The sequence below is a fragment of the Rattus norvegicus genome, chromosome 1, assembly GCF_021556685.1.
Source record: "Rattus norvegicus strain SHRSP/BbbUtx chromosome 1, alternate assembly SHRSP_T2T, whole genome shotgun sequence".
In the NCBI taxonomy this organism is placed as follows: Eukaryota; Metazoa; Chordata; class Mammalia; order Rodentia; family Muridae; genus Rattus; species Rattus norvegicus.
The window spans coordinates 75,090,374-75,162,462 of record NC_141534.1 but is presented as its reverse complement, the minus strand read 5'-3'; the positions used below and the strand labels follow the sequence as shown (position 1 = coordinate 75,162,462).

The window sequence follows — 72,089 nt, the reverse complement described above, 5'->3', positions numbered from 1 at the left end:
TCATGCTGATAGTATTTGCCTCAATATGTTAGTAAAAAGACTAACAGAATGGAGTAGAAGTAGAATAAATTTTTCATGGTATGTCTACATAACATACATTAACAAAGATAGACATTATTTCAGGGTAAATGATAACAGAAGATATTCAAAGCAAATGGAACAATGATGCAAGCAGGTGTAGAAATAATGGTTTATGTCAAAACAGATATTGAAACCAAAGTTATTAAACGAAATAAGGAAGGACACTACATTCTCATCATGGAAAAAATTCTCCAAGAGGAAATTGTAGTTTTTAATTTATTTTTTTAAAATTTTTTATCTTTATTAACTTGAGTACTTCTTTTTTACATTTCGATTGTTATTCCCCTTCCCTGTTTCTGGGACAATATTTATGCAACAAACACAGGAGGAGCCAAGTTCGTAAAAGATACATACCCAACAGATAAAAAACACAAATTGACATGTAATGATAATGGGTGACTTTAATAATCTATTATCACTAATAGACAGGTCTTCCAACAAAACCTCAATATGGAATGTTGACATTAAATAAAGTGAGAAATTAAATGAATCTATTATGTACTTTCAGAAGATGTTACCCAAACAAAAATGTATATGCCTTTTCTCAGTAGCTCATGGAACTTTCTCCAAAAATGACCACATAGTTGAACAAAAAGCAAGACTCAACTGATACAAGAAAACTGAAATAGCACACTTATTCTTATTTTACTAACACAGATTAAAGCTCGATAATAACAAAAGAAGAAAACAACCTCATGCAAACTTAACAATAACTACTGAATAAAAATTTCCTGAAATAATTTCAGGAAATAGAAACAAAAGAACACTGACTAATGCTTTTCAGAAAGCCACACTTACACTATAGACTGCAAAAAGACCCACATCCATCAAAGGAAAATTATAGACCAATATTTATTATGATTGAGATGAAAATACTAAGTAAAATTTTTCATGCTTTATCCAAGAACATGTGTAATGTATTGTCCAAAATGATAAAATAATATTTTTCTCATTGTAGCAGTGATGTTTAACACATAATACATCAATAATTATATTTGAACATATAAACATGCTGAAAGGCACAAACTACATGATGTTCTCATTAGATGCTGAAAAATCTTGTCATAAAATCAAACACCACTTTATGGCAAAAGTATAAGATAGTCTTGGTATCCAAGGAACATATCTTAATATAATAATAACATTTACATCATTCCCACAATAAACAACCCATTAAGATTGAAACTGAAATTGTTTCCACTAAAGTCGGTATTAAAGCAAGGATTCCATTCTATATATACCTATTTACTGTAGTTCTTGAAATAATTTTTTGTAGTGAGTTTTCTTTTTTCTTTTCTTTTTGAAATTAATCAATGATTATATTTATTGAGTTCTGGAATGTTGCTCCTCTCCAAGTCCACCTCCCAGATTTCTTCCCTCTATTCCCCTTCCTCTTCACATCTGAGAGGTCACATTCCCCATCTTCCTTCCTTGGCACATCAAATCTTTACAACATTAGACACATCCTTTCCCATTGGGTACTAGCAAGGTGACCTTCTGTTACATATATGTCTAGGGTACGGACATCAGCCTATGTATGCTCCTTGATTGGTGACTTAGTGTCTGGGAGCTCACAGAGGTCCAGGTTAAATGACACTGTTGCTTTTTCTATGGGATTGTCATCCCCTTCAGTTCCTTTAATCCTCCCTCTAACTCTTCCATAGGGGTCCCTGACCTCAGTACAAAGGTTGGCTGTGAGTATCTGCATCTGCTGAGTATCAAGGCTGCTGGTACAGCTTCTCAGACGACAGCTATGCTAGACTCCAGTCTGCTAGTACAATATAGTATCAGAGGTAAAGGACCCCCTCTTGAATAGATCTGTGCTAGAACAGGATAGTTAAGAGAATATGGATGAATTTATTTTCCAGGAACTTTGGTCTGGCTATAATAGCAAAGAGAAATGTTTGCAGACAGCAGCTACTGCAAATTCTGTATCAGATTATTATATGAAAGCATTCTGGAAACAAGAAATTAGTAATCACACTAATCCTAAATTAATATGGCTTCAAACTTGCTGACAATGGTAAGATATCCATAAGTGAATTATTGGACTGACATTCTTATGAGCAGCTGTATAGCACACCACTTCTCCTTTTCTGCATGTTTCACAGGCCTGCAGCTCTTCTGACATGGGAGATTCCACAGACATTGAGTTGAGGGTACCTGAGTTTGTAGTTCCTAATTGCAGCTCCTGATTAGTGACCATGCCAGGACACATGCCATGGCAGATATGGCAACTGCGAATTTTAAAGTCCTAAAAATTGCCTCTTTGTCCTACCTGGATTCTGAACCATGTGCCTTCCTTCCCCTGGTTCCACAGTGAATAGCAGATTTTCCTATTACTTTGACCTGTTTCCTTAGAGCACATTTCTGGTGCTGTATACTACCACTATGTTCTATTCATTTGGCTCCTGTAAACCCGTCCATGCTTGGTGCTTTCCTTTTCTTGATTAGTTGTCCAAGTCAATCTTTATTCTGATTTACTCTTCTTATATGGCAAATACCATGCATCCTGGAGACCAGCCGCCTGCTCTCTATCTCATTCTGCCTTCCAAACTGTTTCACCCTTTAGTCTTCCTTGGACCTGCTGTGCACAGTATTCCCATGTGCTTTGTCCCAGCATGAGCCAAAACTGGGTTTTGTCATATGCTGCACACTGGTTTCTATGCACTACACAGGGTACTGACTTTTTCAGATAAATGTTACCTTACCTAACTTTGGATCTTGGAATACCAACCTACTGAGCAAAAACATACATGGAAAGAGAAGAAATTCTGTAAATTCAGAGTTGTTTTTGTCCTATTCCCGAATATAGCATTGAAAATTGAAGAGACCTGCATACAGTAGGTGCTCCTTCCCACATCCTGGATTAGCCACAAACCACAAAAACATCAATTTTCACAGAGAGATTCTTTATTAATCAGGACAGAAAATTAAAGTGATTGATTTCTGAATCAGGCTGAAAAACAGCGGCATAAGACCTTATATATTTATTTTTCAAAAGGTAAAAATGGGGATTCTTTGTTAGAATGGGCTAGGATATTCTGGTTGTTTTGATTGGCATGTCAATTAGGTGCTGGACTTTTATATTTTGATAGCTAGACATTTTTGTCATCTTCAGGGGGAGGAAGTAAGCCAATAAGGGAATGGGCCTCAACGGCTAACTTTAAGAATGCAGTTTGATTTTTTTTTTTTCTGGCCAGACAGGGGAAATGGGGAAGAGCACAGACTTTAGAGTCATCTTTGTCATTCTGGGGACTGGTAGAGCCTCTTAAAAAACTAATACAAAATTCTGTTTACTCAAATCCAAACCCGTAACTGTTTCCTTAAGATTAGTTGCTGAAATGCTGTCCATGATAAAGAGCTCGAGAACCAGAATTGTGTTCATGGAGGTCAAAGCACATAAGGCATGTGAATGAACTCAAAGCACATAGGAGGAAAATACACAAGGGACATGAGAACACTAGCAATGCCTGAAAGAAGTGAGGACAATGCAGAATATGAAAACTAAATGCACTCACTGATAAGTGTATATTAGTCCAAAAGCCCAAATTATACATGATACAATCCATAGACTAAATGAAGTTCAATAAGAAGGATGACCCATGTGCGGATGTTTCAGTCCTTCTTAAAAGGGGGAAAATATTCATAGAAGAAGATATAGAGACAAAGTTTGGAGGAGAGACTGAAAGAATGGCCATTCAGAGCCTCCCCCACCTGGGGATCCAGCCCATACACAAAGAGCAACCATACCCAGACAATATTACTGATGTGAAGAAGTGCAGAGGCTCTGCCAGAGCCTGACAAATATAGAGGTGAATGCTAGCAGCCAAACACTGAAATGACAATGGTGTCTCAATTGGAGTACTTAGAGAAAGAATTGAAGGAGCTGAAAGGGCTTGCAACCCCATAAAAACAGTAACAACCAACTAGATCTCCCAGAGATTAAACCACCATCCAAAGAGTACACATGGAAAGACCCATGGCTTCAGCTGCATATGTAGCAAAGGGCGGCCTTGTTGGGCACCAATGAGAGAAGAAGTTTTTAGGATGGAGCTCCCAGTGGAGGAGAATGTCAGGGCAGGGAGGCCCAAAGGGCTGGGTGGTCAGGGAGGGAGAACATCCTCATAGAAGAAGGCGAAGGAGAAGGAGATTGATAGATAGTTTATGGATGGGAAACCGGGAAAACAACAAAAAAAATCTTAATTTGCTTTTCAATAAAGTATCACAGTTTCAACCTGTGATATTGTCTAGAACTTTCAAACTCCCCATGTCTTTTTGCAAGTTTAGTAAGCATAGAATAGGGCCAGTCTCTCCTTTGAATTAAAAAAAAATAGAATTTGCATTATCAAATGCACATGATTACTTGGGTTGCAACAGATGAGAATTGATGCTCATTCTGTATTTTCTTTCTTTTATTAATGCATGTAGTTGTTTTATTTTAAGTGCATCAATATTTTGCCAGTTGGCATATATGTGGAAACTGCATGATTGATGCCTACAAAGGTCAGAAAAGGGTGTCAGATGACCTGACGCTAGAACTACTGATGGTTGTAAACTGCTCTCTGGTTGATGGGAATTGAATACAGGTATTCTGCAAGAGCATGTGGTCTTCACTGATGAGCCATCTCCATAGCCACTGGATCTGTATCTTCTGAACTTCTTGAGATTTGCCCTAATGATGGCCACATTGCAAGGATGGAAGCAGTCTTTAGCAAAAAAAAAAAAAATAGAAAGAAAGGAAAGAAAAAAAGGAAACTGAATGCAATAAATACAAAGAAGGAAACAACCCAAAGTGAAATGAGACAAGATGTGAAAAATGCAGTAACTCAAACAGACTGGGTAGGAGACTGAAGGTAGGGCTTGAAGACAGGGTAAAGGAGTTGAATGGTCAGTTGAAGAAAATGAAGAATGAAAATAGAGGTCTCATGGCTGAAATGATAAAAGATCATCCTGTGTGAGGTAACCCAGACATGCATGCTATGTGCTCTTATAAGTAGACAGAGCTGTGAAGTACAGGATAGCCATGATCCACAGAGCCAGAGAAAGGACGTACCAAGGAAGGATCAAGGTAGAAAAATGAATCTCACTGTGAAAATAGGCATCACCACCCGTAAGGTAGGTAGGGATGGACACATTAGGAATCAGGTTGGGGCAGAGAGATTACTAAGAATCCTGGAATCTTGGAATTGGGAAGGTGATACGACATGCATGAGCAAGAACCTGGAAACTCCCAGGAATCTAAAGGGTGCCCCTACTTAAGACTCTTAACAATAGGGGATACAGAGCCTGAAAATGCCCTCTTCTATAATTAGACAAGATTTCCAGTAGAGGGATAGGGATGTCGACCCAGGCACAAAATTAAAGGCCTACAATTTATCCTGCCTACAAGATGTGCTGGGGGTAAATGTAGTCCAGAAGTTGAGAGAATGGACAACCAATGACTGGTCCAGCATCGACCTATGCCATGAGAAGGTTCTCATCACTGACAATGCCAGGAATTCAGGCAAACAGAGACTAGATTATAGGAGTATGTGCTGATATTAAGGTGTGTTTCTCTAATTGGTTCTTGATTTGATCAATAAAGGAGGCTGGGTGTCAATTCCTGGGCAGAAGGGACAGATGTGACTTCTGGTTCCCAGGAACAGAGAAGAGAAAGAGACGAAGAGAAAGAAAAGAGACATTTTGACCAGACTGTGTGTGTTGGGGAGCAAGAAACAGTCACAAAAAACCGCAGGGAAGCTAGAACCAGCTGCCGCAGCCAAGTGAGGACAGCCAAAGGTGTCTTTGGAGGCTAGCTGATCCAACCTAGCTGATAAGTTTAGCACTGGAGATTCTGTGCTCAGCAATTGTGCTAGCCTGCAAGTTTCAAAGTAATAAAACTGTGCTTTTCATCCGAGGCCTGAAAGGTCTCAGGTGGTACTGGTAACTCAACCCCTTCAGGAGCAAAAGCAGGTAGTTTAGAGAAGCCTGGTCATTGATGGCTGCTTGGTAATGCTAAGCCAGGAAGAAGAAAAGGGAACTGCAATGGGCCAGAGAGAACTCAGCAGCTCTGGGGCAAATGTGTTCGCATGTGTTTTTAAAATTACATGCATCACTAGATAGCTCAGAGTCCTAGGAGGGAAGACAGGAAACAAAAGTCAATGAAATGATTTCTTTTTTTTTTTTTATTAACTTGAGTATTTCTTTTTTTTTTAGTTTATCATTTTTTTTATTAACTTGAGTATTTCTTATATACATTTCGAGTGTTATTCCCTTTCCCGGTTTCTGGGCAAACATCCCCCTCCCCCTCCCCTTCCTTATGGGTGTTCCCCTCCCAACCCTCCCCCCATTGCCGCCCTCCCCCCATAGACTAGTTCACTGGGGGTTCAGTCTTAGCAGGACCCAGGGCTTCCCCATCCACTGGTGCTCTTACTAGGATATTCATTGCTACCTATGGGGTCAGAGTCCAGGGTCAGTCCATGTATAGTCTTTAGGTAGTGGCTTAGTCCCTGGAAGCTCTGGTTGCTTGGCATTGTTGTACTTTTGGGGTCTCGAGCCCCTTCAAGCTCTTCCAGTTCTTTCTCTAATTCCTTCAATAGGCGACCAATTCTCAGTTCAGTGGTTTGCTGCTGGCATTCGCCTCTGTATTTGCTGTATTCTGGCTGTGTCTCTCAGGAGCGATCTACATCCGGCTCCTGTCGGTCTGCACTTCTTTGCTTCATCCATCTTGTCTAATTGGGTGGCTGTATATGTATGGGCCACATGTGGGGCAGGCTCTGAATGGGTGTTCCTTCAGTCTCTGTTTTAATCTTTGCCTCTCCCTTCCCTGCCAAGGGTATTCTTTTTCCTCATTTAAAGAAGGAGTGAAGCATTCACATTTTGATCATCCGTCTTGAGTTTCGTTTGTTCTAGGGATCTAGGGTAATTCAAGCATTTGGGCTAATAGCCACTTATCAATGAGTGCATACCATGTATGTCTTTCTGTGATTGGGTTAGCTCACTCAGGATGATATTTTCCAGTTCCAACCATTTGCCTACAAATTTCATAAACTCGTTGTTTTTGATAGCTGAGTAATATTCCATTGTGTAGATGTACCACATTTTCTGTATCCATTCCTCTGTTGAAGGGCATCTGGGTTCTTTCCATTTTCTGGCTATTATAAATAAGGCTGCGATGAACATAGTGGAGCACGTGTCTCTTTTATAAGTTGAGGCATCTTTTGGGTATATGCCCAAGAGAGGTATAGCTGGATCCTCAGGCAGTTCAATGTCCAATTTTCTGAGGAACCTCCAGACTGATTTCCAGAATGGTTTTACCAGTCTGCAATCCCACCAACAATGGAGGAGTGTTCCTCTTTCTCCACATCCTCGCCAGCATCTGCTGTCACCTGAGTTTTTGATCTTAGCCAATCGCACTGGTGTGAGGTGAAAACTCAGGTTTGTTTTGATTTGCATTTCCCTTATGACTAAAGATGTTGAACATTTCTTTAGGTGTTTCTCAGCCATTCGGCATTCCTCAGCTGTGAATTCTTTGTTTAGCTCTGAACGCCATTTTTTAATAGGGTTATTTGTTTCCCTGCGGTCTAACTTCTTGAGTTCTTTGTATATTTTGGATATAAGGCCACTATCTGTTGTAGGATTGGTAAAGATCTTTTCCCAATCTGTTGGTTGCCGTTTTGTCCTAACCACAGTGTCCTTTGACTTACAGAAGCTTTGCAGTTTTATGAGATCCCATTTGTCGATTCTTGATCTTAGAGCATAAGCCATTGGTGTTTTGTTCAGGAAATTGTTTCCAGTGCCCATGTGTTCCAGATGCTTCCCTAGTTTTTCTTCTATTAGTTTGAGTGTGTCTGGTTTGATGTGGAGGTCCTTGATCCACTTGGACTTAAGCTTTGTACAGGGTGATAAGCATGGATCGATCTGCATTCTTCTACATGTTGCCCTTCAGTTGAACCAGCACCATTTGCTGAAAATGCTATCTTTTTTCCATTGGATGGTTTTGGCTCCTTTGTCAAAAATCAAGTGACCTTAGGTGTGTGGGTTCATTTCTGGGTCTTCAATTCTATTCCATTGGTCTATCTGTCTGTCTCTGTACCAATACCATGCAGTTTTTATCACTATTGCTCTGTAATACTGCTTGAGTTCAGGGATAGTGATTCCCCCTGAAGTCCTTTTATTGTTGAGGATAGCTTTAGCTAGCCTGGGTTTTTTGTTATTCCAGATGAATTTGCAAACTGTTCTGTCTAACTATTTGAAGAATTGGATTGGTATTTTGATGGGGATTGCATTGAATCTGTAGATTGCTTTTGGTAAAATGGCCATTTTTACTATATTAATCCTGCCAATCCAGGAGCATGGGAGATCTTTCCATCTTCTGAGGTCTTCTTCAATTTCTTTCCTCAGTGTCTTGAAGTTCTTATTGTACAGATCTTTTACTTGCTTGGTTAAAGTCACACCGAGGTACTTTATATTATTTGGGTCTATTATGAAGGGTGTCGTTTCCCTAATTTCTTTCTCGGCTTGTTTCTCTTTTGTATAGAGGAAGGCAACTGATTTATTTGAGTTAATTTTATACCCAGCCACTTTGCTGAAGTTGTTTATCAGCTTTAGTAGTTCTCTGGTGGAACTTTTGGGATCACTTAAATATACTATCATGTCATCTGCAAATAGTGATATTTTGACCTCTTCTTTTCCGATCTGTATCCCTTTGATCTCCTTTTGTTGTCTGATTGCTCTGGCTAGAACTTCAAGAACTATATTGAATAAGTAGGGAGAGAGTGGGCAGCCTTGTCTAGTCCCTGATTTTAGTGGGATTGCTTCAAGTTTCTCTCCATTTAGTTTAATGTTAGCAACTGGTTTGCTGTATATGGATTCTACTATGTTTAGGTATGGGCCTTGAATTCTTATTCTTTCCAGGACTTTTATCATGAAGGGGTGTTGAATTTTGTCAAATGCTTTCTCAGCATCTAATGAAATGATCATGTGGTGCTGTTCTTTCAGTTTGTTTATATAATGATCACGTTGATGGTTTTCCGTATATTAAACCATCCCTGCATGCCTGGGATGAAGCCTACTTGATCATGGTGGATGATTGTTTTGATGTGCTCTTGAATTCGGTTTGCCAGAATTTTATTGAGTATTTTTGCGTCGATATTCATAAGGGAAATTGGTCTGAAGTTCTCTTTCTTTGTTGTGTCTTTGTGTGGTTTAGGTATAAGAGTAATTGTGGCTTCGTAGAAGGAATTCGGTAGGGCTCCATCTGTTTCAATTTTGTGGAATAGTTTGGATAATATTGGTATGAGGTCTTCTATGAAGGTTTGATAGAATTCTGCACTAAACCCGTCTGGACCTGGACTCTTTTTGGTTGGGAGACCTTTAATGACTGCTTCTATTTCCTTAGTAGTTATGGGGTTGTTTAACTGGTTTATCTGTTCCTGATTTAACTTCGATACCTGGTATCTGTCTAGGAAATTATCCATTTCCTGAAGATTTTCAAATTTTGTTGAATATAGGTTTTTATAGTAAGATCTGATGATTTTTTGAATTTCCTGTGAATCTGTAGTTATGTCTCCCTTTTCATTTCTGATTTTGTTAATTTGGACGCACTCTCTGTGTTCTCTCGTTAGTCTGGCTAAGGGTTTATCTATCTTGTTAATTTTCTCAAAGAACCAACTTTTGGTTCTGTTGATTCTTTCTATGGTCCTTTTTGTTTCTACTTGGTTGATTTCAGTTCTGAGTTTGATTATTTCCTGCCTTCTACTCCTCCTGGGTGTATTTGCTTCTTTTTGTTCTAGAGCTTTTAGGTGTGCTGTCAAGCTGCTGACATATGCTCTTTCCTGTTTCTTTCTGCAGGCACTCAGCGCTATGAGTTTTCCTCTTAGCACAGCTTTCATTGTGTCCCATAAGTTTGAGTATGTTGTATCTTCATTTTCATTAAATTCTAAAATGTTTTTAATTTCTTTCTTTATTTCTTCCTTGACCAGGTTATCATTGAGTAGAGCATTGTTCAATTTCCACGTATATGTGGGCATTCTTCCCTTATTGTTATTGAAGACCAGTTTTAGGCCGTGGTGGTCCGAGAGCACGCATGGGATTATTTCTATCTTTCTGTACCTGTTGAGGCCCGTTTTTTGACCAATTATATGGTCAATAATGGAGAAAGTACCATGAGGAGCTGAGAAGAAGGTATATCCTTTTGCTTTAGGATAGAATGTTCTATAAATATCCGTTAAGTCCATTTGGCTCATGACTTCTCTTAGTCTGTCGACATCACTGTTTAATTTCTGTTTCCATGATCTGTTCATTGATGAGAGTGGGGTGTTGAAATCTCCCACTATTATTGTGTGAGTAGCAATGTGTGTTTTGAGCTTTAGTAAGGTTTCTTTTACGTATGTAGGTGCCCTTGTATTTGGGGCATAGATATTTAGGATTGAGAGTTCATCTTGGTGGATTTTTCCTTTGATGAATATGAAGTGTCCTTCCTTATCTTTTTTGATGACTTTTAGTTGGAAATGATTTTATTTGATATTAGAATGGCTCTTCCAGCTTGCTTCTTTTGACAATTTGCTTGGAAAGTTGTTTTCCAGCCTTTCACTCTGAGGTAGTGTCTGTCTTTGTCTCTGAGGTGTGTTTCCTGTAGGCAGAAGAATGCAGGGTCCTCGTTGCGTATCCAGTTTGTTAATCTATGTCTTTTTATTGGGGAGTTGAGGCCATTGATATTGAGAGATATTAAGGAATAGTGATTATTGTTTCCCTTTATATTCATATTTGGATGTGAGGTTATGTTTGTGTGCTTTCATTCTCTTTGTTTTGTTGCCAAGACGATTAGTTTCTTGCTTCTTCTAGGGTATAGCTTGCCTCCTTATGTTGGGCTTTACCATTTATTATCCTTTGTAGTGCTGGATTTGTAGAAAGATATTGTGTAAATTTGGTTTTGTCATGGAATATCTTGGTTTCTCCATCAATGTTAATTGAGAGTTTTGCTGTATACAGTAACCTGGGCTGGCATTTGTGTTCTCTTAGGGTCTGTATGACATCAGTCCAGGATCTTCTGGCCTTCATAGTTTCTGGCGAGAGGTCTGGTGTGATTCTGATAGGTCTCCCTTTATATGTTACTTGACCTTTTTCCCTTACTGCTTTTAATATTCTTTCTTTATTTTGTGCGTTTGGTGTTTTGACAATTATGTGACGGGAGGTATTTCTTTTCTGGTCCAATCTATTTGGAGTTCTGTAGGCTTCTTGTATGTCTATGGGTATCTCTTTTTTTTAGGTTAGGGAAGTTTTCTTCTATGATTTTGTTGAAGATATTTACTGGTCCTTTGAGCTGGGAGTCTTCACTCTCTTCTATACCTATTATCCTTAGGTTTGATCTTCTCATTGAGTCCTGGATTTCCTGTATGTTTTGGACCAGTAGCTTTTTCCGCTTTACATTATCTTTGACAGTTGAGTCAATATTTCTATGGAATCTTCTGCTCCTGAGATTCTCTCTTCCATCTCTTGTATTCTGTTGGTGACGCTTGTATCTACAGCTCCTTGTCTCTTCTTTTGGTTTTCTATATCCAGGGTTGTTTCCATGTGTTCTTTCTTTATTGCTTCTATTTCCATTTTTAATTCCTTCAACTGTTTGATTTGTTTTCCTGGAATTCTTTCAGGGATTTTTGCGATTCCTCTCTGTAGGCTTCTACTTGTTTATTAATGTTTTCCTGTGCTTCCCTAAGTGTGTTCATGTCTTTCTTGAAGTCCTCCAGCATCATGATCAAATATGATTTTGAAACTAGATCTTGCTTTTCTGGTGTGTTTGGATATTCCATGTTTGTTTTGGTGGGAGAATTGGGCTCCGATGATGGCATGTAGTCTTGGTTTCTGTTGCTTGGGTTCCTGCGCTTGCCTCTCGCCATCAGATTATCTCTAGTGTTACTTTGTTCTGCTATTTCTGACAGTGGCTAGACTGTCCTATAAGCCTGTGTGTCAGGAGTGCTGTAAACCTGTTTTCCTCTCTTTCAGTCAGTTATGGGGACAGAGTGTTCTGCTTTCGGGCGTGTAGTTTTTCCTCTCTACAGGTCTTCAGCTGTTCCTGTGGGCCTGTGTCTTGAGTTCACCAGGCAGCTTTCTTGCAGCAGAAAATTTGGTCTTACCTGTGGTCCTGAGGCTCAAGTTCGCTCGTGGGGTGCTGCCCAGGGGCTCTCTGTAGCGGCAGCAACCAGGAAGACCTGTGCCGCCCCTTCCGGGAGCTTCAGTGCACCAGGGTTCCAGATGGTCTTTGGCTTTTTCCTCTGGCGTCCGAGATGTGTGTGCAGGGAGCAGTCTCTTCTGGTTTCCCAGGCTTGTCTGCCTCTCTGAAGGTTTAGCTCTCCCTCCCACGGGATTTGGGTGCAGAGAACTGTTTATCTGGTCTGTTTCTTTCAGGTTCCGGCGGTGTCTCAGGCAGGTGTCCTGCCGCTCCTGGGCCCTCCCCCACGGGAGCCCAGAGGCCTTATACAGTTTCCTCTTGGGCCAGGGATGTGGGCAGGGGTGAGCAGTGTTGGTGGTCTCCTCCGCTCTGCAGCCTCAGGAGTGCCCACCTGACCAGGCGGTTGGGTCTCTCTCTCACCGGGTCTGGGAGCAGAGAGCTGCTGCGGGCCTGGATCCTTGGGTGTGGGACTTCCGGTAAACACAGAACGTGCTGGGTCCTAGAGAAATTCTGCTTCCGTGTGTCCCAAGCTCACCAGGCAGCTTTCTTGCAGCAGAAAATTTGGTCTTACCTGTGGTCCCGAGGCTCAGGTTCGCTCGTGGGGTGCTGCCCAGGGGCTCTCTCGAGTATTTCTTATATACATTTCAAGTGTTATTCCCTTTCCCGGTTTCCGGGCAAACATCCCCCTCCCCCCTCCCCTTCCTTATGGGTGTTCCCCTCCCAACCCTCCCCCCATTGCCGCCCTCCCCCCATAGACTAGTTCACTGGGGGTTCAGTCTTAGCAGGACCCAGGGCTTCCCCTTCCACTGGTGCTCTTACTAGGATATTCATTGCTACCTATGGGGTCAGAGTCCAGGGTCAGTCCATGTATAGTCTTTAGGTAGTGGCTTAGTCCCTGGAAGCTCTGGTTGCTTGGCATTGTTGTACTTTTGGGGTCTCGAGCCCCTTCAAGCTCTTCCAGTTCTTTCTCTGATTCCTTCAAATGATTTCTAATGATACTCTACTTGTCCAATTGTCATCAGAGAGACTTTACCTAGCAACTAATGGAAACAGATAAAGAGACTCACAGCAATTAGACGGAGGTTTGAAAATTCTGTAGTCGATGGGGAAGAAGGATTGTAGAAGTCAGAATTTCCAATCATGAATCTTGCACCACCCCTGTCAGCTGCAGATTTAAATTCATTTTCTTCCTGCTAGACCTTTCTCATGTTTTTCTCCACAGCTGATCCTATCTCTTTATTTGCCTCCACCACATCTCCCAATTAACTCTCTCCTTCTCTGAGCCTCCTATGACAATTTTTTTCTCCTTCTAATTGAGACTCAAGTATCTTCCTTGGGCCTATTTTCTCATTTAATTACTTTGGGTCTCTGAGGTGTATCATGGTTATCATTTGCCTTATGCCTAATACCTACCTCTGAGTGAGTATACCATGCATATCCTTCTGTGTTTAGGTTAATTCCCTCAGGATATTTTCTAGTTCCATCCAATTGCCTGTAAAATCCATGATGTCCTTGTTTATAATAGATGAATAGGGTTCAATTTTGTAAATAAACCTTATTTTCAGTATCCATTCTCTGGTTAAAGGTTATATGGATTGTTTCCATTTACTGGAAACTAGGAATAAAGCTGCTTTGAGCATAGTGGAGCATGTCTTCTTGTGGTGTGGTGGAGCTTGTTTTTGGTATGTATCCAAGAGTGGTATAGTGATCTTCAGTTTGAAATGTAAGTGAAGAAAATATCCAATAAGAAAGAAAACTATTTCTAGTCTTCTGAGGAACTGCTGGATTTATTTTCAGAATGCTTATACCAGTTTGCAATGTCACAAGCAACAGAGGAGCATTCTTCTTTCTCCTCATCCTCACCAGCATATGCTGTCCATTGAATTTTTTATATTAATCAGCATGACTGGTGACATCTCACGGTTGGATATACAGTATTCCCTGGGTGGTTTTCCTGCATGTGTTCAATCCCAGCACTTGGGAGACAGAAGAAAACAGATATCTGAGTTCAATTCCAACCTGATTTTCAGAGCCAATTTCAGGACAGCCAAAGCTATGAAACAAAGCAAAAAATCAATGGTACATGCAGAGACTAACTTTTGTCTCAGATGCAGAAAATAAGCAATGTATGTGGCACAGCTCTTTAACCCTTAAACAAATCAGTTACACCATCACATCTATGGAGTTGGAACAGTGAGGAAGACGAGATGGGAAAAATTAAGAAGGGAAGAAAGAGAAGAACTATCTAGTGCCATTCTCCAAATTCCTTACAACTATTTTAATCAGTAAACAAGAGGAACAATAATTATAAGATCTGACCTCAATGAAGACAAGTTCTAGCTGCAATTAGCCTGGAAACGGGAGGCAGACTGACAGAGGCACCACCGTTTACTTCACAACTGTATTTGTCGATAGATTTTTAGGAGCAAAGGAATTGCCGTCTTTATTATGTCGACTCTGCTGAGTCCACAAGGCTTCAACACCTAGCTTCCAACCATAGCCCCACAGATGACCCTTATTAACACTGATAAATCACAGAACAAAATGAATGGAAATGAACATGTCACAGAGAAGGGGGATGGTAAAGGACACATACATATAAATAGATAGATACATAGATAGAACTGGAGAATTGGAAGAATAGTGCAGGATTGTAGGGAGTTGGGGATGAGAGTGTGTACAAATCAAGACTTATCAAAAAGAAAATAACAATAAAATAAAATCACCATATTAATTTGTATTGTATTGGGTTTGGAATCAGTTAATACTAGCTTCATGAAGTCTAGTGGCATGACTGTGTGTGTGTGTTTGTGTGTGTGTCTGTGTGTGTGTGTGTATTGTAGTGCATTCATTACTGCTTTAGTGTTATTGTTGTAATTATCTGTTCACTAATTTCATGTTGGTGTAATTTTTGACTTTTTGGATGGTATGAATCAGGTATTTTTCCCTTCCTTTTAGAGTTTACAATATAGTTGCCTAGAGGTCTTTAAAGTCAAGGAAACAGTTCTGCTTATACACACATGTATACTGGGTAGGCTTTGCAGTTACCTTGGTTATTTCCCAAATCATTTCACCAAAGTCCTGCATACATAGCTATCAGAGAGATGCAGATTAAATATTCTCTAAATTTCTATCTCACCCCAGTCATAATGGCTATCCTCAAGGTAAATGACAAATGTTGGCATGAATGTGAGGAAAAGAACTTTATTATACACTTCTTTTGGGAGCATAAACTAGAGCAGCCGGTTTTGAAAACAGTATAAATTTTCCTGAAAAAAATAAGAACTGGAAATATGGCTAGCATATATACTACACTCTTTAGCCATTTTTCATAGATGATCTCCTGATTTTCCCTACAATTCTCTGTGTACACCAATGCATACCATCATATTCTGCAGGAAAAAAAAAGACTTCAGAAATTTTTTAGACATCCTAGGTAAAAAAAATATTTTTTGATTATTATGAGAAACATATTTCTCTGGTGTGTTCTAGGGTTCAAACTGTGCTATAATGATAATCACAGGTTAAAGGTCCTCTCAACTAAGCAAGGAGGTGAGAGCACTGAAACACAAACCCAGAGCTAACGATCTGTCTTTGAAAGCACAGGGTTCTGATCCCATTGACATCTTTCAAATAACAGTGCTATTTCTTTCACATTGTTGTAAGTATTTTTTGTTTTTTGAGTATGCAAAAAACGTATCATCAACAAATAGATTCTGCATATGTGCATAGATTAAACATAGCAATGATTAGCCTTGTGTCTTTGATTACTAATTTAAGGAAAGACATGAAAGCATTTCCCTTGGGGTCATTGAACTAAGAATGTCCAGTTGGGAATTCTCCAATTCATGGTCTCTATGTCCTGTTATGGAAAGAGGACACAGACAAACACACACACAGAGAGACAGAAAAGGACAGATTCATAAGACAGCCTTTAGGCCATCACAAATGGAGTCTCACACCAACAGACAGAGCACAGCAAACACAGGAAGCATGAAAGAGAATATAATGTGGACTCTGTTTTGGTTAAATGACTATAAGGGGAGGTGATTTTAGTTTTTCCTTGACACTGATGCATTTTTGGTGACTTGGAGTTCAGTACTGATGCATTCAATCTGATTGCATATACACATACTTACGCAACAGCACTTAATGAATAAACAGAACAAGAAGGGCTATATGGCAAGTTTTACAGGAAGGTAAGGAAAGGGAGAAATTATTTAAGTATATTATAATCACAAAATATAAAAAATAATTAGTTAAAAAGAAACAAAGAGAAATTGCTGCCCAGAATCTTTTCTGAAAACAGTTTAAATAATAATTGATGAAATTAGCACATTTGTTCATTTATAAATTACATATATTTTAATTATATAAAGGCATAATTATTATTAAAAATGATCTCTGCAAATAGTCAAAAAAAGCAGAGCAAAAACAGTTTAGAAATTTTTTTCATTTTTTTATTGAATATTTTCCTTATCTACATTATCCCCCTTACTGTTTTCCCCTCCAGAAAACTGTATTCCTTCTCCCCACACCCTACCTCCATATGGGTGCTCCCTGAACTGCCAATCAACTTCCTCTTTCATCCCTGCCCTGACATTCACCAACAGTGCAGCATTGAGTCTTCACAGGAGCAAGGGCCTCTACCCCCATTGATGCCCAACTGGGCCATCCTCTGCTGCATATGCAGCTGGAGTCATGTGTATATCCATGTGTAATTCTCTGGATGGTGCTTTAGTCACAGGGAGCTCTGGTTGGTTGGTATTGTTGTTCTTATGGGTTGCCATCCCCTTCAACTCCTTCAATCCTTGCTCTAACTCCTCCAAAATGGTCCTTGTTTTCAGTTTAATGGTTGGTGCTAGCATTCACCTCTGTATTTGTCTTGCTCTGGTAATGCCTTTCAGGAGAAAGCTATATCTGACTCCTGTCAGCATGCACTTCTTGGAATCAACAACACTGTCTGAGTTTGGTGATTGTATGTAAATGTGATGGATCCACAGATGGGGAAGGCTCTGAATGTTCGTTCCTTCAGACTCTACCCAAACTTTGTCTCCATATCTCCTCCTACGAATATATTTTCCCAATTTTAGGGAAAACTGAAGCATTCACACTTAAGTAGTCCTTCTTATTGAGTTTCATGTGGTCTATGAATTTTCTCTGGGGTACTTGTAGCTTTTGGGCTAATATCCACTTTTCAGTGAATGGATACTATGTGTTTTTTGTTGTTGTTGTTGTTGTTGTTGTTTTGTTTTGTTTTGTTTTTTTGTGATTGGGTTTCCTTATTCAGGATGATACTTTCTAGTCCCTGCTTATGAATTTCATGAAGCCATTGTTTTTGATAGCTCTGTAATGCTCTACTGTGTAAATGTATCACATTTTCCGTTCCTTTTCTCTGTTGAAGGACATCTGGGTTACTTCCAGCTTCTGTGTATTATGAATAAGTCTGCTATGAATATAGTGGAGCATACATTCTTTTTATATGTTGGCGCATCATTTGGGCATATGATCAGGTGTGGTGTAGCTGGGTTCCCAGGTAATACTATGTCAGGTTTCTGAAGAACCTCCAGATTGATTTCCAGAGTGGTTGTACCAGTTTGCAATCCCACCAACAGTGGACGAATGTTCTTTCTCCATATCCTCGCCAGGATTCGTTGTCACCTGTGTTATTTTATCTTCACCATTCTCACTGGTGTGAGGTGGAATCTGAGGGTACTTGTGATTTGCATTTTTCTATAACTAAGGATGTTGAACATTTCTTTAGGTATTTCTCAGCCATTAGATATTCCTCAGCTGAGAATTCTTTGTTTAGCTCTGTACCCCATTTTTCATAGTGTTATTTGACTATCTATAGTGTAACTTCTTGAGTTCTTTTCATATATTGGATATTAGCCCTTTATCAGATTTCAATTGGCAAGACTTATTGCCAATTTTCCTTACAGAAGCTTTGCAATTTTATGAAGTCTCATTTGGCCTTTCTTGATCTTAGAGCAGAAGCCATTGACGTTCTGTTCTGGAAATTTTCCCCAGTGACAATGTGTTTGAGACTCTGATCCATTTTTTTTCTCTATTAGTTTGAGTATATCTGATTTATGTGGAGGTCTGTAATCCATTTTGTCTTGAACTTGTACAGAGCAATAAGCATGGATCAATTTGCATTATTTTACATGATGATCTCCTGTTGAACCGGCACTATTTGTTGAAACTGCTATCTTTTATCCATTGGATGGTTTTAGCTACTTTTTCAAAGATCAGATGATGATACGTGTGTAGGTTTATTTCTGAGTCTTCAATTCTATTCCAATGATGTATCTTCCTTTCTCTGTACCAATACCATACAGGTTTTATCACCATAATTTTGCAATACAACTTGAGGTCAGGGATAGTGATTCCCCTAGAAGTTCTTTTATTGTTGAGGATACTTTTCAGTATCCTGGGTTTTTTGCTAATCCAAATGAATTTGCAAATTACTATTTCTAATAACTCCATGAAGAATTGAGTTGGAATTTATTGGGGATTGCATTGATTCTGTAAATTGCTTTTTGGCAAGATGGCAATTTTACACTATTAATCCTGCTAATCGATTAGCATGGGAGATCTTTCCACCTTTTCAGATCTTCCTCACTCCTTTTTTCAGAGACCTGAAGTCCTTGTCACACAGATTGTTCACTTGCCTTGTTAGAGTCACACAGAAGAATTTATGTTATTTGTGTCTAATTTGAAGGGTGTCAATTCCCTAGTTTCTTTCACAGCCTGTTTATCCTTGGAGGAGAAAAGAACTACTTATTCGTTTGAGTTAATTTTACTTTGCTGAAGTTGTTTTTCAGCTGTAGGAGTTCTGTGGTATAACTTTTAGGATCACTTAAGTATATTATCCTTTCATATGCAAATAATAATATTTTGACATCTTCCTTTCCAATTTGTACCCTTTTGACTTCCTTTGGTTGTCTAATTGCTCTAGCTAGAACTAGTTAGGGGGAGAGTGAGCAGAATTGCGTACCCCTGACGTTAGTGGAATTGCTTCAATTTTCTCTCCATTTACTTTGATGTTGGCTACTTTTTTATACATTGCTTTTACTATGTTTAGGTATGGGCCTTGAATTCCTGATCTCTCTTTTTTTCCAGCATTGTGGCCACAGATGTGCACAATCATGCCTACTTTTTGCACAGGTTCTGGGGAACTTAATTCAAAGTATCATGTCTGTGCAGCAAGCACTTTATAAACAGAGTGATTTCCAGGACCCACAAATTGTATCTGTCTTCTTCAACTTTCTTTTTTTAAAAAATATTGATAATTCATTGTCATGATCAAACTATTTATACTATATTGTTAATTTGATTAAAACTCACACTTGCTTTTTTATCTTTTCTTTTTCTTTTATTAGAATTTTTTAATTCAATTAGAAGGTATATTATTTTGTGTTAAGATGAAATGTTCTATAGATATCTCTCAAATGCATTTGGTGCATAACTTCTGTTAGTTTCACTGTTTCTTGTTTAGTTTCTATTTCCATGATCTGTCCATTGAAAAGAGTGTGTTGTTGTAGTCTCGATTATTATGTGAGGTCCAATGTGTACTTTCAGCTTCAGTAAAGTTTCTTTTATGAATGTGGTTACCATTGCATTTAAAAATAGATGTTTAGAATTGAGAGTTTATTTTGGTAGATTTATTTTTCATTAATGTGTATAAAGTGTCATTCCTTATCTTAATTTTTGATAACTCTTGGTTGAAATTCGATTTTATTTGATTTTTGAATAGCTACTTCAGCTTGTTTCTTGGGACTATTTGTTGAAATTTTTTTTCCACCATTTACTCTGAGGTAGTGTCTGTCTTTATCACTGAGGTGTGTTTCCTATATGAAACAAAATGCTTGGTCCTGTTTATATATCCAGTCATTTATTCTCTGTCTTTTAGTGGGAACAGAGTCCTTTGACATTGAGAGATATTAAGGAATAGAAATCCTTGCACCCTGTTATTTTTGTTGTTAGGTGGTGTTATTATCTGTGGCTATTTTCTTGGACTTGTTGAAAGAAGGTAAGTTTTTTTGCATTTTCGAAGGTGTAGTTTCCCTCCAAGTGTTGTAGTTTTCAATTTATTATCCTTATTAGGGCTGAACTTGTGGAAATATATCATGCAAATTTGATTTTCTCTGGAATGTGTTGGTTTCTCCATCTGTTACAATTGTTGAGTTTTGTTGTGTTTACCTGCCTGGGCTAGCATTTGTTTTCTCTTAGGGTCTGTATGACATCTGCCCAGGATCTTCTGGCTTTCATTGTCTCTGATGAGAATTCTGGTGTCATTCTTACAGGTCTGCCTTTTTAAGTTATTTGACTTTCCCCTAGCTCCCTAGCTGCTAATATGCTTTCTTTGTTTTGTGCATTTATGGTTTTGATTATATGTTATGGGAGGAATTTCTTTTCTGGTCCAGTCTATGTATTGTTTTGTAGGCTTCTTGTATTTTCACAGGCATCTCTTATTTTCATTTAGGGATGTTTTCTCATATAATTTTGTTGAAGATATTTACTGGCCCTTTATGTTGGGAATCTTTTTTCTTCTATACCTATTATCCTTAAGTTTGTTCCTCTCATTGTATCCTGAAATTCCTGGAGGTTTTACATTAGGAGTTTTTTGCCTATTGGATTTTCTTTGATTTTTGTGTCAATGTTTTCAATGATATGTTCTGTACCTGAGATACTCTCTTTTATCTCTTGCATTGTTTAGGCGATGCTTGCATATATGACTGCTGATCTCTTCCTAGGTGTTCTATATAAAGTTTGTTTCCCTTTGTGATTTCTTTATTGTTTCTATTTGCATTTTTAGATTCTTGATGGTTTTGTTGAATTCCTTCACTTGTTTGTGTTTTTTGGGAATCTTTAAGAGATTTTTTCTGTTTCCTCTTTAAGTGCTGCTACCTGTTTGGCCATGTTCTCTCTTTTATTTCTTTAAGGTAGTTATTTATGTCCTTCTTAAAGTCCTCTATCATCATCATGAAATGTTATTTTAAATCCAAATGTTGCTCTACTGGTGTGATGCAGTATCTAGGACATGCAATAGTAGGAGGCCTATCTTCTAATGATGCCAATAGAGGGGTTTCTGTTGATTTTCTGTTGCCCTTCCCTATTGCCATCTGTGTATCTCTTGTGGTACCTGCCGTTGCTATATGTGACTCAGCCTGTCTATCCTGATATCCTGGTTTTGTTAGAACTCTTAAGAGTCCAGCTGTCATGGTGATCCTATGTTTCTGGGATCATGTGATCTTGAGATCATGTGTTTGTTAGAGCTCCTTGGAGTCTAGCTCCCTTTGAGATCCTGAATTCCTAGTGTGACAAAGCTCCTGAGAGTCTATTTTGCCAGAGATCCTGGGAGTCAAACTTTCTCAAGGTGTTGCAGCATGGATGGGGATCCCGAGCCCTGGGTTTGCCCCAGGCACAGGTGCAAGCCGGAAAGAACCCATGCCTCTGTCTGCTGTTTGCTTCGGGTTTCCCTGGTTCCTATCTGCAACCTGATTAAGCTGGGTGTTGGGATAGATGTTGTGGTCTCAACTGTGATCTTGAGAGTGTCAGAGGTCCAGGGCTCCTGGTTGTGTCCAAATTCCTGAGAGGCAAACTTCTTCTGTGTTCTTATAATCCTATCATCCTGGGCTTTCAGAGCACCCCTGATCCTGAGCCTGTTAGAGCACCTAGCAGTCAGGTAAACACTGGGTGTTGTGGGACTGGGTGTGGAGCCATGTCCAACATTTGCTTAGGGCACTTGTTCAGACTACAAAGAATGCCTGCTCCAGGCTCTGTGGTGGGTTCTGCCTCCCTGAATCCTGGGGGATACAGTTACTCAGGGCATTGGGGTGATTGTTGGGACAGATATTATGGCCTCTCTTGTGATTCTGGGTGTTTCAGCACACCTGAATTTTGATTTCTCTCTTGACTTTGTAGGAGTAGGTACACAGCCAGTGCTGAAGCTCTGCTTATGGCACTGGTTCAGACCAGAAAGAATCCATGCCATTGTCTAGGCAGGGGTTCTTGTGTCCCTTGATCCCGGAGGTTTCAGTTACTCTTGGTGTTGGAGCAGTTGTTGTGGCCTCTTTAGCTCTGATCTTGGGCTTGTTAGAGCACCGGGGAGTCATGCTTCCTCTGGGAGTTATGCGAGTGGGTGCATGAAATTAATTTTTAATATTTAAAAAGAGTATATCTTTGTAATGTAATCACCATTTAAATACTAAATATCAGTTTATCTCTCTTTCATAATGTAGTAAAGAAGTCTTTATAGTATTTTAATTTTATAGGTATGTGCATTTTGGCTGCATATATGTAAATGAATCACATGCTTAAATGCTTCAGAGAGCCAAACATGCAGTCTCGTAGAAGTGGAGCTAGAGACAATTGTGAACCACTCTGTGGGTAAGGATATCATATCTCATTCTTTTTTAATATGGGTCAATATTCTTTACTGCTGACACTCCTTTCTAACTCAAAACAAGCCTCCTCATTATATATAAAGTAAGTTAACTATGGTACAATTTGCAGAGTTAATATTACCTGTACTGCTTATTTAAAAAGGGAACTTAGCATAAAGATCCTGCAAACATTTAACTCTATCATTGCATACATCACAGCTTTCCTAGAAATTATAGATTTATCATAAAACCACTACAACAATAGAAACATTTAGCCAGGCACTGGTGGCCCACACCTTTCATCCCAGCACTCAGGAGTTAGGGGCAGATGGATGTCTGTGAGTTGGAGGCCTACCTCATCTACACAGCTAGTTCCATGACAGCAAGAGTTGCACAGAGAAACTTTGAAGGAAAAAAATAATATATATATCCTATATATACACATATATATCCAGATATATTCCTATATTTAAAAACATACATATATTTTATATGTATATGTGTATCTATATCTATAAATATATGTCCACATCCATATATATATTTACATATATATAATATACAAAGAGTTATTTTTAGTTATTCTTTAATATATTATTAAAATCTAGTCATTATCCCCTTTCTGGTCTGCCATCCTACTGTTCCTCACTCATTCCTCCTTCTTTAAAAAGATGTCTCCCCAAAGCTTATCAGACCTACTCACTCCCAGGGGCCTCTAGTCTCCTGACAGGTGCCTCTTCTCTTACCGAAGCCAAACCAGGCCATCCTCCGATATATATCAAGGGCCACCTATCAGCTAGTTTATGCTGCCTGGTTGGTGGCTCACTTTCTGTTATGTCCCAGGGTCAAGATTATTCGAGACTGATAATCTTTGTATGATGTTTTCCTCCTTCTCAGTATCTTCCAGCCTTTCCCTATTCAACCATAGGAATCCCCAGCTTCTGTCCATTGCTAGCATGTAAGTATCTGCATCTGACACTTTCACTTGCTTGTTGGTTCTCTCAAAAGGCAGCCATGCTAGGCTCTTGTCTGTAAGCATGCCATAGCCCTACAAAGAAATCAAAAGGAACTTCACAGAAGGAGGGTACCTACACCAAAGGAAAAAAAAAGATATTAATCATATCACAATAAAACCAAAAGCAGAGAATCACATGCACATAATGCCAGCTGCAACAACATTATAGGAACTAACAATTATCTGTCTTTAATATGTCAACAAGAGGGGGACTTAATTCCTCAATAAAAAGACAGAAGCTACCAGATTCAACATACAAATATGATCCAGTGGGGGTTGGGGATTTAGCTCAGCGGTAAAGCACTTGCCTAGCAAGCGCAAGGCCCTGGGTTCGGTCCCCAGCTCCGGAAAAAAAAAACAAACAAAAAACAAAAAAACAAAAAAACAAAAAAACAAATATGATCCAGCATTTTGTTGTGTACAAGAAGCACATCTCAATAAGAAAGACAGGTACTATCTCAGAGTAAAAGGTCACAAAATGGGCTTCAAGGAAATGGTCACAAAAAACAAATGTGACTTGCCATCTTCATATCAAATTAAATAGGTTTTCAACCAAAAGTTATATAAAACATTTAATGTGTGTTTTAGAGTCATTTTCAACATAAGCCATTTTGGTAATTATAATCTGAAATTCTTAGTAAGCAGTATGATCAAGTATTCTTTAGACAAGGAGTTCAGAATTAACTTTCATATTAGTTAACTTGGGTTAGAAGGAAAGAAAAGACAAATACAAAAACAGTGGTTCTTATACAGTCCAAGTCACCCAAAACACTCAAAATTCATTGATACATAAATTTACACAAAACTTTTAGAGGATGCCAGTCTGACATTTAGTATATAACATAAACTTAAAACTAATATAAAATAATTAGCCAGAGATTTCTTATTATTGAACACAAGAATAGGGGTTTTATATATTAATATAATATATAAAATATGTTTTATATACATAAAATATATACATTCTTTTAAAAGACAGACACACACTTCATATTTATTTATTTATTTAATTTATTTTTACACTCCAGATTTTATTTCCCTACCTTTCCATCCTCTGATTGTTCCACATCCCATACTTCTTCCCTGCCCCCCACCCAGGTCTCTACAAGGATGTCCGCTCTCTACCTATCCCACCAGACATCTAATCGCCCTATGGAATCCAGTCTCTTGAGCGTTAAGTACATCTCTGACTGAACCCAGGCCTGGAGTCCTCTGCTCTATATGTATTGGGAGCCTCATCTGAAATGGTGTATGCTGCCTGGTTGGTGATCTAGAGTTTGAGAGTTGTCAGTATCCAGGTTAATTGAGACTACTGGTCCTTCTACAGGATTGCCCCCCTCCTCAGCTTTCTCCAGCTTTTTCCTAATTCAACCAGAGAAATCAACAACTTCTGTTCATTGGTTGGGTGCACATATCTGTATCTGAATCTTTCAGCTGCCTTTTTTTTTTTTTTTTGGATATTTCATAAGGCAGTCATAGTAGTTCTTTTTTTGTGAGCATTCCATAGCCTCAGTAAGGTTGTCAGGTCTGGGTGCTTCTGCTGGAGCTGGATCCCAGTTTGGGACTATACCTGGACCTTCTGGTCCTTAGACTCTTCTCCATTTCCATCCTTGCATATCTTTCAGACAGGAAGAATTATGGGTTAGAGTCGTGACTGCTGGACACCAACTCCATTCCTCAATCGATGTCCTTTCTACTGGAGGTGGGTTCAGCAAGATTGCTATCCCCACTGTTGGGCATTTCATTTACCACCCCCTCCTGCTTTGAGTACTGAGAGTCTCTCATTTCCCAGGTTTCTGATATATTCTGAAGGGTCCTTTCAACCTCTTTCCTCCTAAGGTCGCTTGTTTCCATTCTTTCTGCTGGTCCTCAAGGTTTTAGTCATTTTCCCACATCCAATATCAGATTATGTTTCCCTCTTTCACCACCTCCACTCCCATTCCCTCCCTTGTACCTCCCCCCTTTTGTGGTTGCTTTCTTCACCCTCCCATGTGGGACTGAGGCATTCTCACTTGCTCACTTGAGCCCTTCAGCTTGTTGACCTTTTTGAGTTCAAAATACCCTGGGTATTCTGTACTTTTACAGTTTCTTTCTTTCTTTCTTTCTTTCTTTCTTTCTTTCTTTCTTTCTTTCTTCCTTTCTCTCTCTCTTTCTTTCTTTCTTTCTTTCTTTTTTTTGCTACTATCCACTTATTAGTGAGAACATACCATGCATGTCCTGGGATGTTTGGTTTTTTTCTTATTGTTTAGTTTCTTGAGTTCTTTATTTAATTTGAATGTTAGCCCTCCATCAGCTGTAGATTTAGTGAATATTTTGTTTTACCAATCCATCGGTTGACAATTTGTCTTGTTGACTATGTTAAGTAAGATTGTCCTGTTTCATGAGGTCACATTTATCAAACCTGATCTTATAGCATGAGCGATTGGAGTTCTGTTTAGGAAAATTTTCCCTGTGCTAATAAGTTCAAGGATATTCCCAACTTTCTCTTTTATTAAATTTAGTGTGTCTGGTTTTATGCTGAGGTCCTTGATCCACTTGTTCTTGAGCTGTAAACATGGTGACAAATATAAGTCTATTTTTATTTTTCTACATACAGACAGCCAATTAGGCCAGCACCATTTTTGAAGATGCTTTCATTTTATCATTGAATATTTTTGGCTTCTTGTTTAAGGATCAAGTGTGTGTAAATGTGTGGTTTTAATTCTGGGTCTTTGATTCTATTCCATTGATTAACCTTTCTATCTCTGTACCAATACCATGCATTTTTATCAGTATTGCTCTGTAGTAGAGCTTAAGGTCATGGACGGTGATTCCTCCAATCATTCTTTTACTGTTAAGAATTGTTTTCATGTTGCCCAGAGGTGACCTGGTCCCACAGCTTTCTGTAGCCAGATCCCACTGGGAGAAAACAGGTCTATAAGAGTGCTGATACACAGGCTTACAGGAGGTTTAAGCCACTGTCAGAGACAGCAAGACAAGGTAACACCAGAGACAACCTGATGGCAAGAGGCAAGCACAGGAACCTAAGCAACAGAAACCAAGCTTACTTGGTATCATCAGAGTCCAGTTCTCCCACCAAAGCAAATACTGGATATCCAAACACCGGAAAAACAAGATTTGGATATAAAATCACATCTTATAGAAAGACATAAATAACTACCTTAAAGAAATACTGGAGAACCTAGGTAAGGAGGACTCTTAAATGGTGCTGGGACAAACATAGTTCATCTTGCCCATTTTCAACCAGATAGTCCCAGTGAATTCATAAAAAACAGTGGAAAATTTCCATCAGAGGAGCATCCAACAAAGTACTTCAACTTAGAATCTCTGGAGGTCATTGAGAATGAAGTCAGTACAGACAGCAGGGATATAAGAGCTGTGATAACTTGAAATTCAGATTCCCTTTGTGGACTGTCACATAGTCAGTGATGCTTGCTTTCTTTTCTGACCCAGATGCCACATAATTTTTCATATTCTACTCACAGTTTTAGGGTTTTTGAGTGACCCTACAACTAGCAATGTAGGATTTGTGGTGGAGAGATGATGTACGGTGCAGATTTCACTCCCCAAATTTAGAGTCATTTACCTTCTTCTGGAAATGCCTTCCCCTTTCATAAAAATGTCTGTGAGTTACTGAGATGTTCTCTTTTGATGCTCTGGCTAATAGAAAAGTCAGGCAGACAAAAAGTTAACAAAGTTCCATTGGAGATAAATGGAAAGGTAGCTGAAATGACATACACCTTCAGGACACTTTACTCAAAAAGTCTGGAACATATGTTCTTCAAAGCAGACCAAAGAACTTGGTCTAAAACAGATCTCAAATTAAGGCAGAGAGAAAGATCAACACATATGAGAGATTTGAAAGAACTGCTGGTACTCTGCTGGAGTGTAAAGAGATAAGGACAGAAATCAAATACAGGAGAAATGAGAGAAAACATAAGTATGTGAAGGACACTATTGAGTACTGACCATCTCAGAGAAGAAATTAAGATAGAACTGAAAAAGTCTTTTAATTGGTTGACAATGAATGGCAAAATGTCAATCAATAAAGGCCACCATGAGTAGTACATTTACAATTTCAAATGTCTAAATTACAAACCAAGGGGATCCCAACAAGTAACTTAATGTATTTTAAGACATTGTAGAAGTGACCACAAACAAGATTAGCAAACTATTACATATTGGCATGAATAAATTAACACAACTACTATAAAAATAAAAATATAAGGAAGTGAAGACACGAAGAATGATTTTATTCAAAAATAGTTAAGATAAACTACTCCTTAACCAAATTAACCAAAAGAAAGTGCTAGTGGAAGCAATCTGTTTGGATTAGAGAGAAAAAAAGTGAGTAATTAATGTAAATGCATGAAATCCTGCATCTCCAGAGTACATACCTTGAAAACCTACACTGCAGCAATTCAGAAAAAAACAAGTCAATGGATGGATTTCCAAAAGCAAATTATGATACATGATTATATCCATGACAAGCAATGACACTGAAACAGTCATAAAGTATTTGGGCTGCTGGATAAATGAATTAACAGTTAAGAGCCCTGTGTGATCTTACAAAGGACATGGATTTTATTCCCAGTGCTCACATGGGAGCTGGCAATTATGTGTAAGTCCGGTTTCAAATGAATATGAGATGATCTTCTGATCTACATGTCTGCACTGCACAGACATATACTCAGAAATACTAGAAAACTCATAAAATAGAAAAGAAAAACACTAAACAAAACAAAGAAGATAACAGACGATAAAATATGTTAATGGAATCATCAGAGAAAATGTCCATATCTTTATTTTTCTTTTAAAATTTGTTTTAGATATGTGTGGTGATATATGCCTTTAATCCCAGATGTTGAGAGAAAGAGGAATGTGGAACTCTTTGAGTTGGAAGCCTTCCTGTTCTACAGACTGAGTTTTAGGACACCCAGAGTCACACAGAGAAAGCCTGGCATCAATGCCCACCATCCCAAATTGTATTATTGCTTACATAGATGCGTTTGGGTTCTATTTATGTTTTGTACCACGTTCATGTCTGGTGCTTTTAGATATTAGAAAAAGTTGTGTGTTTTGAAACTGGAGTTAATTATCATTGTAAGCCACAATTTTTATGTTGGGAATCTAGTCCTTCTAACCTTGAAGAGCAGCCAGTGAATGTAACTACTAAGGCATCTCACCAACTCTTGTAACAGATATCAATTTTTCTCAAATTATTCTATAAATAAAAATCATTTCTTTAGATCTAGAATCAAAATTGTAGTAAAGCTAGACAGATAAACAATTAAGAAGGATATTATAGGCTGAGGGTAATGGCAAGTGCTTTAATCATGACAGGACTTAGAAGGCAGAGGAAGGTAGGTCTCTGAGGTTGGAGCTAGACTGGTCTACAAAGTAAAACAAGGACAGACAGGTCTCTGTCACATAGAGAAATTCTGCCTTAAAAAAACTCAACATATTTTTTCTTTGCTGTATTGTATTTCAAAATTATAAAAGATTTAAAAAATTAAACTTTACATATATGACTTGAATCTGTTCATTAGCACACATATTTAATAGAGGAATCCCACCGTGAAATTAATTAAGCATGTGAATGAAACAAGTGGGAGAAATCACAAATTAGAGTTTCATTTCAAACTTAGTAACACAAAGGAAATAGTGAATACAAGAAGAAAATACAAAAATACAGCATATATTTCAACATGAGAAAAAGGATTAGGTTAATATGATTAACTAAAAAAATAATAGCCCCTGACATCAAATGTCCAAATGTCAGTTTATATGTGAGAGTTCAGATAGTGAATGACAATCAGCATTCAAAGACATTGTTTAATTTTAGAAGCACAGAAGCTAGTTATTAGGAAGGTTTTTTCTCCTAGCATGTGATTTGTCCCTGATATAATGAAGCGAGTTCCTTTCTGGCCTTAATAATATGATGTAGCACTTGGGAGCAAAGATAATGCCTAGGAGAGATGTACTAGAAGCCAAGATAGAGAAGACTTCCATAGCTACCATGACTTTTCCTTTGGTGCTGTGGTAAACAGGAAGGAAGGTCAGCCAGACACTGCAGAACACCAGCATGCTGAAAGCCAGGAACTTGGCTTCATTGAATGTGTCAGGTAGATTCCTTGACAAGAAAGCCATAAAATAGCTCCCTAGGGACAGAACTCCTAGGTATCCCAGGATGCAATGAAAAACAACAGCTGAGCCTTTGTTGCAGATGATGATGATGTGTCCATGTTCTGAGTGAACATCTTTATCAATAAATGGAGGAGATGTTGTTAGCCAAATTCCAGATAGGAAAACTTGGAGCAGGGTGCATAAGGGAATAATGAAATTAGGGGCCCTTGATATCAGCAGCCATCTTCTAATTCTTCCTGGAGAAGTCACCTTGAAGGCTATAACAACAGTGACACTTTTGGCCAACACAGTGGATAGAGCCATGGTGAAGAGAAGCCCAAAAATGTTTTGCTGCAGGATACAAGAGGCTGTGCTGGGACGGCCAATGAAGAGCAAGGGACAAAGAAAACAGAGGGTGAGAGTAATCAGCAGGGTGTAACTGAGAGCCACATTATTGGCCTTGACGATGGGGGTGTCTCTATTCTTCAGAAACACCCCAAGAACAGCTGCTGTGAGTGAGGAGAAGCCCAGGGACATGAAGCAAAATATCTTCCCCCAGGGGTCACCATAAGCCAGAAATGTCACAGTTTTCTGCAGGCAGTGTATCCTGTCTGTGTTTGCATAGTGAGTTTCTGGACACTTTACACACTGATCCATATCTGGCAGAAATGGAGATGATCATGAGTGCATACACTGGTTTCTCCTTTTCTAAGCCATTTCCCATCTATCACACACTGCACTGCTATCAGAACCACCTTGCTTTGTTTCTGATGTCCGATAATATTCCTAAACTCAGTTTTCCTTCTACTGCATGCTGATATGAATTGAATAGAACAAATGTTTCTTTTTCTGTTCTTACACATATTGTATCCTGGTCTTTAATGATACAGATGTATCAGTATTAGAAGTCAGTAGAACAATGAAATACATTGCATGAAACTAATTTGGCTCTGACTAGGCATCTTTATTAATACACCCTATTCTATTTTTTAAATTAAAAAGATCTTATTAATAATTCCATTCATTTACATCTCAAATGATATCCCACTTCCCAGTTATGCCCTCTGCCAACTAGCCATTTACCTCTTCACTAACTGCTCATCCCACATCTGTCTTTTCCCTCTCCCCTTTGCCTGTCTGAAAATGCTCCCCAACTCACCCATACTCCCCTGCCCCTTATCTTCAGCATCCATCTCTGCTGGAAAATCAAACCTCCCCAGGAAAAAGGGCTTTCCCTCCTATTGCACTGAGGCAAGACCATCCTTTGCTAAATATTTATCTAGAGCCACTGATTACTCCAGGTACACTCCTCTGTTCGATGTATAGACTATGGGGGAACTAGTTGGTCAGGCCAGACTATGTTGTTCTTCCAATGGGGTTACAATCCCCCTCCCAACCTCCAGTACTTCTGCCAACTCCCATACTTGGTTCCCTGAGCTCAGTCTGATGGTTGGCTCCAAGCATCAACTGAACTGGTCAGTTGCTGGCCAGACTTCTTTGGGAACTGCCACAATATTTTCCTGTCCACACGCATTCTTTAAAATGGCAAAAGTTTTGGGTTTGAAGAGGGCATGAGACTTCAGGGTGATAGAGACCCTGCCCTAATCTTATAAGTATGCTCTTCTGTGTGTGTTCCAATTGTATTATAGCCATGATGTCCTCTGAATTTCTTGCTTGCCTCAAGGGACCTGAGTGAATTAGTATTCTGAAACACTAAGGACACTGTTGTTAGGACAAAACAACAACCAACAGATTGGGAAAAGATCTTTACCAATCCTACAACTGATAGAAGGCTTATATCTAAAATATACAAAGAACTCAAGAAGTTAGACTGCAGGGAGACAAATAACCCTATTAAAAAATGGGGTTCAGAGCTAAACAAAGAATTCACAGCTGAGGAATGCCGAATGGCTGAGAACACCTAAAGAAATATTCAACAACTTTGGTCATAAGGGAAATGCAAATCGAAACAACCCTGAGATTTCACCTCACATCAGTGAGAATGGCTAAGATCAAAAACTCAGGTGACAGCAGATGCTGGCGAGGATGTGGAGAAAAAGGAACACTCCTCCATTGTTGGTGGGATTGCAGACTGGTACAATCATTCTGGAATTCAGTCTGGAGGTTCCTCAGGAAATTGGATATTGCACTACCTGAGGACCCACCTATACCTCTCTTGGGCATATATCCGAAAGATGCCCCAACATATAACAAAGACACATGCTCCACTGTATTCATAGCAGTATTATTTATAATCGCCAGAAGCTGTAAAGAACCCAGATGCCCTTCAACAGAGGAATGGATACAGAAAATGTGGTACATCTACACAATGGAATATTACTCAGCTATCAAAAACAATGACTTTATGAAATTTATAGGCAAATGGATAAAACTGGCAAATATCATCCTGAGTGAGGTAACCCAATCACAGAAAATCACACATGATATGTACTCTTTGATAAGTGGATATTAGCCCAAATGCTCGAATTACTCCAGATGCACAGAACACATGAAACTCAAGAAGGATGACCAAAATGCTGATGCTTCACTCCTTCTTTAAAAAAGGAACAAGAATATGCTTGGGAGGGAATAGGGAGGCAAACTTTAGAACAGAGGCAGACGAAACGCCCATTCAGAGCCTGCCCCACACGTGACCCATACATATACAGCCACCAAACTAGATAAGATGAATGAAGCAAAGAAGTGCAGGCCAACAGGAACCGGAAGTAGATCTCTCCTGAGAGACACAGCCACAATACAGCAAATACATAGACAAATGCCATCATTAAACCAGTGAACTGAGAAAGGGACCCTCGTTGAAGGAATCTTAGAAAGGACTGAAAGAGCTTGAAGGGACTTGATACCCCATATGAACAAAAATGCAACTAACCAGAGCTTCCAGGGACTAAGCCACTACCCTAAGACTATACATGGACTGACCCTGGACTCCAACTGCATATGTAGCAATGAATAGCCTAGTAAGAGCACCAGTGGAAGGGGAAGCCCTTGGTCCTGCCAAGACTGAATTTCCAGTGAACATGATTGTTGTTCAATCATGAGGGCAGTAATGTGGGGAGGGGAACACCCATTTAGAAGAGGAGGGGGAGGGCTTAGGGGGATGTTGGCCCGGAAACCAAGAAGGGGAATAACAATTGAAATGTAAATACGAAATACTCAATTAATAAAGATGAAAAAATATGTAAACATTTTAACAGAAAAAGAAAAAAAAAGAAAAAGAAAAAAGAAATGTTTCACCAGTGACAGTTATTGTAACCCTACACAATCCTAGCTATCATAATACTAGATACAGAATTGCACATATGCTCTTATGTTTTTATTGAACAACATTTGAACAGTGTTCCTGATAGCTTGTCAATTTATTTAGTTAATCAGTATTTACACATTCATTTTGGGCATATTTTCCTAATATTAACAAAATACCTATATTTCTATATACTGTTTAATAGTAAATTAAAATTCTTTCATGACATCACCTTTCATATTCCCTTTATAATACATTCCTCTCAGGATCTTGCCTTCCTGTTACTGCCCGTAGATCTTATGTATTTCCATTGCCACACAGTTCAACACACATTCTCTCTCTCTCTCTCTCTCTCTCTCTCTCTCTCTCTCTCTGTCTCTCAATGAGACAAACTAGCACCTTGACAGCAAACCTGAAAACTCATGAAGAAACAGAAACAAATATATCCAAGAGGAGTAGATGGCATGAAATAATCAAACTTAGTGATGAAATCCACCAAGTAGAAACCAAAAAAACTGGACGAGTAAACAACAAAAGCAGGAGGTGGTTCTTTGAGACAGTCAACATGATAAACCCTTAGGCAGACTAATCAGAGGGCACAGAGACAGTAACCAAATTAACAAAATTAGAAATGAAAAGGTAGGCATAACAACAGAAGCTGAGGAAGTTCAAATAACATCAAAGCCTACTGCAAAAGCCTATACTCAACAAAACTGGAAAATTTGCTTGAAATTGACAAATTTTAAATATATTCCAGGTACCAAAGTTAAACCAGAATCATATAAAACATCTAAACAGCCCCATAACTCTGACAGAAAAAGAAGTTATTAAAAGTCTATAAATCAAGAAAAGCCCAGAACCAAATGGTTTTGGTACAGAATTCTATCAGACCTTCATAAAAGACCTAATACCAATACTCTCCAAACTAGTCTACAGAATAAAAACAGAAGGAAAACTGCACAATTCCTTCTATGTAGCCACAATTTCTCTTATACATAAAACATTCAAAGACCCAACAAAGAAAGTGAACTCCAGAACAATTTCCCTTATGAATATCCATGCATGATTATTCAATACGATTTTCTTAGACTAAATCCAAGAACACATAAAAAGGATCATCCATCATGATTAATTAGGCTTCATCACAGTGATTCAGGGATGGTTCAGTATAAGGAAATTCAACAATGAAATTCATTATACAAACAAACTCAAAGGAAAAAAATCACATGATCATGTAATAAGATGCTGAGAAACAAAAATCAACACTCCTTCATTTTAAAAGTCTTGGTACAATCAGGAAATCAAAGCCCATACCTAAGCCTAATGAAAGCAATATACACAAACCAGCAGCCAACAGTATACAAAATGAAGAGAAACTTGAAGCAATTCTACTAAAATCAGGGACTAGCCATGGCTGCCTACTCTCTTCCTACTTACTCAATATATTACTTGAATTCTAGCCAGAACAGTGAGACAACAAATTTTGGTCAAAGGGATACAAATTGGAAAAGAAGAACTTCAAAAATATCACTATTTGCAGATGATAAGATAGTATACTTAAGTGACCCAAAAGGTATACCAAAGTACTCCTATAGCTGATAAACAACTTCAGTAAAGTGGTTAGATATAAAATTAACTTGAATCATTCCATAGCCTTCCTCTTCTCAAAGGATAAATGGGCTGAGGAAAAAAATGAGGAAAATAATAACCTTCACAATAGTCACAAATAACATAAAATAGGTTGGGGAAACTTTAACCAAACAAGAAAAAAATCTGTAGGATAACTTCAAGTGCATGAAGAAAGACTTGAAGAAAACCCCAGAAGATGTAAAGGTCTCCCATGCTCATAGATTTATAGAATTAATATAGTAAACATGGCCATGTTGCCAAAAACAATGTTTAGATTCAGTGAAATCCCCATCAAAATTCCAACTCAATTACTCATAGAGCTAGAAAGAGCAATTCTCAAATTCATTTGGAATAACAAAGTATCCAGAATGGAACAAACTATCCCCAACAATGAAAGAACATCTGGGGGAATTACCATCCCTAACTTCAAGCCATACGGCAGAGTCATAGTGATAAAAACTGCATAGTATTCCTACTGAGATAGACAGGTAGAACAATTGAATATAATTGAAACCCAGAAATGAACTCACACACGTATGGTCACTTCATTTTAGACAAAGGAGCTAAATCCAACCAGTGGAGAAAGACAGAATTTTCAACAAATGGGACTATTTCAACTGATAGTCAGCTTTTACAAGAATGCAAATTAATCCATTCTTATTACTGTGTACAAAGCACAAGTAAAAGTGGATCAATGACCTCCACATAAAACCAGATGTACTGAATCTGAAAGAAGGTAAAGTGCAGAAAGTCTCGAACACATGGACACAGGAAAATTTCCTGAACAGAACACAAATGACTCATGCTCTAGGAGGGAGAATTGACAAGTGCGGCCTCATAAAATTGCAAACCTTCTGTAAGGCAAAGGACATTGCCAACAGAACTAAGTTGTAACCAACAGATTAGAAAAATATCTCTACTAATCCTAGAATTGATAGAGGGCTAGTATCCAATATTTATAAAAGAATCAAAAAGTTAGACTCCAGAGAACCAAATATTCCTATTAAAAAATAGGGAGCAGAGATAAACAGAGAATTCTTCAGTGAGGAAGCATGAATGGGTGAGAAGTACCTAAAGAGATGTTCAACATTCATAGTCATCAGGGAAATGCAAATCAAAACAACTCAGAGATCTTACCTCACACAAGGCAGAATGGCTAAGATAAAGATTCAGTTGAGAGTAGATGCTAAAAAGGATGTGTAGAAAGAGGAACACAACTCCATTTTCAGTGGGATTGAAACTGGGTCAACCATTCTGGAAATCAGTCTGATGGTTCCTCAGATCATTGGACATAGTATCTCCTGAGGACCCAGATATACCATTCCTGGGTATATACCGAAAAGATACTCCAACATAAAATATGCTCTGCTATGTCCATAGCAGTCTTATTTATAATTGGCAGACATTGGAAAGAACCCAGATGTACTTAGGCAAATTGATGGAACGGGAAAGTATCATGCTGAGTAATACTTCTTCACAAAACAACACATATGTTATATACTCACTGATAAGTGGATATTATCCCAAAACTTGGAGTAACTAAGAAAAAATTCACAGATTATATGAAGCCCAACAAGATGAAAGACCAAAATTTGGATGCTTCATTCCTTCTTAGAAGGGAGAACAAAACATTCACTGGAGAAAATACAGGGACAAAGAATGGAGCAGGCAATGAAGAATGGATCATCCAGAGACTGCCCCACTAGGGATCTATCACATACGTAGCCACCAAAACCAGACACTATTGCTGATGCCAAGGAGTGCTTGCTGACAGCAGTCAGACATGGGTGTCTCTGTAAGGTTCAGCCAGAACCCTACTGATACAGAGGAGGAGGACTGTAGCTAACCATTGGATTGAACAAGGTGACCCCAATGGAAGACTTAGAGAAAAGACTGAAGGAGCTGAAGGGATTTGGAACACCATAGGAAGAACAACAATGTTAACCTACCAAAGTCCACCAGACCTACTAGGGCAAAAAACACACATCAATGAGTACTTATGGAGGGATCCAAGATTCCAGTCACATGTTACTGAGAATGACATTGTCAAGCATTAATGGGAAGAAAGGCTTTTGGTTCTGTGAATGCTTGTTTCCCCAATGTAGGGTAATGCCAGAGAGTGGGTCGGTGAGAGTCGAAGTATCCTCATAGAAGCAGGGGAAGGAAAGGGGACATGGTGAAGAGGAAAGGGAGAAAACAATTGAAATGTAAATACATAAAATATCCAAGAAAATTTGAAAACCATAGGTATATGGGAGCAAAACCAAAACCAAAAAAAAGGGGAGTCCTACACCCACGGATCCCGGCCCGCAGCAGCTCTCTGCTCCCAGACCCCGTGGGAGAGAGACCTCACAGCCTGGTCAAGTGGGCACTCCTGAGGCTGCAGAGTGGAAGAGACCATCAACACTGCCCACCCCTGCCCACATCCCTGGCCCAAGAGGAAACTGTATAAGGCCTCTGGGTTCCCGTGGGGGTGGGCCCAGGAGCGGCAGGACCCCTGCGCCTGAGACACCGCCTGAACCTGAAGGAACAGACCTGATAAACAGTTCTCTGCACCCAAATCCCGTGGAAGGGAGAGCTAAACCTTCAAAGAGGCAGACACGCCTGGGAAACCAGAAGAGACTGCACTCTGCACACATTACTGATTCCAGAGGAAAACACCAAACGCCATCTGGAACCCTGGTGCACTGAAGCTCCCGGAAATGGCAACGCAGATCTTCCTGGTTGCTGCAGCTGCAGAGAGCTCGTGGCCAGACCCCGCTAGCGAACTTGAGCCTCGGGACCACAGGTAAGACCAACTTTTCTGCTGCAAGTGACCTGCCTGGTGAACTCAAGACACAGGCCCACAGGAACAGCTGAAGACCTGTAGAGAGGAAAAACTACACGCCCGAAAGCAGAACACTCTGTCCCCATAACAGGCTGAAAGAAAACAGGAAAACAGGTCTATAGCACTCCTGACACACAGGCTTATAGGACAGTCTAGCCACTGTCAGAAATAGCAGAACAAAGTAACACTAGAGATAATCTGATGGCGAGAGGCAAGCGCAGGAACCCAAGCAACAGAAAGCAAGACTACATGGCACCATCCGAGCCCAATACTCCCATCAAAACAAACATGGAATATCCAAACACACCAGAAAAGCAAAATCTAGTTTCAAAATCATATTTGATCATGATGCTGAGGACTTCAAGAAAGACGTGAAAAACTCCCTTAGAGAAACACAGGAAAACATTAATAAACAAGTAGAAGCCTGCAGAGAGGAATCGTAAAAATGCCTGAAAGAATTCCAGGAAAACATAAATAAACAAGTAGAAACCCATAGAGAGGAGTCAAAAATCCCTGAAAGAATTCCAGGAAAACACAATCAAAGAGTTGAAGGAATTAAAAATGGAAATAGAAGCAATCAAGAAAAAACACATGAAAACAAACCTGGATGTAGAAAAACAAAAGAAGAGACAAGGAGCTGTAGATACAAGCTTCACCAACAGAATACAAGAGATGGAAGAGAGAATCTCAGGAGCAGAGGATTCCATAGAAATCATTGACTCAACTGTCAAAGATAATGTAAAGCGGAAAAAGCTACTGCTCCAAAACATACAGGAAATCCAGGACTCAATGAGAAGATCAAACCTAAGGATAATAGGTATAGAAGAGAGTGAAGACTCCCAGCTCAAAGAACCAGTAAATATCTTCAACAAAATCATAGAAGAAAACTTCCCTAACCTAAAAAAAGAGATACCCATAGGCATACAAGGAGTCTACAGAACTCCAAATAGATTGGACCAGAAAAGAAACACCTCCCGTCACATAATAGTGAAAACACCAAACGCACAAAATAAGGAAAGAATATTAAAAGCAGTAAGGGAAAAATGTCAAGCAAAATATAACGGCAGACCTATCAGAATCACACCAGACTTTTTGCCAGAAACTATGAAGGCCAGAAGATCCTGGACTGATGTCATACAAAACCTAAGAGAACACAAATGCCAGCCCAGGTTACTGTATCCTGCAAAAATCTCAATTAACATAGATGGAGAAACAAAGATATTCCATGACAAAACCAAATTTACACAATATCTTTCTACAAATCCAGCACTACAAAGGATAATAAACGGTAAAGCCCAACATAAGGAGGCAAGCTATACCCTAGAAGAAGCAAGAAACTAATCGTCTTGGCAACAAAACAAAGAGAAGAAAAGCACACAAACATAAACTCACATCCAAATATGAATGTAACAAGAAGCAATAATCACTATTCCTTAATATCTTTCAACATCAGTGGCCTCAACTCCCCAATAAAAAGACATAGATTAACAAACTGGATACGCAACAGGGACCCTGCATTCTGCTGCCTACAGGAAACACACCTCAGAGACAAATACAGACACCACCTCAGAGTGAAAGGCTGGAAAACAACTTTCCAAGCAAATGGTCAGAAGAAGCAAGCTGGAGTAGCCATTCTAATATCAAATAAAATCAATTTTCAACTAAAAGTCATCAAAAAAGATAAGGAAGGACACTTCATATTCATCAAAGGAAAAATCCACCAAGATGAACTCTCAATCCTAAATAACTATGCCCCAAATACAAGGGCACCTACATACGTAAAAGAAACCTTACTAAAAAGCTCAAAACACACATTGCACATCACACAATAATAGTAGGAGATTTCAACACCCCACTCTCATCAATGGACAGATCATGGAAACAGAAATTAAACAGAGACGGAGACAGACTAAGAGAAGTCATGAGCCGAATGGACTTAACAGATATTTATAGAACATTCTATCCTAAAGCAAAAGGATACACCTTCTTCTCAGCTCCTCATGGTACTTTCTCCAAAATTGACCATATAATTGGTCAAACAACGGGCCTCAACAGTTACAGAAAGATAGAAATAATACCATGCGTGCTATCGGAACACCACGGCCTAAAACTGGTCTTCAATAAAAATAAGGGAAGAATGCCCACATATATGTGGAAATTGAACAATGCTCTACTCAATGATAACCTGGTCAAGGAAGAAATAAAGAGAGAAATTAAAAACTTTTTAGAATTTAATGAAAATGAAGGTACAACATACCCAAACTTATGGGACACAATGAAAGCTGTGCTAAGAGGAAAACTCATAGCGCTGAGTGCCTACAGAAAGAAACAGGAAAGAGCATATGTCAGCAGCTTGACAGCACACCTAAAAGCTCTAGAGCAAAAAGAATCAAATACACCCAGGAGGAGTAGAAGACAGGAAATAATCAAACTCAGAGCTGAAATCAACCAAGCAGAAACAAAAAGGACAATAGAAAGAATCAACAGAACCAAAAGTTGGTTCTTTGAGAAAATCAACAAGATAGATAAACCCTTAGCCAGACTAACTGGAGGACACAGAGAATGTGTCCAAATTAACAAAATCAGAAATGAAAAGGGTGACATAACTACAGATTCAGAGGAAATTCAAAAAATCATCAGATCTTACTATAAAAGCCTATATTCAACAAAACTTGAAAATCTGCAGGAAACGGACAATTTCCTAGACAGATACCAGGTACCGAAGTTAAATCAGGAACAGATAAACCAGTAAACAACCCCATAACTCCTAAGGAAATAGAAGCAGTCATTAAAGGTCTCCCAACCAAAAATAGACCAGGTCCAGACGGGTTTAGTGCAGAAATCTATCAGACCTTCATAGAACACCTCATACCAAAATTATCCAAACTATTCTACAAAATTGAAACAGATGGAAAACTACCGAATTCCTTCTATGAAGCCACAACTACTCTTATACCTAAACCACACAAAGACCCAACAAAGAAAGAGAACTTCAGACCATTTTCCCTTATGAATATCGACGCAAAAATACTCAATAAAATTGTGGCAAACCGAATCCAAGAGCACATCAAAACAATCATCCAACATGATCAAGTAGGCTTCATCCTAGGCATGCAAGGATGGTTTAATATACAGAAAACCATCAACGTGATCCATCATATAAACAAACTGAAAGAACAAAACCACATGATCATTTCATTAGATGCTGAGAAAGCATTTGACAAAATTCAACACATCTTCATGATAAAAGTCCTGGAAAGAATAGGAATTCAAAGGGGTTGGGGATTTAGCTCAGTGGTAGAGCGCTTGCCTTGGAAGCACAAGGCCCTGGGTTCGGTCCCAAGCTCCGAAAAAAGAACAAAAAAAAAAAAAAAGAATAGGAATTCAAGGCCCATACATAAACATAGTAAACGCCATATACAGCAAACCAGTTGCTAACATTAAATGAAATGGAGAGAAACTTGAAGCAATCCCACTAAAATCAGGGACTAGACAAGGCTGCCCACTCTCTCCCTACTTATTCAATATAGTTCTTGAAGTTCTAGCCAGAGCAATCAGACAACAAAAGGAGGTTAAGGGGACACAGATCGGAAAAGAAGAAGTCAAAATATCACTATTTGCAGATGATATGATAGTATATTTAAGCGATCCCAAAAGTTCCAACAGAGAACTACTAAAGCTGATAAACAACTTCAGCAAAGTGGCTGGGTATAAAATTAACTCAAATAAATCTGTTGCCTTCCTCTATACAAAAGAGAAACAAGCCGAGAAAGAAATTAGGGAAATGACACCCTTCAAATAGACCCAAATAATATAAAGTACCTCGGTGTGACTTTAACCAAGCAAGTAAAGGATTTGTACAATGAGAACTTCAAGACACTGAAGAAAGAAATTGAAGAAGACCTCAGAAGATGGAAAGATCTCCCATGCTCATGGATTGGCAGGATTAATATAGTAAAAATGGCCATTTTACCAAAAGCAATCTACAGATTCAATGCAATCCCCATCAAAATACTAATCCAATTCTTCAAAGAGTTAGACAGAACAATTTGCAAATTCATCTGGAATAACAAAAAACCCAGGATAGCTAAAACTATTCTCAACAATAAAAGGACTTCAGGGGGAATCACTATCCCTGAACTCAAGCAGTATTACAGAGCAATAGTGATAAAAACTGCATGGTATTGGTACAGAGACAGACAGATAGACCAATGGAATAGAATTGAAGACCCAGAAATGAACCAACACACCTATGGTCACTTGATTTTTGACAAAGGAGCCAAAACCATCCAATGGAAAAAAGATAGCATTTTCAGCAAATGGTGCTGGTTCAACTGGAGGGCAACATGTAGAAGAATGCAGATCGATCCATACTTATCACCCTGTACAAAGCTTAAGTCCAAGTGGATCAAGGACCTCCACATCAAACCAGACACACTCAAACTAATAGAAGAAAAACCAGGGAAGCATCTGGACCACATGGGCACTGGAAAAAATTTCCTGAACAAAACACCAATGGCTTATGCTCTAAGATCAAGAATCGACAAATGGGATCTCATAAAACTGCAAAGCTTCTGTAAGGCAAAGGACACTGTGGTTAGGAGAAAACGGCAACCAACAGATTGGGAAAAGATCTTTACCAATCCTACAACAGATAGAGGCCTTATATCCAAAATATACAAAGAACTCAAGAAGTTAGACCGCAGGGAGACAAATAACCCTATTAAAAAACGGGGTTCAGAGCTAAACAAACAATTCACAGCTGAGGAATGCCAAATGACTGAGAAACAACTAAAGAAATGTTCAACATTTTTAGTCATAAGGGAAATGCAAATCAAAACAACCCTGAGATTTCACCTCACACCAGTGAGAATGGCTAAGATCAAAAACTCAGGGGACAGCAAATTGTGGCGAGGATGCGGAGAAAGAGAAACACTCCTCCATTGTTGGTGGGGTTGCAGACTGGTACAACCATTCTGGAAATCACTCTGGAGGTTCCTCAGAAAATTGGACATTGAACTGCCTGAGGATCCAGCCATACCTCTCTTGGGCATATACCCAAAAGATGCCCCAACATATAAAAAAGACACATGCTCCACTATGTTCATCGCAGCCTTATTTATAATAGCCAGAAGCTGGAAAGAACCCAGTGCCCTTCAACAGAGGAACGGATACAGAAAATGTGGTACATCTACGCAATGGAATATTACTCAGCTATCAAAAACAATGACTTTATGAAATTCATAGGCAAATGTTTGGAACTTGAAAATATCATCCTGAGTGAGCTAACCCAATCACAGAAAGACATACATGTTAGGCACTCATTGATAAGTGGCTATTAGCCCAAATGCTTGAATTACCCCAGATGCCTAGAACAAATGAAACTCAAGACGGATGATCAACATGTGAATGCTTCACTCCTTCTTTAAAAGTGAAGAAGAATACCCTTGGCAGGGAAGAGAGAGGCAAAGATTAAAACAGACACAGAAGGAACACCCATTCATAGCCTGCCCCACATGTGGCCCATACATATGCTGCCACCCAATTAGACAAGATGGATGAAGCAAAGAAGTGCAGACCGACAGGAGCCGGATGTAGATTGCTCCCGAGAGACACAGCCAGAATACAGCAAATACAGAGGCGAATGCCAGCAGCAAACCACTGAACTGAGAATAGGACCCCCATTGAAAGAATCAGAGAAAGAACTGGAAGAGCTTGAAAGGGCTCAAGACCCCACATGTACAACAATGCCAAGCAACCAGAGCTGCCAGGGACTAAGCCACTACCTAAAGACTATACATGGACTGACCCTGGACTCTGACCTCATAGGTAGCAATGAATATCCTAGTAAGAGCACCAGTGGAAGGGGAAGCCCTGGGTCCTGCTAAGACTGAACCCCCAGTGAACTAGACTGTTGAGGGGAGGGCGGCAATGGGGGGAGGGTGGGGAGGGGAACACCCATAAGAGGGGAGGGGGGAGGTGGATGTTTACCCGGAAACCGGGAAAGGGAATAACACTCGAAATGTATATAAGAAATACTCAAATTAATTAAAAAAAAAACCCTCAAAACTCAGAATAACAGGTACAGAAGAATAGGATTCCCAACTCAAAAACATATTTACCAAAAGAAGAGAAGAAACATTTCCTAATCTCATGAATGTTATAAAGGTCCAAGAAGATTAGAAAACACCAAGTCTATTGGACAAGAAAACAAATTATCCAATCCAGCTAAAAATCAAAAACACTGAATTTACAGAAGCACAAAAGAATTTTATAAGCTGTAAAGGAAAAAATCCAAAGAAAATAGCAATGCTAACCTAAAATCACACCTGAGTTCTTAATGGAATTGCTGAAAAAACAGAATGTCCTGGACAGATATCTTAGAGCCCCAATGAGATGACAGATATCAATCAGCAAACTTTCAGTCACCATACATGGAGTGAACAAGATGTTCCATGGCAAAACACAACTTAAACAATGTCTTTTCACCAACAGTCCTGCAGAGGGAACTAGAAGGAAAATGTAAAATGAAGGAGGGTAAGTAAACTCAAGAAAATGCAGTGGATATTCGAAAATCCTTAAGTGCCTGGACATAAGGCTTGCAAACTCTGGACACCTAAAATGACAGCCCAGTAAATCTCTCAATCACCATACATGGAGAAAACAAGCTATTTGATGACAAATCAAACTTAAGTGAAATCCAACTTCAAATTGACTCCAATAGAAAGTACTATAAGTAAAAATTTCAACTCAAGATTACCTGCACCCACAAATACAAAAGCAATAAATATATTCCCACAAACAAAATCAAAAGAAGGTGCACAAAAATAAACACACACACACACACACACACACACAACCACCACCACCATCACCACCACCATCATCACCACCACCACCACCACTACTACCACCACCTCATCACCCTACCACCACAACCACCTTAACTCGAAACACCAAGAAGTAACATTCACTGGTTATTATCATGTATCAAAGTTAAATGACCACAATTCTCTAATCAGAAGACACAGACTAAAAGATTGGACATGAAAATAGGATCCATCCAATGTTGACATTTTGAATGCAATTTTTGATAGTGAAATTAGATTGTGATTGATTCTTGTGCATGCTTGTAGGATCTATTTTTCCTTTTGTGTTGTCTTGTCTGGGTTTGAAATGAGTCCTTTGGCCTAATCACATTGGAAATCAGGTGGGGCTCTTGATATCTCCAAACACACCCTCAGTGACGATCCACCTTGAACATGGCTATTCCTCCTAATTCTTCCCAGATAGTTCTATAATTGTAGCCCAAGTATTCAACCATAACAGCATATGCGGGCCTTCTCATTCAAATTTTCACTTGCCTATACACTCACTTCCCAGACATTAAAGACATGAAAATATAAGCCAGTTGCAGGGCATCAATTATAAATTGCTTGGTCACATTGCTTCGTCATAACAGTAGCAAAGAAACTAAGACAAAATTCATAGTGAATTGAAGCAATGTAATCTGGTGAGAATAAAGTGGTTTTCTGCAGGCAGTGTCAACCACAATGGTTCAAGAACTGAAAACAGATATGAATTTCAATGTGAAGAGTTTATTATTTCAGTGGGAAAATGAGCTATAATGTGAATTCAGACAACTGGAAGGAATAAAGTTATCTTTGCAAAAATGAACAGATTGCTTTCCACATACAGGCCTTTACTATTTGCTTAGATATTGCAGATATTGACAGGTATGGATGTCTTCTGCATGGCTGACACTTACCTGTCTCATTGGAGATCTCATTCTCTGGACAACGAGTGCAGTCAAAGCAACAGGCAACTATGCCTTCCTGGTGGGTTTTCCTGAATCCAGGATGACAGCTCTCACTGCATACAGACTGAGGAATCTGAAAATGAAATATATGACAGCAAATTGTCGGGATTTTATGGAATCCCCAATAGAGTTGTTTTGAAAACAGAAACATTAATTTGTTTATGTTAATTCATCTAAATGTAGATATTTGAATTGCTTTTAATACTGGAATGATTCATTCACAGAACCATGTGATCAATGATTTTCTGTAATAATATGAATTTGTTAGAAACTTGTTGAAAGATTATATGGTGGGGAATAAAAGTAAAATGTTATGATTTTGGTATTATGTTTTGGTATGACTACAACCCTACTACCTCTTTACTCTTGGATACAAATGCACTTTTTCCCTATGGCCAATGCCCATCATTCCAGTGTGATGGGTTTTAGAAACACTGTGGAAAGGAATCCATGAGAGTTATTGGGAAATATATTTTTAGATTAGTTCACTTGATATACTAATACCAATTCTAATAGTGGGTGGCTCTGATGTATTGGTCATAGTCCCTGAACAAATGAAAATCAGGAAAGGATGTTAACAGCAGCTCTCAGCAGTCTCTGCACCCTGACTATTTATGAAACATGAATCACTTCCTCTATCACCTAAGAACCTTGTTTTCTGTAGTTATAGAATATATTTCTGATCTGTCATGAACAAATTGCTACCATATTGTTAGGTAGCATTTTGCAACAGCAAAGCAAACAGGCAACCCAGTTACATATTCCCAATATGATTTTCTATACTGACTGCAGCCTGGAAGTAAAAGGCCAACTGAGTATTGAATAAAAAATGCTAAGCAAGAATCCCAATTTCCTTTCGGTCAATGATGAGATAATGATGAAAATCATCCAGACAAATTCAGTATTCATGAAATTGTGTAAAGTAGATGATTGAAAATTAAATAGTCTCTTTTCCAAAATTGGCTGTTAAAAAACTTCTTTATAGCAGTGGGCATTGTGTGCCTGTTAATGGGCCCTGAAAGAGCAATGAAGATTCCTAACATTCAGAAACATGATTCTGAGGTTTACACACTGTTTATAACACATAAGTAACATGAAATTCACCTCTGTTGATCCTGTGGCCCACTGTATCATGTTAGAAGATATGGAAAATTTCTGGTCCTTTGGAGCATTTGAAGAAAATGTTCCTACTTTCACATTTAGCCCAAGACCTTTAGGGAAATTCCAAAAGTTGAGAATGTCATATTTGACATGTGATTTCCTTTTCCAATCCAGAACCACATTCACTCCATCCTGAATGAGTTGTGTTTTCCTTAGAAAGGGGTGAAGCTAAAAGAGATGTATGTGCTTCTATTACATAAATTCTAATGAGGTAAAAGCTAAGCAGTGTCAGGAAATGTCTCCAGTCAAACTTAGTCCCTGATGTGAAAAAATCACCTTTAATATAGGGATCAATCACATCTAACACATGACAGTCAAACACAATGGAAGCATCAATATTTTTACAATGTTCTAATCTGTTTCACTAAAATATTTACAACAAACCTACCCTAAATTATGACTTCATGGAGAAAATTCTTGGCTTCTTTGAAAGTGTAGTCATAACCAATTAAAATTTAATTATATAGAGTTCTGCACAATATATTAACAATTTTATAAGAGACCATTTATAATACGCAAGCATTTTAGAAATGTTAACACCCATTTTGATAATTGCCTGTCTCTTACTCTCTCTTTTCTATTGTATGAAACCTGTGGGTTCAATGGACTTTTCGTATTACTGTGAAAATACTGAATGGCTCTTTATAATAAACTTATATTTTTATCTTAAAATTCTTTCTCAAAGAGACTTACAGATTTTGGATAAAATAGACTATAGTATATATTGCCTGGTTTGAGTGCATTTATAAACTCTGAGAGTGTTATGTTCCTGACGTCACAACAAAACTGAAGTGGCATTACCTGCCAAGGAAAGAATATCATATTTTTTCCTTTTTCTAGAGTTTTAAATTGCACTTGGTTGAGAATCATCTCATGCAGACTGTGGGCCACAGCATACACAGCATTATAGACATGGTAGCTTTCTTCACTCATAGCCATGTCAAATATGTTTCCAGGCAAGAATCCCAAGGAGGCATTGGGCAAACAATTATGCACAATTTTACACTCTTTCTTAACAAATGAACAATTGAAGAATATGTGCCACAATACATGAAGATAAGTGTCTTCTGGGTATTTAGAAGGGTTGGATTTCTGCATAAAATCTGTAAAATTAGGAATATCCTCACGTTGGTGTGAAAAAATAAGAGCTCCATGCAATGAGTCTATCATGAAATAGTCATCAAATTTAGAAACATCCCACTGTGAGATCAGTATCCACACTTTCCATGTAAGTAACTTCTGCTTAATATTTACTATTAAGCTTAATAGAGAATCAGAGTCCCCATAAATAATAATCACATTTGATGATGATTCCAGGATCTGCACCTGATTTTTCCAGGATTTGGTAAAAAATGAACCTCTGGTGACTACGATCATTTCTACAAATGCTGTGCAGACTCCATTTTTATCCATCTCACTTCTCAAATCTGACAGTGTCTGGGCACCTTTGTCATCATCTATGATGAATAACCCCACCCAGTTCCAGTGGAAATGAAGCATCAAAGATACAATGCCAACTGTCAAAGATGTGTCCTTGGGGGCCACTTGATATAGAGAAGAAAACCGACTTTGTTCACTCAGGAGACTATCATAAGGTCCAAAAGTAAGCTGTAGAAAAAAATAATTAGAACATTGTGTTAAAATTCAACTCAATTGTACAGCAGAGGTTTTAAGCTTTCAGTTCAATCTCCTTTCAAAGGCAACCTTGTGTTTTATGGATTTTCAAAAATGTGTAGAAAAATTCTTAATTTTAAAAGTATACTTTGTCTGCTCTACCTTTCCCCTTTTATTTGTAATAAGCTACAGAAAAACATATGTACCAATAACTGTCTGCCTCATTTTTCTCTCTGTGAAGAGTGATTTAAGTTTCACTCTTTCTCTCCTAGCCTGGTAAAATATCACCAAGCAGAATAGACTTTATATCCTATCCTGTCACCTTTTCTCACCTGTGGAAATTTGTAAAGATCCAGAAGTGTCCCTATGTATTCAGATATTGCCCATGATGGTCCTGTAAGTACAGCAGCAAAATTGTTCTTGTGTGTACTTCTGTAGTTAAAGTCAACACAAGCAGACATTGAAAGTGATCGAAAAACATTTGATAAAGTGTCCCTTTGACCTTGTGGGACATTATTGACCTCAAATCCTAGGGATGTGTTGGGTAAAAGATGGGGATTGCTGTTGATCTCTTCAATGGCAAATATCATGGACAAAATACATTGGTAGTTCTTCAACTTAATCCTGAACAGAAGGTAGAAGAATAAGTAGGAGAAAGACTCATAACATAATGTAAGTGCAAGTTTAATGCAAAGGCTTTTTTATCTATTTCTAAAAATCCATGTTTAAATATCTTTTTAGTAATTTTTAGGATTACAACAGGATTATTCTTTAACCTTTTCCTATTTTTAATGAAAATATTTTGTTTTCATACATTTTATTTTTATTAAAGTGTCTCGTCCAGCACATTTTCCAAGGTCCTCTGGACATCTCATACCACCAAACTCCACAACTCTTCTTTCATTCTATTTCTAGAATACAAAAAGGCAACTAAAATAATAATACATTAAAATAAAAACAAACAAGCCATTATAGGACAACACAACACACACACACACACACACACACACACACACACACACACACGCACACACACACACACAAAGAACGGGAAAAAAAGTTCAATGAACAGAGATACCGAGATACATCCTGACAGAGACTCACATGTTTTCATAAATAGAAAACCATAGAAACAAAACAACAAGAAAACCATATTATATATACAAGTGTCATGTATAGTTAAAAAATTGACCTCCAAAGTGCCATTGAGTTCATTTTGTTTTGCAACTTCTACTGAGCATGGGTTCTTGCCTTAAAAATAGTTTGTATATCCAAGGAGACTCATTTGGAAACAACTAATTTTTGTATTTTCATTTGAGTTAATTATAGGAGCTTGTGATAGCTTACAAATCTCTTCTGAATTAAATATTGGGGCTTGTATCCATTTCATCTCTGAACACTGACTGCCTATCTTATAGATGGGTGTATAACTTCTACATGCTTCTATAATCTCTGAGAGTCCACATGTCCATCAATCTAGCAATGTTTAGAAGGACTTGTTCCCTAAGTCTCCTTCACATTCTCAGGCTCTTAAAATTTTCTAATCTCTTCTTCTGTAGCATTTCCTGAGCACTTAATAGGTCTTTTGGATACATCTCATTTAGAACTGAGTTGCTACTGTTATACAGAACTTTTCTGATGATTGCAAAGTATGACACTGATCTATGGATATAACAGAATATTCTAAGGAGTTACATTCTTTTGCCAAACAATAGTATTTTATTTCCCCCATGTCCATTTCCTATCTAGTTTTAGGTCCTTGGCAGTGCAAGAAGTGATGGTTCTATCTATAGAGGAGTGGACCTTAAATGCAATCAAAATTTGCTTGATTCCTCTCACAATTTTGTGCCACTATTTCACTATTTCATATTTGTGTCTTGCGGGCAGGAAACTATTATTGTTCAAAGGATTCATAGATAAGTTGATTTTCCCCTTTTTTGTTTGAAATAATGCAGGGTACCTTCCAGTACCATGAATGTTAGTCCATAGAAGTAATGGCTCTAAGTAGATACCAGCTTCTCTACATGAAGTTCAGTAAGTTGCATCAGTGTTGTTTTCAGCAAAGAACTTCACCTTCATTTTGTGTGGAGAAACAAATTACTTTATCTGTACCCTGGATTGTTTGGAGTTTCCATAGGCCCCTCTTTGTCAATGACTCAAGTAACCCATTTCTAGAACTGTAAGTTTTTAGTAGGCTAATTATAGCTTTCTCTTCTCTGTTATTTAATGATTCCTTTGAGATTTCTTTTTTCTATCTGTCTTTTTATCTATTTATCTGTCAATCTATATATCTATCAATGCATGCATGTATTATCTCTCTATATCTAGTATCTATCTATCTATCTATCTATCTATCATCTATCTATCTATTTATCTATCTATCTATTATCTATCTATCTATCTACCATCTATCAATTACAAAGAAGATTCTAATATATTAAGTTTCCACAAGACTAAAACCTTTTTAGGTTTAATTTTTTAGGATGTTGTAAAACACTGAATGCAGACCACTCAGTGTCTTGAGCTCCAAATGAGGTTAATTAATTTGCCTTGTACCTGTGATGAATTCTGTCAATGAAAGGGAAAAGTCTTCAAATCTCCTGGTTCAACTTCAATCGTCACAGCCCCCAAAACCAAAAGTTTCTTAATCAAGCGACTAGTTAGGAAGATATGGTTTAATTCACAAATATCTAGATCATTGAACGTGTCTAAACAACAGTTACCATTTTATAATTCATTTTTATGTATGTGGTTTTGTGATATGTATACTTGTTTATACATGGCATGTGTATCTCTGGGTGTGCACATATGCAAAAGTATTTAGAATTTAAACAATTATAAGTGGGTACTATCACCATCTTCCATTTAATGCCAGGTCTTGTGTAGCTCATATGATACAGGTGATTTTCCTGCCTGTGTCTCCAGTTCACCAAGAGATTAGCAGGTTTATACATGGGCACTGCAATACCCTTTTCTTTTCTTTTGTTTTCTTTCTTTCTTCCTTCCTTCCTTTTTTTCTTTCTTTCTTTCTTTCTTTCTTTCTTTCCTTCCTTCCTTCTCTCTCTCTCTCTTTCTTTCTTTCCTTCCTTCCTTCTCTCTCTCTCTCTCTCTCTCTCTCTCTCTCTCTCTCTCTCTTTCTTTCTTTCTTTTTTATTATCAATCTGCTGGTACAAACGCAGTTTTCACATTTGGACTACATGAATATTCTTTTCTGCTCTTTTCATTCATTCACTTAATATTAGTTGGTAGGGAAGAAAGCAAAGTGTACTTTTTAATAAGCAAGTTTATACACACATGGATAAATATGACAGGTCACAAGAAAAATATAATATCCACATGTTAGTTTCATTAGGTTAGTATGTTTAAAAAAGTTGCTTGATATGTATGCCTAGGTTAAATCTCATATTGACCTATTTCTTGTAATTCCAAAAATGCAATGTTATATTCTTCATGATAGTAGCATGTGTGGAAATGGAGAGGAATAGCAACATAAGCTCATGAGAAAAATGAGAAAATCATGGCATCTGTCTGTAAAGAACAATTCAGAGGAACCCAGGGTATTTAGATATCCAACCTTTGCTTCAATGGACAGTAACAACCTAAAACAAGCAAAAGTAAGTACTAAGATATTTATCATATTAAGGAAAGAAGGATGGAAAATAAGAGATATTTGGAAGAAATAAAGAAGGAAAACTAAAATGGTGAGAGAGTCCAGAGCACAAAAATCTTAAGTGTTTATCACCATTTTTATCTAATAATATGAACACACTGGCTTGTGAGAGAACATGTATGAGAGAAAAATGCTTGCCATTCTAGTATGAATACCCTAGTTTGATCCCTGTTACTCATGTATCTCACAGGGCACAATAGTGAACACGTTAATTTCCAGTTTGTGGCTTCTGAAGATAAATGGATCCCAAAATCATGCTGTTCTGTCTGTTTATGCACAACAGTAAACCCTCTGACAATAAGAGACCATGCACACAGAATGTGGCTCTGTCCACTCAAGTTGATTGTTGTCATCTACATCCTTGCACATAACTGTGTATGTACACTAACACAAACATGTGCATCTATGTAAATACCACCTTTGATAATAATATCCAAACTACCTCTTGGAAAAAGTATTGAAAGGATAATTTAAGTATAAGTAGCAAAGAAACCAGTGGGTTTATCTATTCTACTATCTAACAAAAAATAGTTTTCCAAACAAATACATGGAAAAGATAAAAATGATGTTACTCCTAGACTAATAGAATAAATTGGAATATACAGCAAAATTAGCATTTTGTGATTTGTCATGGAAGCAGGAAATAAAAAAGCATAATGGTCAGAACACTTTCTTCTATGAGATGCTGGTGTAAATAGAAAGTAAAAGTTAGGAAAAAGTGTTTGTCCCTATTTTCTCATCCTAGGATGAAATCAACTCTAAACTTCAAATACATGAATGTAAAAATGGGAATCACATCCAGACACTTTTTCACATTTGTGAACTTAAAAGTCCCAGGAAACAAAACAAGACTGACAATGGATTCACTGCCATGGAAACAGGGTTTTTGGAGTTGAGTTTGGAGTTTTAGAAAGGAGATAACACAAGCAGAAAAGAAAGTGTGTTGCAAACTCCTCCTTCTCTCTGGCTTTCTTCTTCTCTCCCTCCATTCCTCCTTTTCTTTCTTTCTTTCTTTCTTTCTTTCTTTCTTTCTTTCTTTCTTTCTTTCTTTCATTCTTTCATTCTTTCTTTCTTCTGTGGTTTCCTTTTAAATATCTGACTTTTATTTTAACAGTGATTCTATATTTATCCCTAGCTGTTGTTGAACTTTCTCTTTAGTGAAATTTGTCCTCAAACTCACAGAAATCCCTGTTTCTCTACCTCTAAAACACAGGGAGAAAAATATACAGCATTACACAAGTCCTTTAATTGTTGGTCTTTATATCTATACTTCCACGGTCTAATTTAGGAAATTCTCACACATGAAAATGAATTCAAGTATTTTCTCTTTCTTATTCTTTATCAGATTCAGAGAGGATTTTTAATGTTTTCTGATAATCTAGAATTTTGACAAACTCATTTCTTCATATACTCATCTTCACTAACTCTCCTAAGACATTTCTCATTGTCTGCTCATACTACCCTTTTTCCTTAAATATAACTTTTTTAAATTTTTTATTGGATATATTTCTTTACTTATATTTCAAACATTATTCCTCTGCCAGGTTTCCTGTCTATAAGCCCTCATTCCCTCCCCCCCATACGTGTATTCCACTTATTGCCCCCCTCATATTCTTCTGCACTGGGGGGTCCAGTCTTGGGAGGACCAAAGGTTTCCCCTTCCACTGGTGCCCCAACAAGGCTATTTTCTACTACATATGCAGTTGGAGTCCTGGGTCAGTCCATGTATAGTCTTTCAGTAATGATTTAGTCCCTGGAAGCTCTGGTTGTTTGGCATTGTTGATTTTATGGAGTTGCAAGCTCCTTTACCTCTTTCAATACCTCCTCTAATTCTCCCCAAAGGGGTCCTATTCTCAGTTCTGTGGTTTGCTGCTAGCATGGACCTCTGTATTGGACGTGCCCTGGATGTGTCTCTCAGGAGAGATCTATATCCAGTCCCTTTCAGCATGCATTTATTTGAGATTCATCAATCTTATCTAGTTTTGGGGGCTGTATATATATGGCCCACATGTGGGTCAAGCTCTCAATGGCCATTCCTTGAGTCGCTGCTCTAAACTTTGCTTCCATATCCCCTCCTATGGATATTTTTTTCCCTTTTAAGGAGTGGGAGCATTCACATTTTGGTCATCTCCTCTTCTCTCTCCTCTCTTGCTTGCTTCTTTCCTCTCTTCCTCCCTCCCTCCCTCCTCCCTCTCTTTCTCTCTCTCTCTCTCTCTCTCTCTCTCTCTCTCTCTCTCTCTCTCTCTCCCTTCCTTCCTTCCTTCCTTCCTTTCTTTCTTTCTTTCTTTCTTTCTTTCTTTCTTTCTTTCTTGTTAGCATTGTTTCTTTCCCCATGGTTTACTTTTAAATTTCTGCTGTTTATGCATTATTGGATGCATGTGATCTTCTGAAATGAGGTCAGTTTATGAAGTTACACATCCTTAAATAAAACTGTCTTATCTTCTTTCAGTGCCTAAAATTTGCCACTCACTCTGTAGCTATGTATGAGCTTGTTTGCTCATCTAACTTCTGAATACTGAGATTCTGTATGGTCTTGGCTGATACAGGTGTAGTCTATGCTGTCACAATTGTGATCAGTTCCTAAATGGAGCAGCTTTGATACATCCAGATGTTTCCTTATACTTACCCATCAACTTTGGCTGTTACATATATTTTATCTTTTTTTTCTTTTTCAATGATCTCTGGAATGGTGTGAGTTAGATAATTATGTTCCATTCAGTCAAGAACACACTATTATCTCTAATATTTTTTTTATTTTGTTGTGTCACTGACTATCTATGAAAATAGTAGCATCTCATTTTTAGTCATTTCATTGACTGTTTCTTGCCACTTTTATTTGGTTTTAAGCTTGAACTCTAGGATATCTATGTTCAGGGTCTTGGCCTTCCAGGCCATGTCCATGTTAGGCTCCCTGTCATGGCATAAATTTCAAACTGGACCAATCATTTGTTAGCCAACACTTACAATTTCTGTTGCATCTACTCCACATCATGTAGGCATGAAAAATTGTAGGTCAATGTTGGGACCGATGCCCTTGAAGCCCTCCACTGTTGATGTTATTATTATGGTTAGAATTAAGTATGACTGGGTTCATGGAAAGTCCCCAGCCAGCTGCAGAAGACTAATACAAATCTGGTGGTCAAAATAAATAATAACATCTGACGCGTAAAGATACACAATGTGATGACCTGTAACCTTTTTGAAAAACCAACATCCTACTGACTAATAGATATGACAAACCTGTGATTTTTCTGACATTCTGTCAACATCAGCCGATTTCCTGACCACAGGAATATTGTGTCCTTGGCCTGAGTAAATGTTTCTTACTCCCCACCCTCCTCTGTTACCCACGTTATGGTATAAATTCAGCCTTGGGAAAAAAAAATTGTCGCCTTGATCAGACTCTTGTCTTGGCATCCTTCTTCGCGTCTCTTGTCCCCCATTCTCTTCCAGGTACCCTCGGAAACCTTTGCTTACAGGTCAAAGGTTTTGTGTCTGAGTTAGCATCCGAATCCCTCCACCGGAAGTCTTGACTGGTTACAGGAGATATGAAATTTAGACTCCCATTGCTGTGATTCTCAGCTAGGGTTATATTATAGATTCCTGGAAGATTTTATTGCACGAAGTTTCGTGCTTGTCTCCAAAATGCCCAGATTTCCAGTTGTCTCTTCCAATACATTCTCTTTTCAGCCTTCACTGACATGAACCCCACCCCCACCCCTTGCAACTATCCCGATTTATACCAGAGATTCAGAGACCCATAGCCAAACATTAGGTGGAGCTTGTGGGATCCTGCAAAAAAGGAGGCAGGGGGATTCTAGAAGCCTGAGGGTCAAAGCCACCAAAAGGAACACCATGGAATCAACTAACCTGTAGAGACTCCCAGCAAATGAAATGACAACCATGGATCCTGCATGGTACTGACTAGGCCATCTGTTTTATATATATATATATATATATATATATATATATATATATATATATATATATTAATTACAGTTGTGTAACTTTGATCTTCTTAAGGAACTCTTAAACAGTGGGATCAGTGCCTGTCTCTGATATTTTGCCTGCATTTGGGATCCTTTCCCACAACCTGGGTTGATTTGTTCAACGTTAATAAAAGGTGAGGTGACTTGCATTACTGAAAAATTATATGTCATATTTGGTTGATATTCATGGGAGGATATCAAACTGCCCTTTTATGAAGAGAAACTGTAAAGAGTAGATGGGGATGGACAGAGGGCAAGTGTGAATCGGGGACAGGTAAGAGTGTAGAATGAGAAAAATATGGTCAGGGTATAATAATAAAAATAATAGTAATGATGATGATGATGATGTTGATGATAATAATAATAATGCCATAGATTCTATGTCAGGGATTGAGAGATCTGTTTATCAATGTGTATAATGATAAATTAAGAAGATTCAGTTTTACATTGAGTGAATTTATCAAGGTAATAGTAATTCCTTCTCCCCTTGAGACTATATTTTGTGTAACCCGCAGTGCTTGGCCCAATACTCTGGCAAGTGATGAGTTTTATCATTTTAAGCCAGAAAAAACCTTATCTCACAATAGTATAGAGCTTCCATGATGTATGTCTTAGTTTGATTTCTGTTCTGACGGTAAAATATTGACCATGTGAAACTTGCTTACAGGTCAAAAATTTTGAAAAACCATTGCAGAAAATCAAAGTAGGACCTCAAAAAATGGGAACAAAGCAGGAACCATAATGAAGCAAATCTTCCTTTCTTGCTTCTCTTGAATTACTCAATCTGATTTTTAATATAACACAGAACTACTTGCCCAGAGGCACCATGCACAGAAGATTCCTCCTTACACATCAATTATTAATTAAGAAAATTCTGTGGAGTTTTCCCTCCAAGGTACCCTAATGGAAGAAAACTTTCAATGGAGAATCAGTCTTTTCAGATTACTTTATGTTTATACCCAACCAGCTGAGTGTTCGTGTTAACATGACAATTACTGTTGTAGTTTAAACAGTCCATAGTTCCATGGGCTTGGTTATTACCTTTATCCTCTGGAAGATTGCATAGCACCTTCTAGAATTATAAAACATAGCCTGCAAGGATCAAGCTTCCTGGCCCATTCCTACTGGATTTTTCTTTATACTTTGAGTCGAGTATGTGCCTTCTCTAGTAATAGAGTCTTACCTTCAAGTTTTAGGATGTAACCAAAAGCAACAATTTCAGCTTGTATAGTTGGGTGTTATGTTGTGGTTCTTGATCCACTGAATTGGAATTTGTATAGGAAGAAAGTTAGAAACATATGATTCTACCTGTAGCTATTCAATATATCCTGTATTTTTAAAGTTCTATTTTTCTTTTTGTAATCTTTTCTTAAAAAGCTTTATTTTCTTTATGAATATGAGTACCTCTAGCTGTTTTTAGACATACCAAAAGAGGACATCAGATACCATTACTGATAATTCTAAGACACTATGTGGATACTGAGAATTGAACTCACTACAAGGAAAAGGTTTCATTGCTCTGAACCACTGAGCCATCTCTTAGTTCCCCAGGTTTCTGTGTTTTGACTAATGTGTATTATTGTTTTCTTTGACAAAAACATGGTGTCTCTCTCTATCAGTGTTCCTTTATATGATTATATGTGATCTCAGTTCTACTCCTTTCATCAATGAGTCTGTCTTCAATTCACATAAATGTTGCTTTTGTTATTGTAGCTCAGAAGCATAGCATGAAAACTGGTCTTGGAATCTCTAATTCTGTGGTTATTGTTCAGGATTATTTTTGTCTATTTTGGGTCTTTTGTGTTGTCATTGGAAAAATAAACATACATCAATTTCAATAAAATTTGCTATTCAAATCTTGATGAGTGTTGCCCTGAATGTCTAGATTGCTTTTTATAGGATGCACATTATTATGGGCTGTAAAACCATGTCTGGAAGCTTTATAAGGTAAAGATGTTCAAAACTTGGAGACCTTGTGGACACAATCCTGAGGCTAAGATGACTCCCATGTCCATGACAGACTCCTGACTTAGAACAAACGTACCATGCATTCTTCTCATATGAAAGATATATGACCATAGTTCTGGTAGACTCAAGACAGAGGTCTCTGCAAGTGAGCAACCTAGAAGCTTAGAAGGCTTCACAAATAACCTTTCCTTCTCAGACTTCCTCCCTGCAAAAGGTATTCAATCTCAGTCCCACCCTGAAAAATGTGGTTTGTTTTTACACATCAATCTTCTGCCTTGACAATAAACAATTAAGAACAATAGACTGTCTGCTTTCATTGAGATCTGCCCTGGGGAGCCATGGAGTATGCCTTCACCTTTTGAGTTGCAGTCTAATCACCTATAGAAGGCGTCTCTGAATGCCCAGCCAAAACTACCACTAAGCTTGCTGCACATTAACCCAAGATTTCTTCTCCATGATACTAACAGGAGCTCTGCTTTTCTCTCCTGGTCCAAGGTCATATACATCCCATGGGCCCTACCTCTGTTCTGCGCTCTTTTGCTACTCCCAGCAGCACCTATATGTCAAAGGGTCTGAGAACTCCACATCCCTGGCTTTGATGCAGGCCACAGTCCCCAGAACCATTTCCATCTTTCTCATGTTTCAGACTGGTCGTCTCCAGCCTCAGAACATTGTCCCTCTCCCCAAGAAGCTGTGTACTGTCACTGAGTAAACCTGTAACCCTAGACATTTCACAATAATTAATGCTAATGATCAATGAGTTTAGTATTAGTAGATCCTTTCAACATATGGGATCTTATGCAAAATTTATCTGTGTCTTAAAGTTCTTTATTACTACTGTATTTCATAGCTTTGATTCATTCATTTAGAAATATTTTATTTTGGGAGCTATTTTGAGAGGATTTTTTAAATTTCTTTCTCAGTGTTTAAAATTTGTACAATGGAAGGGTACCAGGTTTTTGTGGCAATTCTGAATTAGGTAGTGTTGCTGAATGTCTGTATCAGCTATATCAGAATTCTTATATAGTCTGTAAGATCATTTGTGTACATTATCATAACACCTACAAGTAAAGATAATTTTATTTCTTTTCTTATCTGTGGTCTCTTTATCTACTTCACCTGTCTTACTCCCTCAATAGCAATTCTAGTTCTAGGTTAAAAAGAAGGGATGAGAATGGACAATTTTGTCTTGTTCAGAAGTTCAGTGATATATACTGTTTTTTTCTGTATCCTATGATGTTTTCTGTTGTTTTTTTTTTTAAAAAAACAAATCTCTTTTCATTAAGTCGAGGTTCCTTCTCTTTTCATCATTTACTCCTGGACAATCATCATGAAATCATCCTGGATTTTGTGAGAGGGCTTTACTCCATTCAACCAGATGATCAGTTATTTCCCTGTACTTTTGTCTCTTTATAAGGTGAGTTACATTCATTGATTTAAAGGTTTTTAATTAACCATGCATCTTTTGAATGAGGGCAACATGATCAGAGTTTATAGATATTTTAGCATGTTAGTAGATTAAGTTCTCACACACTTATTTGTGTCTATATTCAAAGAGGTTGTCCTACAATTTTCCTTTGTTTTATTATATTTTTGATAGAGTCTTTGTATGTTTCTGAAATCAGAGTAACCTTCCCTAAGAAAATGTTCTTTTTTTGCAGTTTTGTATAATAATTACATATGTATTAAGGTTACTAATTCCTTGAAGGACTGATAAAATTATATACTGACTACATCAAACATCTTGAGCCTTTTTGGCAGAGGGTTTTTAAGTTGATGTTTGGATCTTTTTGAATGCTATAGGTCTACATGAATTATTACCTTTATTTATCCTTGAAACTGAAAGGTTTCTGTGAGGCAAAGGATACTGTCAGAATTGCAAACCACAGTCTACAGAATGGAAAAAGATATTCATCAACTCATGATCTGATAGAGTGGTAATAATATATATATATATATATATATATATATATCATTGTATATAACATATATATGTATATATATATATACAACTTAGATATTGAGAAGGAAATAAATCCAACTAAAAGGCAGAGTATAGAGCCAGACAGGATTCTCAAAAGAGGAAAACAGGAAACTGGTTAGGAAATAGTTAAAGATTTTTCAACTTACTTAGCAACCATGATAATACTAACAAAAGTGACTTTGAGATACCATCTTACATGTGTCAGAAGGACTACAGTCAAATACACAAGAGACAGCACATGCTGGTGAGGATTTGGTGCAAGGGGAACATTCCTGCATTGTTGGTGGGAGAACAAATTTGTAAAGCCACTGTGGAAAATAATATGCAGTGCCTTCAAAACCTGGGAATTGACCTACCTTTACACCCAGCCATATTACTTTTGGGTATATATCCAAGGAATGTTTATTCTATCTCAAGGACACTTGCTCAACCATGTTCATAGCTCCTTATTCATAATAGACACAAACTCGAAGCAATCAAGATGTTATTCAGCTGAAGAATTAATAAAGATAATGGGGCATATTTATTCAATTAAGTTTTATTCAGCTGTTTAAAAGTACATTATAAAAATCTCAGGCAACTTTATAGAACTAGAAATATATCCTGAGTGACACAACCCATATGTAGAAAGATAAATATGATAAGTACCCATATATAAGTAGAAATTAATTTATATGTCAAGGATCATCATGGTTCAATTCACAGACTCAGAGGCTAAGTAACAAGAAGGACTTAAGTGGATGCATGGATCTCCATGGGAAGGGGAAATGGAATACATTGTGTGAGTGGACTGTGTGCAGGTGGGTTTGGGAATAGGACTGATCCGGTAGGGGTGGAGAAAGATATGAATGGAGAGAATACTGGGCAAGCTAGATGAAACTGGGAGAAATTTAGGAAGAGTTGTGCAAATATGTTGCATGAAAACTTCCAGAATTCTACAAGGGTAGTTAGGATTCTAACTAGGATCTCTAGTAAAGGAATATATGAAGTCTCAACAATCCATTTCTGTAACAAGGCAAATATTACAGATCTGGTTCTAGGACATCAATACCACAAAACTTTACACCTATAATTTATCTTGCCTGTGAGACGCAGTGAGGCAATAGAGGGGCCGAAGTTGTGGGAGAGGCTAACCAATAATTGGTCAAATTTGACGCCTCCACGAGAAAAGAGAGCTCATGCTTGTAACTGTTCAGATGACCAGGAACCAGAGATTGCATAGCTCAGAGACATTGGTTAGGGAAATAATTAATAGAATGATACCCAATGACATTTTTTGTATTAATATCTGTGCCTAGGAAAATTGTGATAAGAGAGTTCCCCATTGACAGCTATCACTAGAGCAGATGCAGAAAAACACAGTAAAACATTAGGTGTGCAGAGAGCTCAAACTGAAGATCTCCACTGGATGCTTCCTCTTGGAGATCTGGGAGCCCTATGAAAGTGGAGGAAAAACAGGAAGAGCAAGTAGGGTTTTGGAAAATAGGAGAACACAGCCCACAGAATAAAATAAGCAGGGCTAGGTCCTCATCATATATGGCATGGTTGTTAGATTGGTGATTTTGTGAGATTTAGAAAGTGGGAGCCTGAATGTCATTGATTCTTTTGTTTGCTTTTCAGTCAATTTTCTTCCTACTGGGTTAACTCACTCACCCTTCATCTGTGGGTTTATGCCCAGTCTTAATTTGTCATGTTATGCTGCCTGTGTTTGGGTGGTATTCCCAAGAGGCTTGCACTTTTTCAAACAAATGGTGGCACAAATAAAGGGGAGAAGGTTGTAGGGTGAGGCTGGCATTAGTGAAAGGCAGAAAATGAATGAATTGGAAATGGTAAGAATGAATCAGAAATGAAAACATTAACAAAAAGAATCCAAGCAGGCATAGCTATCCCAAGATGTAAAAGAATAGACATCAAACCAAACTATTTAGAGGGCCAAATTAAACATACCTTACATACATTAAAGAAAAAATCAACAACAGAGTATTACAATTTTAAACATGCACATCTCCAACACAGGAGTAACCAACTTCACTAATGAAACAGTAGTAGATTGCAAAGAACAGATTAACCATGGCACAACATGGTGAGACATTTCATTACCCACTTACTGCAATAGATATTTTACATGGCAGTAAACTAAGTAGAGAAATTGTGATGTTAAATTACAACATCAGAGCCCAGGATCAGATGAGTTTAGTGCAGAATTCTATCAGACTTTCATAGAAGACTTTATAACAATACTGTCCAAATTATTCCAGAAAATAGAAACAGACAGAGCACTACCAAATTCCTTCTATGAAGCCACAATTGCTCTTATACCTAGACCACACAAAGACCCGATGAAGAAAGAGAACTTCAGACCAATTTCCCTTATGAATATTGACGCAAAAATACTCAATAAAATTCTTACAAACCGAATCCAAGAATAAATCAAAACAATCATCCATCATGACCAAGTAGATTTCATCCCAGGTATGCAGGGATGGTTTAATATATAAAAATCTATCAACGTAATCCACTATATAAACAAACTCAAAGATAAGGCCAATATGATCATTTCATTAGGTGCTGAGAAAGCATTTGAAAAAATTCAACACCCCTTCATGATAAAAGTCCTGGAAATATCAGGAATTCAAGACCCATAACTAAATGTAGTAAAAGTAATATACAGTAAACCAGTAGGTAACATCAAACGAAATGGAGAGAAACTTGAAGCAATCCCACTAAAATCAGGGACTAGACAAGGCTGTCCATTCACTCACTACTTATTCAATATAGTACACAAAGTCCTAGCCAGACCAATCAGACAAGGAAAGGAGGTCAAAGGGAAACAAATTGGACTTGGAAGGGAAGAAGTCAAAATACCACTATTTGCAGATGATATGATAGTGTACTTAAGTGATCCCAAAAGTTCCACCAGAGAAACACTTTACCTGATAAACAACTTCAGCAAAGTGTTGGGGTATAAAATTACTCAATTGGTGTAGTCTTCCTCTACTCTGAGAAAGAAATTAGGGAAATGACACCCTTCACAAGTCCCCAATAATATAAAAAAACTTTGTGTGACTTTAACCAAGCATGTGAAAGATCTGTATGACAAGAACTTCAAGTCTCTGAAGAAAGAAATTGAGGAACAGAAGATGAAAAGATCTTCCATGCTCATGGATTGGCAGGATAGTATAGTAAAGATGGCCATTTTGCCAAAAGAAATCTAAAGATTCTATGCAATCCCCATCAAAATTCCTACTAAATTCTTTATAGAGATAGAAAAAGCAATTTGAAAATTTATTTGGAATAACAAAAATACGCAGGATAGTGAAAATCATACTCAACAATAAAAGAACTTCTTGGGGAATCACCATCCCTGACTTCAAGCAGTATTACAGAGCAATATTCATAAAATCTGTATGTCATTGGTACAGATACCGGCAGCTAGATCAGTGGAATAGAATTGAAGACCCAGAAATAAACCCACACACCTATGGTCACTTGATCTTTGACAAAGGAGCTAAAACCATCCAATGAAGAAAGATAGCATTTTCAACAATTGATGCTGGTTCAACTGGAGGTCAGTATGTAGAAGAATTAAAATTGATCCATTCTTATCACCCTGTACAAAGCTTAAGTCCAAGTGGATCAAGGATCTCCACATCAAACCAGATATTCTCAAACTAATAAAAGAAAAAGTGGGGAAGAGTCTTGAATACATGAGCACTGGGCAAAATTTCCTGAACAAAACACTAATGGCTTATCCTCTCAGATCAAGAATTGACAAATGGTACCTCATAAAACTGTAAAGATTCTGTAAGGCAAAAGACACTGTCATTAGGACAAAACAACAACCAACAGATTGGGAAAAGATCTTTACCAATCCTACATCTGATAGAGGACTAATATCCAAAATATACAGAGAACTCAAGCAGTTAGACTCCAGAGAGCCAAATAACCATATTAAAATGGGGTACACAGCTAAACAAAACATTTGCAGCTTAGGAATATCAAATGGCTGAGAAGCAACTAAAGAAATGTTCAACATCCTTAGTCATCAGGGAAATGCAAATTAAAACAACCCTGACATTCCATCTCACAACAACCAGAATGACTAAGATAAAAATCTCAGGTGACAGCAGACGCTGACGAGGAAGTGGAGAAAGAGGAACACTCCTCCATTGTCTTGGGATTGCAAACTGGTACAACCACTCTGGAAATCAGCCTGGAGGTTCCTCAGAAAATTGAGCATTCTGCTACCTGAGGACCCAGCTATACCCCTCCTGGGCACACACCAAAAGATGCTCGAACATACAACAAAGACACATGCTCAACTATGTTCATAGCAGCCTTATTTATAATAGCCAGAAACTGGAAAGTACCCAGATGCCCTTGAACAGAGGAATGGATTAAAACTTTTGATACATCTACACAATGGTATACTACTCAGCTATCAAACACAATGACTTCCTGAAATTCATAGGCAAGTAAAATGAACTAGTTAATATCCTGAGTGAGGTGATTCAACCACAGAAAAACACACTTGGCATGCACTCACTGATAAGTGGATATTAGCCCAAAAGTTTGAATTCCCCAAGATGCAATCAACAGACCATAGGAAGTTCAAGAAGATAGATGACCAAAATGCAGATGCTCCCACTCATTCTTAAAAGGGGAAACAAATATCCATTGGAGGGAATATTGAAGAAAAGTTTAGAGCAGCAACTGAAGGAATGGCCAGTCAGAGCCTGGCCCACATATTACCCATATATATATATACAGCAACCAAAACTAGATGAGATTGATGAAGCTAAAAAACGCATGCTGAACGGAACCGGATATAGATCTCTGCTGAGAGACACATCCAGAGCATGTCCGATACAGAGGTCAATGCTAATATCAAACCACTGAACTGAGAACAGGACCACCTGGGGAGAATTACATGAAGTATTGAAAGGGTTGAGTGACCTTCCAACCCCATAAAAACAAGGTCAACTAACCAGAGCTTCCAGAAACTAAACCACTACCTAAAGACTATACATGGACTGACCCAGGGCTCCCACTGCATATGTAGCAGAGAAATGTCTTATTGGAGCACCAGTGGAAGGGGAAGCCCTTGGTCCTGGCAAGGTTGGACTCCCAGTTGAGAGGAATATGGGGGAGGGCAATAAGGTGGATGTATGGGGGGAATACACATATGGGGAAGGGGTAGGGCAGGGGATTAGGGCTTATGGACAGGAAACCAGGAAGGGGAATAATATTTGAAATGAAAGTAAAGAAATATATCTAATAAAAATATTATAAAAGAACAATTAAAAAATGACATCATCAGTCATTTCTATTACTACATTTAACATCACTTGTGCCTTGTAACACTCTAGATAAATGACGTTTACACAATATATTGATGTCTGCTATGTACTGTATCCTTCAATGACCCATCTACATAAAACACATTTTCAAAATGTTTTTAAAAGATACTTATCTTTCCCAGAACCCTTCATTCTCTACCAAATGTTGAATTTTGAAGATCAAAAATTTGAGGTCATTTTATCCCACAAGATGTAGTTTTAAAAGATTTTTTTACATTTATAGAGACGAGATAAAGTGAATAAGGACATTTTATGTCTGTCTGTCTTTCTCTCTTTCTGTCTGTTTTTCTTTCTCTATATATTCTCCACACTTCTCTCTCTCTCTCTCTCTCTCTCTCTCTCTCTCTCTCACACACACACACACACACACACACACACACACACACACACACAGACAGACACACACACACACACACAATGGACAATGGTTCTCTGTCCAAGTGTGAGTACATAGATAAGAATATTTCCTTATTCTTGGCATCATGAAACAATAGTGTGGGAAACTCTAGGGATGTTTATATCTTGCCCAAAATGGTACTATATATGATTTTTCAACCAAAACCTCTTTTTACTAGTTCTGCTTACAAAATTTCTCTGGCTCTTAAAAGAACCAAAAAACATAATTGCAATAGAGTACTCAATATAATTGTTCGGGTGTTCCACAAGCCTGTGTATATAAAGCTTGCCTTGAAAACATAGGTCCACCCATCTATGACTCACAAATGCTCAGATTAAAGGCATGCACCAGCATGATTCCCAGCAAGACAGTTGGTTTTGAGAGCACATGGTTTGCAATCAGTTGCATAATTAATCTGACTAATTTTAAATGTAGATACATTACTTTCATAATTTAACCATCGTACAGTCTCATAGGATGCTAATGCTGTCATGATGATAAAGGAATGTGCATTCATATTACTGACATAACTATAGCAATGTGGAATGTAAATTAGTGCAAACAGTTTTACAGTAAACTGGAAAGTTGTTCCATACCTGAAGACTAGAGTTTTGAAACCTGATAAATATAGGTTTGACAAATAAAAGTTCATGTTATTTTATATCTTCCACATGAAATAGCAAAAGTACTTAAAGTAAACCATACATTGCAACAATATGTTCAAATAACCAAAAAGGAGATATTTAGGTACTTTATATTGCAAAATACAAAAAATGAAAATTTGCCACAGAAAAGTAGAAAAAAAGTACAATTTGAAAATTCACATTCTATTTCCTAAACCATTTCAAGTTACTGATACAAATATGCATACATAACTGGTAAAAATTAACTTGTTTTTTTTAAGTTAGTTTGAAGGAATAGAAGTCACATACATGGTGAAAGAAACTGTCATTATTATTTAGCAGGTAAATTAACCCTCATGCATAAAGGATTCTATAATCTTTCTACACTGTAATTTAATCTGCTTTATTCTGATAATGATCATATTATTTATTTTCAGAATATATCAAATATTCATTTCCTATCTTCCTAATTTGGCCAAGAAAGTAAAAATATAAAATGCAACCCAATTACAAAATTTGAACAAGAAAATTAGAGTCATAGAAAATAAGGCTAGCCCCACAACATTTGGTCTTTTGTATTTATGATAATTAAGACAATTATACTTAATGCTGCTACAGTTATAACAGGAAGAAATTTACTTTAGAAAGAACTATTTCTCTTTCAAGTAATACATGGGGTATTTTATTCCTATGTAAAAGATTTTATTGAATTTTTTAAACACTTTTAAACCTTGAAGGGTATATGTTTGCATATACCCCAATCTCAATGAAAAATACTATGTGAAAAATAAATATGATGCCTATATCAGACATGTTATTTTTATAGTATTTATAATTTTAAGTTCTCTTTAATATTATTTCTGACATCATAAGGTATTAAATCACATTATTCAGCACTCTCTCCTGGAACATATTAAACAAGCCAGCCAGAGATGGCTTATATAATTACAAGTGTGAAGTTTGCAGGGATGGGACTGCGTGGTACCACCTGAAGAGGCATTCAGGATGATGTAGAGTGAGTGGTGCCTCACATTTTCATATTGGGAAGCCAAGGAGAAGTAGAGAAACAAAGAGAGCATCTACTGTCAACCAGAACATATTCCATATTAGTATACCAGGTGAAAATGTCTAGAAGACCATACAGCCTTTTAATCTTCCTTGAAGTAAGCAAGGATCTCTTGAATCAATAGACATTCCCATAGAATATTATGTTCAGGCATCAATTTCTAAATTTCCCATGTTGCCTTGTTAGAGCTATACCTATTACAATATCCTTAATTTTAAGTAACCTTGTACACGTGAACATATTCTTCTTTTACTGCTGAATTAATGGCTTGGCTTCAGAGTCACATTTCAGCAGACACAGTAATGCCACACTAACAATAACCCACTTGAGTCCTATGTTTCTTTTTGGTTAATTTCCACTTGTTTTCCCCAAACTAAGTCCTGAAACTATGTTTCCATACTCCATTTTTGAGTTCAGACTTGAGTGCAAGCTGCACTTCTCACTTAGAGTTATTGTGTGGCTACCTACACCAATAAACATGGTTGTCTGTGACAAAATACACTTCTCTTTCTTTAAACACAAATATGCATTTTTTTCTCTTTAGCAGGACCTAAGAAACTCAAGCAGATTTGTCTGATTCTAATCTTGCATCTTCTAAATGCCTAGAAACATTTTTCAGGTGCTCCAATTAAAGTCTTTATGTGCAGAGAAATACATTCATGACCACAAATACACATTATATATAATATGCATATATATGTATATGTATTTCTGTGTGTGTGTGTTTGTGTGTGTGTGTGTGTGTGTGTGTGTGTGCAGCAAACAAGTAAACATGGTAAGCTATCTCATAAGACAAATATTAAAAGTTAGATAAAATAATCTGTGGCCGATGTAGGTATTTTTGAAACAGACAGTCGGTCTCAACTTCTAATCTTTATCTTCCTACTCCCAAATTGTCAGCAGCAAACACAGACATTGTCAATATACCCTCACACAAGGAAATAGTTGTTCACTAATAACAGTGGCACTATCCTACTGAGCACAACTAGATTTCTAGAATACTCTCAAATACTCTAACTTTTTATTTTATGTTCTTTCTCCTGCAGAGCTAACATGGGAACAATCCAAACTCTGAGGAGTTATAGGCATGACTGAGAATATGGGGGAAATTTCCAGTGACTGCTCTGGAAAGAAAGTGATTAAACCACAAACTCATTGTCCTATGAAAGTACCAGATGAGTCATTAAAAAGACAGGACTGCAAAAAAGATCTAGGAATGGAAGAAAGCATATTTCTCACTAGGATAAAAATTAAGATTAATGAAGCTTAAATCTGTACTTCCCCTAGGGTATGTCAATGCCAAGTCTTGAAAATGAATAAATGGTAAGGGACTTACTCAACCATAACATCTCTGTTGACTTCAGACATCCTCCAGTCAGTTGTTTTGTTGAGCGGGTAGACAGCAAAAGCAGGGAAATATCCGACAATCACCACATTTCCTTCACCACGTATACGGTAATTCATCCTGACTAAGCACTCGCTGCTTGTGTAGGAGCACACAAGAATTGGAATCTGCAGAAAGCAAGAGATAAAAGTCCAAGAGAACAGCATATTAGCAAAGTATCTTCCCTTCTGTGAGCATAAGATGAACTCTATAATGTCCAGCACACATATGCATGGCTTATGTGTGCATGATTGCTTAGAATTTTATTGTGAATGAAATTATCACTTGAACCACCCCACGTTCTTTTTGATAAGACTCTTCACTGCCCAGTGTATTTGCCCATTACTTTCTCCCCACAGGCTTTTATTCTGAGGGCTTGCTTTCAGAATAACAATATGGATTAAAAAAAAAAACTTCTCTAGCCACAGGCAGTATGATTCCATTCAAGACAACAGAGATCCAGACACAAGGCATAAAAGCCTTAGTGAATTCAACCACAAATATGACCCAAGAGACTAGTTATGGGAAAGCCATTTATGATAATACAAACATGTACATCAGATGATGCCGTGGTAAATGATACAGAAATTGTACCAGAAAAGGCTATATATGTCCTGAGCAAGTCTCAGTGGTAGACACCATGCTTTGTAGAACTGAAGAGACTCAATCTTTGTTTTGCTTTCCTGGGTCTCCACAAGTCACAGATTTTTTTTTCAAAAGATGTTTGTATGCCAAAATTATGTCCAGGCCCCTTTCTAAACAGTTTCTGTCTCTTTGTAGTGAAACTAATGGTTCTACAGTTTAACTTTCAAATGATCAACTTCATGTCAATACAGAAATCAAGTTTCTTGTATGAATCTAAACATAATGTGATATTATTGTATTGCACGAATCTCTGAATAGATATTTTCTTGATACACCTTTGTCCTAGAACATTGGATCGACCCACTGATAATTCATACCTGAGAATGTAGTATCTTTAAGAAATATAATACCTTACAAAAACATCTAATTTTTCATCTCTTACAGATACTGAGTAATGCTGTCATAAGAGAAGTACTATTTCTAAAAAAGCAGAGAGATGACTGAAGCCAGTGATTTGAACGTATGGGGCACTGTAGCCATGATCTATGCTAATTCAAATGCCTACCATAAGAGCTAAATACAGCACAGGGTGTAAATTATTGTGTAAATAATGGCTAAACTTTGATAGGAATAAAACAATGTTACTGGGCTAGGACACAGGTGAGTTTCAATATCCTTCCTGCCCTACTCTTTCTCAATGTTTGGGTGTAGAAGCCTTTCCTCCTACCATATGTCCACTCTCTGGGGACTCCATAGCTTGAATAAGATTACACTATTCCAAACATTTGTTGTCAGGTTTTTGGCTAATATTTTCCACTTTGTTTGAGGAAAAATGAAGTATCAAAGTTCTCTTGATCAGAATTTCCCTCATAGCTAAGGATGATCTTATTTGAGTGGCTATCCTTGACCCTATTCTTTTTCTTTTTAATATTTTATAAAATTTTGTTAATACTTTAAATTAAATATCACCCCTGTTCAGATTTTGATTTTTATTATCTGTATAAGATTTTAATTTCTTATATTTTATTCTTTTTTACTTTGTTAATATTTTTATTAACAATTCCATTCATTAACATCTCAAATGATGTCCATAACCCCCTACCCTACCAATCCCTCTACGTATGCCTCTCTGTACACTCTTTGGCTGTTAGTCTAGTTCCTAGGACCAATGGGTGGTTCAGCCAGATGATGCTGTTCTTTTTTTAATTTTATTTTCCTTGAACACTTTATGTACCTACATTTCAAATATTATATTCTTTTCCCCCTCTCCCAAAACACCTCCTGTCCCCCTTCTTCTATGAGGATGCTCCCATACCTACCCGCTCCTAACTCAACACCCTGGCATTACCCTACATTGGGTAAACAAGTCTTCACAGCATCACGGTCTTTTCCTCCCATTGATGCTGTACAATACCATCCTCTGCAACATATGTGGCTGGAGTCATGGCACCCTCCATGTTTACTCATTGATTTGTGTTTTAGTCCCTGGGAGCTCTGGTGGGGTTTGGTTGGTTGATATATTTGTTCTTCCTTTGATGTTACAAACCCTTTCAGCTCTTTCAGACTTTTCTCCAATTTCTCCATTGGGGTAACCCTGTTCAGTCCAATGATTAGCTGCAACCATTCTAATCTATATCAGTAGGGCTCTGGCAAAGCCTCTCAGGACATACCCAAATCTGGCTCCTGTCTGCAAGCACTTCTTGGCATTAGTGACTTGGTTTGTTGGGGGCATATGGGATGGATCACCAGGGAGGGCAGTCTCTGGATGACAATTTCTTCAGTCCCTTCTCAACTCTGTCTCTGTATTTCTGCCTGTGAATATTTAGTTCTCCTTTCTAAGAAGGAATGAAGCATTAACATTTTTTTTTGTTTTCTTCCTTCTTGGGCTTCATATGGTCTGTGAATGTTTTCTTATTTATTCTGAGGTTTTAGTCTGAGGTTTTAGGCTATTATTCACTTAGCAGTGCAGGCATGGCATGCGAATTCCTTTGTGACTGGGTTACTTCAGTCAGGATGATATTTTCTTCCTTCCTTCCTTCCTTCCTTCTTTCCTTCATTCTTTCCTTCCTTCCTTTCTTCCTTTCATTCATTCTTTCTTTTTTTCCTCCTTACTTTCTTTATTTCTGGCTCACCAACCAGTGTCGTCAAGCTGGGTAGGTTACAGTGCTTTCACCAGAGGCCAGCTCATTGGCTCTTTGATCTAATTTTCATCTCATTTTTTCTTTTTTCTTTTTTTATTGAATATTTGTTATTTACACTTCTTCTTTTCCTTTTTTTCTTTTCTTGCATATTTTTTATTTATATTTCAAGTGTAACTCCCTTTACCAATTTCTCAGACATAAGCCCCCTGTACCATTCCCCGCTTCTTCTATAACAGTGTTTTCCTCCCAATTCACCCCTTTTCCACCCACCCCGGACTTTTCCCTACAATGGGGGTCCAGACATGGCAGTACCAAGGGCATTTACTGCCATTGATGCCCAACAAGGCCATCCTCTGCTACATGTGGAGCTGGAGCCATGGGTCAGTCCATGTATACTCTTTGAGTAGACTTTCAGTCCCATGAAACACTGGTTGTTTTCCATTGTTGTTCTTATGGTATTGCAAGACCCTTCAGCTCTTTGAATCCTTTCTCTAATTCCTCCAACAAACATCCCATTCACAGTTCAATGGTTTGCTGCTAGGATTTGCCTCTGTACTTAACATGTTCTGGCTGTGCCTCTCAGGAGATACCTATATCAGGCTCCTATCAGCATGCACTTCTTATCTTCATTAATCATATATAGTTTTGGTGGCTGTGTGTGTGTGTGTGTGTGTGTGTGTGTGTGTGTGTGTGTGTGCGTGTATGTGTACGTGGGCTGTATATCCATGTGGGCAGGCTCTTAATGGCTGTTCTTTAAGTGTCTTCTTCTCCAAACTTTGCCTCCATATCCCCTTCTATGAATATTTTTGTTCCCCATTTTAAGAAGCAGTAAAGCATAAGCACTTT

General features: G+C 37.9%; 1 pseudogene; it reads right to left on the bottom strand.

Moving 5' to 3' along the window:
- Positions 1-29,494: 29,494 nt before the first annotated feature.
- Vom2r-ps39 (vomeronasal 2 receptor, pseudogene 39) lies at positions 29,495-68,684 on the bottom strand (annotated as a pseudogene).
- Positions 68,685-72,089: the final 3,405 nt, after the last annotated feature.